The 72,089-nt window shown below is 44.0% G+C and overlaps 1 protein-coding gene and 1 pseudogene across 2 annotated transcripts; both read left to right on the plus strand.

Annotated features, from left to right (window-relative positions):
• Nucleotides 1-15: 15 nt before the first annotated feature.
• On the plus strand, nucleotides 16-135 carry LOC146011704 (5S ribosomal RNA; annotated as a pseudogene).
• A 7,509-nt stretch (nucleotides 136-7,644) lies between these two features.
• TMEM273 (transmembrane protein 273) lies at nucleotides 7,645-59,339 on the plus strand. 2 transcript variants are annotated; one of them, XM_083145374.1, is made up of 5 exons: nucleotides 7,645-7,772; nucleotides 29,352-29,390; nucleotides 50,454-50,564; nucleotides 50,842-50,869; nucleotides 58,406-59,339. In XM_083145374.1, the coding sequence occupies exons 1-5, from the start codon at nucleotides 7,721-7,723 to the stop codon at nucleotides 58,428-58,430; spliced, it is 255 nt and encodes an 84-aa protein (XP_083001500.1). In that variant the 5' UTR covers nucleotides 7,645-7,720; the 3' UTR covers nucleotides 58,431-59,339. The 2 variants fall into 2 exon arrangements, with proteins under 2 accessions (XP_083001500.1, XP_083001501.1); XM_083145375.1 differs by lacking the exon at nucleotides 58,406-59,339 and adding an exon at nucleotides 57,703-57,856.
• Nucleotides 59,340-72,089: the final 12,750 nt, after the last annotated feature.

The raw sequence follows: 72,089 nt of genomic DNA on the forward strand, positions 1-72,089 counted from the left end.
AAAAAAAACGTAACATATTGCCACCATACCCCGCTGGATTGCCCAAACCCAACACCGAACTTTGAAGCCAAGCAGTGGAGGGCCGGGACAGTACTCAGGTGGGAGACCCCTGGGGAAGCCCAGGTGTGGCAATATAAGTACAGGGGGTAGGATCTGCCGTATCAATCATTTAATGTCTGTATTTATGACTGCCAGAGTGAGTCTCCATTAAAGAGCATTTATTTATTTTTGAGGCTGTGTCTCCCACTCTTTTCTCCATTACCATTTGAGGTATACCTTATGGTATACCTTATGGTGCAATAAAGCACATTACCACATACATTTAGGGGAACTGAATCATTTTACTGCCTATGATCACTGGTAACTATACCTTTGATAAAACAGTTCATAAATGATAAATTAAAGTGTGATAAAACTATGAATATTCCTTAACAATATCCGTTTAAGGATCACACTACATTTTTAAACCATTTATCCAATTACCTGTGCCATCCATTTAAAAAAAAGTCTTTAATAAAAGTTATGTCTTAAAACAATCATTGAATCCATTTAAAAAAAGGAGTGCGCCCAAAAGTGTTTTTTTCTTTCTTTGCCAGCCTCTTTTCTGATAAAAATCCCAGTGTAGGTCTCCTACAGAGTAAGGTACAGAGGGATAAATACAAATACAAACTTTTATGTGATGTATATACTTGATATTAACCCCCCCCCCACCCACAGTTACCCATTGACCAAGGTTATACTGCCATTACTCTGTGTTTTGACAGTGTAATATTCTCCAGTGCAGTTTGCAGCCAGTATTGACAAGTGGGAGGGGGCCCTCCTGCCTAAAATGACCCGGGCCCCCTGAAGGCTTAATTTGGCCCTGCATGTATCTGATTGTTAATATTTCAAGGTGGACAACCTTGTCTACTAGCAGCATGCCCAGAACACTTGACCACATCCTCAGTGCACAGGGAAACACGCTTGTTTATTATAAGATTATAAGCTTAGAAGGTACTTGTGTATTATCCGGGCGCCCATCGCATACCACTAATTAAGGTATGCAATGGCATGCGACGGGGCCCGATTTGAGGGTTTCCAGGGCCGACTATACAATTTTAATATCACGTCGCATCGCATGCCATAAAGGCATGCGATGCAACGTGATTTTACATTGTACAGGCACCCTGATGCCTGATTCCTATGTTAAATGCACCCACAGACCCAATTTTACACCCACCCTGATGGGTGATGACTATGTGAAATGCCCCCCCCCCCCCATTGTTAACGGCACCCCAGTATCAACGCCAACCCGAAGCGTGGCGAGTGCAGTGAGCCCGCGAGGGGCGGCAGTATGCGTCCTCCGACCTTTGCATACCCCCACTATCCACGTCAGAGTGGAGTTGAAATTATATAGTGTGGCGAGCACAGCGAGCCACCGAGCCCGAAGCGTGGTGAGCGGACGCAGAATACATCCACGTCCCCTTGTGGGGCTCGCTGCGCTTGCCACGCTTCGGGCTCGGTGGCTCACTGTGCTCGCCACACTATCTAAAATCAACACCACGCCGACGTGGATAGTGGGGGTATGAAAAGGTCGGAGGACGCGTACCGCTGCACTCGCCACACTTCGGGTTGGCGTTGATACTGGGGTGGCGTTAACAATGGGGGGCATTTCACATAGTAATTACCCATCAGGGTGGGTGTACAATTGAAAAACGGGTCTGGGGGTGCATTTAACATAGGAATCAGGCATCAGGGTGCCTGTACAATTAAAAATCGGGTCACATCGCATGCGATATGATCGCATGCGATGCGACCGATTTTTGATTGTACAATGCCCTACGATGGAAATCTTGGGCGACAGATAATACACAAGTACCGCTTAGAATTCTAAACAGCTACAGTAATAATGTTTAATATTGTTGCTGTTTTGAAGAAAATGTAATTCAAATTTACATATTGCATGATTCCATCACACCTTTCATGTGATTTTTTTTCTTCATTTAATTAAGTATTTGGTAATTGTGTATTATCACGGCGCACAATTAGCATACGTACGCTACCGTACTGAAATGTGCCATGCGATGCGTGCGATGCTATGCGATTTTAGTAGTTAATATGGTACTTCTATAGTGGTGTCTGTTACGCATTTAGCGTAACTGTGGTTTCAGAATTAGCGTAGGTAACGTTAATTGCGTAGTCAGTCAGAGATAGTGTTCCCGCTCCCTGTCAGAATCATTCTGAGGTGAATTTCTAACAGGAATGGCAGCATCACTCAGACCTGCAGGAGAATTGACCCAAATGGCTGAAGCTGTCACTAATATGTTCTGCCTGCCTAAGACGGAGGAGGAGACTGTCCAATTCTTTCAGACCCTGAAGCAGAATTGTACCCCATGTGCTTGACAGTTAAGGAGTGCATGTGGCGGTGCCATATCAAAGCATGCCGTCAGAAGGTGAGCCTAAGAGCGGGCCACTGGTTTCCGGGGTGCCGCTTATCATTCCTCACCCGGATACGATTGATATATTCCTGGTCAGAGGAGCTCACATCAATCGATTATTGTGAGCGTCAGCTCCAAATTTCTAACAAAACTGCGGTCCTGTACAATGTATGGATGCGGGAGGCCTGCACCATGGACCTGATGGTGCAGCCACAGTGGTGTACCGGTGGACCTGGGCAGATTGTTGAGGTTGATGAGAGCTTATTTGTAAAGAGAAAAAGCAATGTCGGCCGTTTTTTACCTCAACAATGGATTTTTTGGGGGATCTCACGAGAAAGTGGGCAGTGCTTTATTACAGTGGTGCCAAAACGTGATGCCACCACTCTGATGGTGGCCATAAATGAGAACATCGAGCCGGGCACAACCATTTATTTTGATTGCTGGCGGGCATACAGCACAGACCAATTGGAACAGGCTGGATATAATCATGCCAGAGTTAATCACAGATATAACTTTGTTGACCCCGATACAGGTGTACACACACAAACCATCGAATGGCTTTGGGGCTCCTGCAAATGGCGGAACAAGCGCCAAAGAGGCACAGCACGTCACCATTTACAATCCTACTTGCAGGAGTTCATGTGGCATTAAACTTTGGGTGCTGGAAAGCCAATTGAGCGCATCCTTCACACGCTGATGTTCCAAAGGCAGATTGACTGTTGTATTATATTTTTGGGGTCATTTTTTTCCTCATTAATGTTGTTATTTTTGATTGATTCCTGTTATTGTCATTATTTATTGTGATTACTTGATTTAATATGCTCTTTCATTATAACTTATTAAGTAAATACCAGTTTTTTTCAGTAATCTTATTCTTGATTGATTGCTATTATTGTCATTATTTATTGTGATTACTGTGATTACTTCATTTAATATGCTCTTTCATTATTATTTATTAAATAAATACCAGTTATTCGTTAACACACGTCATCATTACTGTGTCAGATGTATGATATTACAGGTGTGAATGTGTCCCGAAAACACCCCCACTATCCAGGAAATCCCGAAGTGTGGCGAGCGCAGTGAGCCCCGTGAGGGGACGCGTTGTGTGTCCTCCCTACCTTTTCATCCCCCCACTATCCACCTCGGCTTGTAGCTGACTTTATATAGTGTGGCAAGCAGAGCGAGCCACCGAGCTTGAAGCGTGGCAAGCGCAGCGAGCCCCGCAAAGGGACGCCGATTACTTAACATGTATTCCGCGCCACGCTTCGGGCTCGGTGTCTCGCTGCACTCGCCACACTATATTAAGTCAACTCCATGCCGAAGTGGATAGTAGAGGTATGAAAAGGTCGGGAGGACGCGTAACGCGTGTGCTCACCATGCTTCGGGATGACGTGGATAGTGGGGGTATGAAAAGGTCGGGAGAACGCGTAATGCGTCCGCTCGCCACGCTTCAGGATTTGCATACATACATATATACACACTGTGTTATTTAGCATCACATATGCATATACACAGGGTGTTCTGTGCAAAATCGCAACACACATAAAATTGCATGAAATCGCATGCGTTTTTTAGTGTTATGGTATGCGGTGCGATGCGAAAATTTTACAGGGTGCAGTGAATAAATTAACTAGTGAGATCGCATTGCATCCATCGCATGCAATGAAAAAGTGCCATGCGATGCGATGCGATTTAACTACGCAGAATAGCCCACTAAGAAAATAGCGTACTGGGCGCCGTGATAATACACAAGTACCAAGTATTTTCCCCAAATCTTTGTACTGGGTTTCATTCTTGCCTGTGACATGGTACGGTAGGTGGCACATTCTATTCAAAGACCGGAGTTAACAAGCCATTCAAATTCAAATTTGTACCTATTCAAAAAAAAGTAGTAATAATAATAATTTTTTATTATTACTACTAGTAATAATAATACATTATTATTATTATTACTACTTTTTTATTTTATAATGGCATGTTTAATATGTTGTGGCTTGTTAACTCCTGTCTTTGAATAGAATGTGCCACCTACCATGTCTCACTTAGGGGGTTATTCTGATTCACTCGGAAAGGCACAATTACTCTATTATGGACAAAACCATACATACTGCAGGTGGGGCTGATGTAACATGTGCAGAGAGAGTTAGATTTGGGAGGAGGGGGGTGTACTTCAAACTAATATCTATATTGCAGTGTAAAAATAAAGCAGACAGTATTTACCCTGCACAGAAACAATAAAACACCCAAATCGAACTCTCTGCTCATATTACATCAGCCCCACCTGCAGTGCATATGTTTTGTTCTAGTGTACTGTATACACTAGAGCGATATTGTGTACAAATGCACCATTTCGACGGGTTGTGCAACTGGTTATGTGTACATTGTGTGGTATATCGGTTTGATGCGTGGTCCCGTGGGTCGAGCGGGCCAACCCTCAGATCATGTGTGCTGTAGGTCATGGTCATGATTGGGTGCAGATCGTGAGTTGCTTTTTGCACATGCGATTGGTTGTTTGATGACTTGTACGACCAGCCTCATTTGACTATCAGAGATGATAGATCGTATGCGGCAGCTGGATCGCACGATGGATCATTAGTACATCATTGGCACACTTGTGTCAAAACATGCCCCAAATCATGAGTTCAGGGCTAACAAGGAGTTCAAGGGAAATCGTGACACAATCAGAATCACAAGCAGGTTGTTCTACTGTATGGCCAGCTTAAGGCAATTGTTTGGCATTTTGTATTCACTTTGGGGCCCTTTATCTGTTCACTTGCAAATGCAAATTCCTTCTCAAATGGACAAAACCATGTGCACTGCAGGTGGGGCAGATGTAACTTGTGCAGAGAGAATTAGATTTGGGTGAGTTATTTTGTTTGTGTGCAGGAAAAATACTGACTGCTTATTTTAACACTGCAATACAGATCTCACTTTGAAGTAAAACCCACCCAAATCTAATTCTCACTGAATATGTTACATCAGGGTTGACGACCCTCCCACAATTTGCGGGAGTCTCCCGCATTTTGGCTCTAACTCCCAGTCTCACAGGAATAGAGGGTATCCTCCAGTTTTTTTACGGTTTACTGGACACCTGTGACTGCGCTAGTCAGGATTCGGAATTGCCGGGGTCAGGCGTCATCATGACGTTGCGGCTGTCCTGAGTAATGCCGGACGCCTCGGGGCTTTGTGGGTAGCGCTGTCTGCAGCAGCGGCTACACAGTAACTATGCAGCGGCGGGCGGCCAGGCAGGAAGAGGACAGTGCAGCACGGAGAGTGGGAGCGGCCACGACCTCGGAAGAAGAGGCAGAGATTGGAACTAAGTAGCGGCAGGCAGCGCAGGACGGGGAGCGGGTAAGATTGACTGCCCACATGTTAAAAAGCATTTATGTCCCTCTGTACCCCGCTGATATATTATAAGGGTTCCCCCCTCCAGGCCTCCATGCTCATGCAGCAGCGCAGTTTAATAAAAACTCTCCCCTGCCTGCCCCCTCTTCTACTTCATAAACATTTTTTTTCTCCCCACTGCCTTATACGTTTTTGGGGGGAAGCAGTGGGGAGGGGCCTGGAGGGGAGAGAGGAGGAAAGATCCAAGAGGTAGTGGGGAGGGGGCAATTTGTGTAGCTGCTTCACCAATAACAATAATGAAGCAGGGGGAGATGGAGTGGTGATGTTTGGCCAGGGGGCATGGGGAGATTTTGGTGCCTGGAAATGATGGATGTCCCTTTGTTTTTTTCCATTATCACTAATATACAAACTAGTTCTTCCTAACATTCTGTCTAAATATAAATGCTTATTTATTTTGTTTTTAAAATGACCTATCCCTTCTACATGATGACTTGGTAATACCTAATTTTTATTCCTAATTAAATAATTTCTCCTAGACTTCACATCATTTGTTCTGTGTGAACGTGGTTTACAAATGCACAGTACAGTAGTTTGATACATTATTCAATTATATTACAAATATGTCTGTTTAGCTTGAGTTTGTTTACAAAAGTATTGCATATGTGTTTTACAAGGGTGGCGCAGGTGACCGTAGCATTTACAAGCATTTCCTTCATCCTATTCACAAAGCAAACTAGATACGCCAATAACTGTCACTAGACACGCCCATACGCATCATTAGACACACCAATACACATCATTAGACACGCCCTTTGGGTGTAACATGACACGCCCCCTCAGAATCTAAAATCTCCCTGAAACTGCTTTTCAAAAGTAGGCAACCCTGTGTTACATCTGCCCCACCTGCAGTGCACATGGTTTTGTCCATTTGAGTAGGAATTTGCCTTTGCAAGTGAACCAGAATAAGGGCCAGTAATAATTTGTTATGCAGTGTACTTGTATTAAAATTCTCCATTGTTTGTAAAAAGAAAAAAAAAGTAATCAAAAAAGCAGTATGGCAAAAGCTGTTAGATTCTAATAGTGTATACAGGGGTGGGGTCCTGGGGTGCACACCAATTGAGAGGTGCGACCCTGCGGAGACCTTTCAGTAGAACTGCATACAAACTCAAAGGTGCAGGTGCACAAATTAAACTCCCAATTTAAACATTTTTGCAATAAAATTTTGCATTTTTAGCGAGGTTCTTCGCTTATTTATGGCCATAAGTAACGGCTTGCCCACCGCGTCCAGGTGACCTCATTAGTCGGGCAAGTCCCTAACATTTTGGGGGGTACAAATCTAGGGCACAGGGCACCCCAAAATGGTGCAGCCGAGTGACCCCAGGGCAACACAAGACTGAAAGAAATATATAGTGAAACAAAGTGAGGATAGGTTAGTGAGAGAGGCTGCTAAAGATAGCAGGGGTAAGTAAGTGAGAGGTAAAAAAAATGAGAGATAAAGTAGTGAGAGGTGAAGTAGTGAGAGGTAAAGGTGAGAAATGAATTACATTGAAATAAAACACACAATAGGGATGAAAGTGAAAATGAAAATAAGTGTTAATTTGTGTTGCTCCTGAGGCCAAACAGCCACACCAGTCCAGGGGGGCCCACAACCCAGAAATGCACCCCCCCATCTGATTCTAATAGTGAAAAATGAGTACACAGTTAAAATTATTTGGGATATGGACGCTTGCCAGACTGTCTTAGTTTTAGAGAAAGCAAGTGCAGTGTTTATTAAGCACTGATAAAGGACATAATGAATAAAACTAGAATTATAGGCTTTATCAACAAATATCATTGAAAAGGAAGTTGCGAGTAACACAAGGAAGAGTCTCTGTTTCACAAGCAAAAGAGTTTAGGTGGTGTCATAGATTTTCTAACCACTCTGTGTCATCAATACTGATGCAAACATCATTATCATGGGCCAGCATGACTCCTGGAAACCACTGGCCTTAACTGTGATGTTTCTGAGTAAGTAAATACAGTATGTTGTGCATTAATAATATATACTTTCTCTGTAATGATTTGGTAGTTTCGGTAGATCTGTGGTACACAAATAATGTTAAATAATGTCACTTCACTGGGTTTGTTTATTTCTGCCTGAACTGCAGTGTCATCAGTGTCAACATTACACAGTGACCTGCTGATACTTGTCAGTAAGTTAATAAGTAAGTTTAATTTATAACGCGCACTTCTCCAACAGGACTCAAGGTGCTTTACAGACATTATAACAATGCACATAATACAGAGGATGTTGGTAGTACAGTAACAGACAATTCACAGACAAAATAAACCCTTGAGCACACAGTAAGCATAATGCAGGATTGGTGCAGCATTTTGGATAATAACTTCCATGGGTTGTATTCTCCACCCTGACAAGGCACCAGGTGCGGCAGCCATTTTAGGTGCTCTGCGTAGGATTACCCTGGGTGGAATATATTATCCCTAAAAGAAATTACCCAAAATGAGGGATTTCAGTGTATACTCAGTTCCATGTATTTTTCATCCCATCCACAAGTGCACCAGATGAGGCAGCCATGGTGGGCGCACTACAAAGGTTACACGGTACTTGTTTCCTACCACGGCGCCTATGATATTCAGTCGTATGGCATCGTATACATTGTATAACATCGCATGCCATATGCCCGCATGCGATGCGATTTTAAAATTGTATAAGCACCCTAATGGGTTTTTCCAATGTTAAATGGTCCCCCTATATGATTTTTAATGGTATAAGCACCCTAATGGGTTCTTACAATGTTAAATGCACCCCCACGCCACCCCCACTATCAATGCCAATCAAAAGCGTGGCGAGCGCAGCGAGCGGCGGCGGTACGCGTTCTTCGACCTTTTCATACCCCCACTATCCACGTCGGCGTGGAGTTGATTTTATATAGTGTGGCGAGCGCAGCGAGCCATCGAGCCTGAAGCGTGGCAAGCGCATTAGTATTACTTTACATGTATTCCGCGTCCCCTTACAGGGCTTGCTACGCTCGCCACACTATATAAAATCAACTCCACGTGGATGGTGGGGGTATGAAAAGGTCGGAGGACGGGTACCGCCGCCTCTCGCGGGCTTGCTGCGCTCGCTACGCTTCGGGTTAGCGTTGATAGTGGGGGTGCTTTTAACATTGTAAACACCCATTACGGTGCTTATACCATTAATAATCTTATAGGGGGCACATTTAACATTAAAAGCACCCATTAGGGTGCTTATACAATTTTTTAATTGCATTGCATTGTATGGCATTGTATGCCATATACAATGGGAAACGATTTTAAAATTGTATAACATTGGGTGCCATCGCGTCACATCACTTACCATTGTATGGCTTATGGTATACGATGCGATGGGCGCCGTGCTAGGAAACAAGTATGTTGGAAAGCAAATACTTGTGTAGTAGTATGATAAACCATGCTTAGAAACATCCCCGTGACCCACATCCTGCCCACAGAGAAACCACTACACTGGCAGGGTGATATTTCTACTGTTATTTCATCTAAAATCATATATGGTAAAGAGGATAAGGTACTGCGCTCTGTCTTGATATGACAACAATGTGAAAGAATATGTTAGAAATAAGGGAGTGTGAGGTCGGTGTTATGAAAACAAGATGTTTTTATTAAACTATAGCAGTTACAACAAAATAAAAAAAAAGTCTGGAATCAATAATTGGTATCAGTGTCAGTGTAGAGCCCCTGAGGATGGGGGATGAGTGTATCAACGGACCCCTTTTTTTACCATAAACCGTTTGTGTGGTTTATGTCTCTGCACTACTGAAATATTTGATTGCTGTAGCTGGTGTGCATTCAATTATGTGCACCATTGTGTGATGAACTAGTCTCCTATTGGCGGTGTGGGGTTTGGGGGTAGGCAAGGAGCGGCGTCCCGCAACCTGTACCGTTGTGATGTGCAGCCGCCCGTGGCACTGATGGGTCTGCCAGTCCGTTTTTCCTGTTGATGTCTCCGGTGTTGTTGGCAGGAAGCGTCTTAAGGCCCCCATACATCGAGGCGATTTGGTCCGATTTCGGCCGATTGCGACTAATCGGCCTGTTAAATCGGACCAAATCGCCTCTCCCTGACATGCAGTCGGGTCCGATGCGCGGTCCCGTGCGCATCGGACCCGACTAGGTGGTCGGACTGGCTGGCCGTCCGACCACCCGTTCTGGGGCGGGCGGGAAGCAGGGACGCATGCGATCCATCACAACGGATCGCATGTGTCCCTGCCGCCGGGAAGGTTCCGGCGGCTAGCACTCTGTCGGGTGTCCGTACACTGCTGCGAGACGTCGCAGGCAGTGTATGGGCACCATAAGACAGGCGTGTGAATCGAGTCTGTGTGGTGCAGCTGCAGCGTCCGCCTGTCAGCGTGCTCCCGGCTCCACGGTCACTGTGCTAGCAGTACTGCTTCTGGGTAGCGGGTCTCGCGAGACCTCGGCTGATCCCGGAGCAACGTGTCTGTAGTGTCCGTGCACTCAACTCAGTGTTGAGGAGACTGTGCCGCTTTGAAGAGATGTTGGGGATATTGGGTCTTTGTTGCGGAGATGCTTGTGTCAGATTGTTCAATGTCTACTGTTGATGTCCGTTCCAACGCGTTTCGGCCCTCTGTGGGCCTTTTTCAAGGAAGTGTCCTTGACCCGATAGAGCTGATGCTAAAAATGCTTCTGCTGCTGATTGTGCCTTAGAAAGGGGCTCGATCCCTCCCCGCGAAAAGTCGCAAATCGCGGTAATTCAAGGAGGCGGCCAGGCAGATTGCAGAGGGTGAGGGAGAATCCGGGAGGATTGCCCACCTTTCCGGGGGCCGGGAGGGGGACCTGATTTTCGGAATCCTCCCGGCCAATCCGGGAGGGTAGACAACCCTGAGTATTACACACAGTACACACAGCATACCCAGCCCTCTTCCTAGCATTACACCCACTACACGCAGCATCATAGGGCCTGATTCAGACTTTTTCGTTAGACTTTGTGTATTCCCAGTCTTGAAAACAGGTTAACGCTGCCCACACACCCTTCTTGGCGCCCAAATCCCCTCACATGGGGCCACACGGGAGGAAAATCATTCCATGGTCGCTGACCGTTGATAGATTTTTCTCCCCTTCAGTAATAAGTCAGTCCTGACTATTATTATGGCCACTATACGCCGAATTTGGGCATCGCCATACCTGCGTTCTCAGGGGAACGCCTAACATTTTGGGGACTCCCATAAAACGCTGGGCATTCTTATGCTCCAGTCCCCTGCCCGCCCCCTTCCCTCCCCTGACAGTGCGAACACCTCGGCGAGAGTGATACTGGCCAAAGGTGTTCACACAGGGGGTCTGTACATGTGCATATTCGTGCATGGGCAGATCCCCACCACTGAAAACATTGCCCTACCTAACAGGTCTGAATCAGCCCCAAATTGCATTATACACACTCACATTACATTATCCACAACCCCCTCATATTACATTATACACAGCTCACCCCATATTACATTATACACAGCCCCCCATATTACATTATACACAGCCCCCCATATTACATTATACACAGCCCCCCATATTACATTATACACACCCCCCCATATAACATTATACACAGCCCCCCATATTACATTATACACAACCCCCTCATATTACATTATACACAGCCCCCATATTACATTATACACAGCCCCCCATATTACATTATACATAGCCCCACATATAACATTATACACAGTCCCCCATATTACATTATACACAGCCCCCCATATAACATTATACACAGTCCCCTCATATTACATTATACACAGCCCCTCATATTACATTACACACAGCTCACCCCCTATTACATTATACACAGCCCCCATATTACATTATACACAGCCCCCCCATATTATATTATACACAACCCCCATATAACATTATACACAGCCCCCCATATTACATTATACACAACCCCCTCATATTACATTATACACAACCCCCTCATATTATATCATACACAGATCACCCCATATAACATTATACACAACCCCCTTATATTACATTATACACAGCTCACCCCATATTACATTATACACAGCCCCTCCTCTCATATTACATTATACACAGTCCCCCATATAATATTATACACAGATCACCCCATATAATATTATACACAGCTTACCCCATATTACATTATACACAGCCCCCCCAATATTACATTATACACAGCCCCCCATATTACATTATACACAGTCCCCCATATTACATTACACATAACCCACTCATATTACATTATACACAGCCCCCCATATTACATTATACACAGCCCCCCATATTAAATTATACACTACCCCCTCATATTACATTATACACAGCCCCCCATATTACATTATACACAGTCCCCCATATTACATTATACACAACCCCCTCATATTACATTATGCACAGCCCCCCATATTACATTATAAACAGCCCCCCCCCACACACAGCCCCCCTACATTATGCACAGCTCCCTCATATTACGTTATACACAACCCCCCATACTATAGTACATTATATACATTCACCCATACCTCCCAACAGTCCCGATTTCAGCGGGACAGTCCCGATTTCAGGGCCTGTCCCTCTGTCCCTCCTGCGGCCGGCAGTGTGGGGGGGCTGTTGGGAGTCCCCCTGTCAGTTGCTAGTGCCCCCATAGTGTCAAAATGGGGGCGTGGCCTCGCGGGAGAGCCATGCGTATAGGCCACGCCCCGAAATTACGTCCCGCCTCCGGATCATCAAAAGTTGGGAGGTATGATTCACCTCATATTACAATATAAACAGTCTCCCTACAGTGGCGCACGCAGGGGGGTTTCTGAGTACCCAGAAACCCCCTAAGAAGTCTAAGGGCACTAGGCTGAAAGCTGAGGGTCCCCTCTTTCCATGGGTACAAGAATTTTAAAAATCGGCCCTTGGGAACCGGAGATATCTGACTTCAAAGCAGTTGTCCCCATCCAAGCCTGTTAATTGCTATTCCCAGTCAGATATTGCAGGTTCTGTCTGACTTAGTTTTTCTGAGGATATATTCCAAAAGCTGGGACTCTCCCCCTTTGATGGACACTAGTAGCTTGTCTCTACTGTTCCCAGAACCAGAGTTATCAGCCTTCTAGCAGCTGGTTACTGCTCCAGCTCCACACACCTGGTATGTAGTTTTATATTGTCGTTGGCAGATTGCTCTGCCTCCTGAACTCTGATCCCCAAGTTCCCAATACCATTTGGTAGGTGGGATTCTCTAGTTTTTAATTCCATTAAAATCTAAGAAATCTATTTCTGGGAACTGGAGATATCTGCAGTCAGGGCTATTTTTCTGCAGGCTCCAGCAGGAACTGAGGACCTTATTCTAGTTCACTCTTTCTGACAAAATATTTCTTAGATGGACAAAACCATGTGCACTGCAGGTGAGGCAGGTGTTACTTGTGCAGAGATAATTAGATTTGGGTGGGGTTTTACACCTGCCTCACCTGCAGTGCACATGTTTTTGTCCATCTAAGAAATATTTTGTCAGAAAGAGTGAACTAGAATAAGGGCCTCAGTTCCTGCTGGAGCCTGCAGAAAAGTAGCCCTGTTTGCAGTCAAGCAAGCTGTCCTCTCACCAGAAAATTATGAATAAAAAGCCCACTCCACTATACACCCCTCCTTTGCGTATTAAAAATCCTCTACCATCTTGGAAGTTATGTATCAGGGCCCCTTCATTCAGCCCAATGCCCCCTTCTCCCACCATCTGTGCAGTAAAGGGGTAATTAGTGGAAATTACTGATCCACCTCTTGCACCTCTGTGTGAACACCTTCAGCCAGTATCACTCTCTTACTTGCACCTCTTGTAATCTGTCTGTCTCCCCTTCCTACTAGATTGTAAGCTCCTCCGAGCAGGGCCCTCTTCCCTCCTGTTGTCAAAGCCCACTTCTCTTCACATTTCACTCACAGCTCTCCTATACTCAAACACTCAGTGACCATCTTCATCTGCATACTCATCTCCATCATTCGCCTCAAGCCTCTAGTTGTATGTTGATTGAGTCCTCACTACTTATATTTAAGCTCTTTATTTGTTCTCTTATTTTGGTTATTTATTCAATGTTATGCCAAGTTTTGTCTCCCTGTACTGTTCCTCTGTACGGCGCTGCGAAACACTTGTGGCGCCTTATAAATAAAATTATAATAATAATAATAATCCAGGCCCTACATGCTGAGCGGTTGATATAATACCCCCTACCACCCGCGGTACATCAAAGCTTCCCTCACCCCTACCGCTGGAGGATCGGTAGGGGCCCCAATACATTGCTATGCCCAGGGGTCTACACCAGGGTTGCCGACCCTCCCGGAATTTCCGTGAGTCTCCCGAAAATCGGGTCCCCCTCCCGGCCCCCTGGAAGGGTGGGCAACCCTCCCGGATTCAGGGGGGACCCCCGCTGACCCCCGGATCGCGGCATTAAAATGCCGCAATCTTAGGGTCTCAGAGGAGGGGGCGGAGCTAAAATGACACAATCGCATCATTTTAGCCCCGCCCCCTCCACGGAGATCCCTGAATTTGCTGGTTTACCAGCATGGGGCGGGGCTTAGTGATGTCACGCTTAAGCCCCGCCCCCTGTGCGGCTACTGAACCTCTCCTCTCCGGGAATAAGAAAGTCGGCAACCCTGGTCTACACTGCTGTTGACGCCCCTGTATGTATATATATATATGTACAGACATTCCTCTATATACAGACATTCCTCACTTAACGACCAGGTTCCGTTCCTACGACCCGGTCCTTAAGTGAATTGGTTGTTAAACGAGCATATATAAAACCCCTTAAGATTTCTGAGACGCTGGTCGTTAAACAGGCAGGGCAGGTCGTAACTGCGAGAGGGGAGGCAGGCAGGTCGTAAATCAGAGCAGACGGGGTCGTAAGTCCGAGGAGTCACAGCACGGACGCTAAACGAAGGCCCAGGTCGTAAGTCCGGGTGGTCGGTAAACAGGTAGTTCGTTAAGTGAGGAATGTCTGTACATACATACATATGTGTGTGTGTGTGTATATATATATATATATATATATATATATATATATATATATATAAAATTACATTTGGTCTATCTATAATACTTTAACTGACCCCGGCATATACTGGGTGACCTACGTGTCCATCTCCGTGCTTTTCTCCGCCCCTCTGGAACCCCCTTCTGAAAATATGGTGTTTGCCCCTGCCCTATATTACATTATAAAAAGCCCCACCCCCCATTGCACAATGTGCACACAGTTTCTCCCCCATATATTACAGCCCCCACAGCACTCATTTGGCTGCATTGCTTCTTCCAGGGGAGTGCAGGAACCCTGTGTGTGGTGTCTGCTGTCAGTAAGGGGGGGGGGGGGGGGCAGCATTGTGCAGCCGGTGACAGGAGCAGGGAGAGCAGCAGGGCTGATACATGGAGTGTGGTGGGCGGAGCCAACCCCAGAAGCCCTGCTGCCTCTCCTCCTGCAGTGCTCCTGCTGACTTCCCCAGCAGGACACCGATATCCCCGCGGTGGCCACCGGCAGTGATGTTACGGCCCTCACCAGTTCTGGGCGCGTACATGCGCATTCAGGAATTTATGGAGGGACCCCAAAAAAACGGGAGGTGCCCGTATGTTTGCGGGAGGGAAGGCATGTCTGACTTAAGCGTGGAAACCAATGTCTGGTCATGCAGGTTGCAAAAGTTAGGTGTAAGGTAATTGTTTTCCTTCTAGAACACACCCCTTATAACTAGCCCTTACAGACACACAGATATTCTAGGGTTAATTTGTTGGAAGCCAATTAGCCTACCAGTATATTTTTGGATTGAGGGAGGAAACCAGAGTACTCCGAGAAAACCCACGCAAGTTCGGGAAAATCCGCACAGTTAGGACCATGGTGGGAATGGAACCATGACCTCAGTGCTGTGAGGCAGTAATGCTAACCATTACACCATCCGTACGGGCAACAAAGAAGGACATTGTGCGCCGAAGGCACGCCAAAAATTTGCACCATAATTCCCATTACACTAATAACCCCCATTGTGTGTCCATGGAATGGAAAGTTGGACACAATCATGATTATAAGACAGGTCTTTCTGATGTATGGCCACCTTAAGACTCTGTAGACATCTGGGACATCTTTCTTCTGTGCAAACTTTGCTGGTTAAAACCATTAAGATGCACCCAGGTATGTGCAATGGGGTAATTTAACTATGTTACCCATGAAACAGGTACGTTTCAATACTTTCATGTAAATAAAACTACAGCGATGCACTTGAACCATCCATCATTATCATTACTACTTGCACAATATAAGTTATCCACCAGTTATTAACTAAAAGTAACTGTACCAAAAGCTAACAAAGGCACACTGAAATAAAACAGAACCCATCTACAATACATGTTTACAATTAGGAATTACTTTTCCATGGCCCTGATTCTAATTTGATCAGTCCCCCGAGATTCTGAGGAAGCCGCTGACCTTTTGCAAGGAGAGGCGGGGAAACGCGTCAATCATTTCTGAATACCGGCTGTCCATACACCCTGCTGCCCGGGTTTCTAACACTCCAGAAGAGGCTGCACAATAGGAGGCACCAGCGGCCGGGAGGGAACCTTAGGACGCTGACCACAGGGAAGGAAGCCCCCTTCTAAACGTGGAGCTCCACACACAAGTATTTTTAATAAATTTTTTCCTTTTGTTCATGGTGCATGATTTCATAAGAACTAAATCCAAAAAATGATTGCCATCTGACAATTACTGGGAATTTTGTTGTTACTACTTGGATCAAATATGGAAAATTAACACCTTAAACTGAGAGAGTTCATTAAAGGGACATTTTACTCATTGTTGTGTCCTAAAAGACTGCAAACTTACCCAAGATGTGAAATTATGCCATGCTTTGCACTTTAATTGCTTAATTATTATTTATAGCTGTCAGAGAGCTTGTTATTATCTGTTGTGGTTTTAAATGTAATTTAACACCGGCCGGTACATATGAATTTATTGCTTAAATGTTTATACAATTGTTATTTTAATAAATTTCATATTTTATATAATTAATATATAATTTGATTATTTTAGTAAATTAGTTACTTTCAGAAGCGCTGCTTCTTCCCCCTTTTTTTTTTTCTTTGGTTACTTCTAAATTTAGGGGCTGAGTACCCCTAAAATAGCAGCTGCATATTTGAAATCAACTGTGAATCTGCGCTTGGTCCAATTTTTTGTCTTTTTATCTACAATACACGCTTTAGGAACTACTTTACCATGGCCCTGATTCTAATTTGATCAGTCCCCCGCATGTTTGCACAGGGGACCGATGTTGAAGCACTGCGCATATGCAGGGCTTCTGTTCTGTATGGGTGCCTTCGCTGACCAGTTGGCATGGAGCTCGCACAGGGGATGGGGGAGGAGGGCTAGTAAATTGGTGGTGGCGGCGCTGGTTGCAAGGGGATACAGTGGCGGGGGTAGTTTTTTCTGCAGGACGGCACTTGGTAAACTACAATCTTCGCAGCTTAACGAGTCAACCAGAATGAGGGCCCATGTGCTCTGACCCAATATCAAATATATCTCGGATACTTAAAGTAACATGGTTCAGCTGATATCTGGTGCACATTGGGCCCGATTCAGACTTGCTTGATTTGCTGCGATTATAGTCCATACTTGCTCTTCTCTTGTAAACAGGGGAAAATTCATTAAATGGTGAGTGATTCCAGCTGCCAATGCATCACAGCAGTGCACATGGAATTTCAATTGTGTGGGGCGGAATTTACCTGCTCTCTTTACTCTGAAAACTCACAGCCCAGTGAGCAGGTCTGAATCGGGCCCATTGTTGGGGTGAGATTTCTCCTTTTCATAGCTTGTACAGATTATATTGCGTAAATGGCACTAGCTAACTACAACCACTCTGTTACAGAATTCCATCTTCCATACCCAACTTTTTAAATTGAAGAATAGCGCCCAAAAAGGGGGCGTGGTATATGCAAATTAGTGTGCGGCTTATGAAAATTAGGCCGTGCCCCTGTTTTCGGCCACTGAATAGACGCTGTCAGATTGGGAGAGGACTTCCAACTGTCCCCCCCGCAGCGGGACACTGCCGGCCACGGGAGGGACGTGGGAACGTCCCCATAAACCATGACATTCCCGCGTTTAGCGGGACAGTTGGGAGGTATCTTCTCCTGCAATAGCTGATGTCTAAACTCTTTTCAAAGAAATATATGTAGAATATCAGCTGTTACATTGTGTTACACTTATAATGTCACTAGCAAAAATGTATCCTTTGTAATTGAGGTTGGGAAAATTTGTAACTGCTGCAAATACGAGATCCAATAGGACAATTGTTCAAAAACTGTGGTCCGTGGTTCCTGCCCCAGTTTGTAAGTATAGAGGTTGTTGCTATTCTAGCATGTTACAAGATAGATGATACAGTAGAGTATTTTTCTATGCATACTTTAAGATTGTTTACATTGTCTTTGTTCCACTACAAGGAAACTTTATAACAAAAATGTCTCTGAAATTAGCTGGAGCTGAGGACAGTTGGGGACAGAGTGGTGATAAATGGCATACATTCCAGCTGGGGTAAGGTCCAAAGTGGAGTCCTGCAAGGTTCATTATTGGGAACCACCTTGGTTAATATATTCATTAATGATAGGAAGTGACATAGTGAGTAAAATTGCAAGATATAACACAGAATTGAATAAAGAAATTAACTCAGGAGAGGATGTGGATACACTACAAAGTGACTTAATTAAACTGGAAAGGTGGAAATGCAGTTTAATGTTGATAAATGTAAAGTAATTCATTATGGGAACAAAAATGAACAAGCTACGTATAGGCTAAATGGAGTTATTATAGGGAATACTGCTGTAGAGAAGGACTTGGGGATCATCATAGATGAAAAATTGGGTAATAGTGCACACTGCTCAAGTGCAGCAGCAAAAGCAAACCGGACACTGGCATGCATTAAAAGCATACTTACCTACTTTTGAAAACTAGTTTCAGGGAGATTATAGTTGGTAGTAGAATTTTGCACAGCGCCCCATTGAGGGGGCGTGTCATGCTCCTCCCAAAGGGCGTGTCTAGTTTCATATATGGAGAGATTGTGAAAAGAGATTGTGATCGTGGCACCTAGAAGCGTGGGTGTGTACTGCTATATCTGAGAGGAATCTTTTAAAATTACTTAGATCCAAATGTAGATGAGCCCCAAAGCAGTTAGTAAGAGATACTATACTTGCTAAAGTGCTGGGAAATGGTGCTGATGACTCAATGTAAATGTATCTGTCTCTCATTTCTTTTTTCCCCAAAAATGTAACAGTGTAATGTGGGCTAGGTGAAATGAGGGAGATTGCTAGACTAATGAGTGAGAGAGGGAGATTGGTGTTATTTCAGGGAGTCTCCTGCAGAATGCAGGAGGGTAGGCAACTATGATTAAAAGGGGTATAGATTCAAGGGATACCAATGTGATAGTGCCTCTTTACAAGGTATTGATGAGAACACACTTGGAATATCGTGTTCAGTTCTGGGCACCACACCTTATAAAGGACATAAATGAATTGGAACAGGTACAGAGAAGGGCAACTAAGCTAGTAAAAGGTATCGAAACACTAGAATACAGAGATAGGTTAACTAGGCTGAATATGTTTTCACTGGAGAAATGGAGGTTGAGAAATGGAGGATTGGGAATCATATGGAACTGGGACATGATTTGTTCACTAACAGGCCTATACTTAGGACATATGGGCATGTACTGAGGCTTGAGGAAAATAAATTCTATACGGAATTAAAAAGAGGATTCTCCACCATTAGAGCAATTTAATTCTGGAACTCATTGCCAGTGGGGGTGGTTACAACAACTACTGTTAATTAATTTAAATCGAAACTGGATACATTTTTGACTACTAAGGAAATTCTATAGATATGATTTACTCAAGATTAGATAAAACGATTACTCAAGATTAATCATTTTATTTTGGGGTTATTTATTATATGTAATATATATTATACCAAACAGCTCTGGTATGTATGCTCAATGATCTTCTAAATGCAAGGGATAGAGGAGACTGTTCAATCCTAATCCTTCTGGACCTCTCTGCAGCATTTGACACCATTGACCATGGGATTCTAATTGAGAGCCTGAAGAATTTCTGTGGCCTGGGTGGCACAGTCCTTAGCTGGTTCAAATCATTTCTCGCTGGCAGGTCACAGAGAGTTGCATCGGGAGTATACTCTTCACCACCAGTGCCGTTGTCCTGTGGTGTCCCACAGGGTTCTATGCTATCTCCCATGCTTTTTGCAGTATACATGCTTCCACTTGGTGACATAATCAGACACCATGGCCTGGTCTACCACTGCTATGCAGATGATACCCAACTGTACCTGTCCTTTACTCCAGGCACCGATAACACAATAACAACCTTAAATGGCTGCCTAGCTGAGCTCCAGGAGTGGATGAGTGCCAGTTGGCTGAGACTGAACCCAGATAAAACAGAAGTCCTGATGATAAATCACAGGACAAGACGGCAGCATAGCCAACTGACAGGTCTTAAACTGGGGGGCACAGCACTAAAAAACTCTGATCATGTGCGGAATCTTGGTGTTTTCCTGGATAATGGCCTGACACTTAAACATCAGGTGTCAACCACAATCAAATCCTCATTCTTTCATCTGAGAAACATAGCCAGAATCAAGCATTTAATTCCCTCAGAAGACCTGCCTAAAGTCATACATGCATTTATATCATCACGACTAGACTACTGCAATTCTCTCTACCTGGGTCTTCCAGCAAAAGAATTGCACCGCTTGCAGCTGGTACAAAATGCAGCCGCCAGACTATTAACTAACCAGCCCAGCTCCAGCCACATAACTCCCATTCTCTGCACCCTTCACTGGCTACCTGTAAAATGGCGAATCATTTTCAAGATTGGATTATTCACTTTCAAGGCCCTACATGACCAGGGCCCAAGGTACCTGCAACAGCTTCTGATTCCTTACTGTCCTACTCGATTACTACGATCCGTTGATGAAGGACTAATAACAGTACCCAGAATCTCCCTGAATTCATCTGGGGGTCGAGCTTTCAACTTTATTGCTCCAACTCTATTAAACTCACTTCCTCGCACAGTGCGAGAAGCCCCCACTGTAGAATCCTTTAAAAATAGACTAAAGACGTACTTATTTACTCAAGAATTTCACTGTCATCCACTGTTAAGCTTGTTTTGTATTTTGAGCTGTAAAGACAATGGTAAAGCACTTTGAGTCCTATTGGGAGAAAAGCGCTATATAAATATCATTATTATTATTATTATTATTATTATTATATGTGGGCGGCACAGTAGAGTGTACCCTGCCTAAACCACACACACGGCAAAGCCTGAAAAAATTTGACAAATTAAATAACCCTTTTAATTTGGGGTTATTTATTATCTTCGGGTGGCACAGGAGATTGTACCCATCATAAACCACAGCAAAGCCTGAAAATATTAGATGGATTAAAATAATCGTTTTATTTTGGGGTTATTATATGCAGCACAAGAGAGTATGCCCCTAAACCACACACACACACACACACACACACACACACACACACACACACACACACACACAGCAAAGCCTGAAAAAATTAGACGGATTAAAATAACCCTTCTATTTTGGGGTTATTTATTATATGCGGGCGGCACAGGAGAGTGTAACACTTACACGGCAAAGCCTGAAAAAATGAGATAGATTAAAATAACCCTTTTATCTTTTTTAGAGAGTACACTGTACTGTAAATGGATTTATATGGCTGTACCAGTGGACTTAACGGCAGTACTGGACTTAAAGGCAGTACCATGGGACTTAATGGCAGTACTGGACATAACAGCAGTACCACTGGACTTAACGGCAATATCATTGGACTTAAAGGCAGTTCTGTCATTAATGGCAGTACCACTGGACTTAATGGCAGTACTGGACTTAACGGCAGTAACACTGGACTTAATGGCAGTACTGGACTTAACGACAGTACCACTCAGTGACGTGCGGTGAGGTCAGTCACTGGTGAGGCTCTGCATTTTTCAAATGGGAACGAGTTCCACTACCGCTGCCGCCCGCTACCCCTACCATGAATGCCCGCTACAGCCAGTGCTGGGGGCTGATGCGTATCTGGCAGTGTGCATGTAATGTGCAGGAGGCTGCGGGACCGCTGGGCATCCCAGGGGGACAAGCTGCAAACCCACTATATCTGCCAGGTGCACCTTCCAAGGTATGAATCAGTACATGGCCAGTGCAAGGGATAGGGTAATACTGTCTAACACTGGTAGTGCAATTGTCCTGTCAATGCAGTATATAGCAGTGCAATGGTTAATGCACCCTGGCAGTGTTGAGTGCAAGGGTTAATGCACTAATGTCCCTCCCTGGCAGTTCAAAGGCTAGGACCCCCCTTACCATGTGTGTGCTCCGGGTCACTGATGTGCTGCAGATTGTTCTCTGTATCCTCCCTGATGATTTATGTCCTACTCCGCGGGTTAGTAGGACTCCAGCCTTTGCTGAGCGTTCTCTGCAGTTTGGGACTGGAGGACACGCAGCACGATGTGGTCTTCTCTTTGTTGATCCCCCAGGTACCCCTCCTCTCTCCCCAGTGTCTCATCTGTCCCAATGCAGGGAGATTGTTACAGTGGGGCCAAGAATCGTGGGTGCTAGCGGCTGTTAGGATCTGCAGCTGTCACTATTTCTAAGAAAGCAGCAGCACCCTCAAGGGGCGAGCAGCCAGCAGGTGAGGTGGAGAATGCCCCCGTGCAATAGCAAAAGCGGAATAGCCGTGCGGCGGGGGGTGGGGGCAGGGTGTCTGACATTTTCTGACAGCGGAGCGGATCAGTCTGTGAGTGTGTGACAGACTGATCCGCTGTCCAACCACAACTGTCACAGTGACAGGGGCGTGCTTTGATGTTGGCTGAAGGCACAGTCCCTGTCACCGAGGCAGAGGAGTTGGTGCCGCTTCCACATTGTTTTCTAATGGGCTTTTCAGCCTCTTTTTTTGCCTGTCCTAAGCCACGCCCCCCGCGGCTGACAGATTTCAGTTATCAGCGGGAGGCATGGCTGTCATTGCCTCCCAGTCTCCTACACGGCGTCTCATCACATAAATGATTAAAAAAAAATACCAATAAGATATTTATTGCACTGTATATGTGTTTTAAATATCTTTGTATTTTGTTTTAATCATTTATGACAGGGGAGGCACTGCCTCCCCTGCCTGCACGTCCCTGGTACCACTGGACTTAACGGCAGTACCATTAGACAGCACAGCACCACTGTTTTCGACTTATAAAGTAGCACAGGACACCAGCACTAGACAGCACAGGACACCAGAACCAGCAGCAGACAGCACAGTACCACAGGACTGGACTGCACTGGACAGCAAAGAACACCACAGAACACCACCACTGCAACCAGGTCACCACTTCATGCTAGCTTCCCAGAGAGAAACAAAGACACAACCTCCCTCAACCCTCTCCAATGCCAGAGTGAAGATGGCAGCAATTGTCGGGGACTTATATTGAGTTTGGATCTTGCGAAATGGGGTGATGAAATTTTGCCCTGTTCTGCAAGCCGAGCTTGGCCAGAAATATCAAACAACGTTTGGATCACAGTTCGGATCCCTGCCATTCGGTAAGTCCAGATTTCAGAAATATGGACACGCCCTAGCAGGTTCTGCCATTCTTTTTTACCAGAGCCGCTTGGTGAGCTCAACTAGCTCCTCATTTGCCGCATGTCTCTTGGCCTTGTTAGAATAGTTTTTCAACTTCATCTTCCACAAGCATTCCTTGGACTGGAAGTGTCATTAATAACAAACAACTGCTTTAAAAAACATATAATAACAGCAGGAACGATGTGTGACACAACAGGGGGACCATTGTTTATGTGGATGAGCCCCACCCAAAAACTAGAAAAAAAAAAAACACTATGGGAGAGCATTAGCAATATGTGACTTAATAGTGGCACAATGAGGATGAGGCCCAAACACTTTATTTAAACAACGCTAGATGAGGCCCAGACAGTTTTTGAAAAACAACAGTGGAAGAGGCCCAAACAGTTTATTCGAACAGTACTAAGGGACAGCAGGACCAATGTGTGACACAATAGGGGGACATTATATGTGGATGAGCAACCTAAACTAGAGAAAAGGTGTTTTAGGACAAGCTGGGGAATATACTGTACAGTATATACATACAGATGGAGCCCCTGCCATCCTTGGCCTGGGCTCGCCAGACCCTCCCTGCTGGCGAGCACCGGCGGCAGGAGCTACACTGAACTGGGATGCGCGTGGGAGACAGGAAGGGTCAGGGGGCACTCGGGGCAGCGAGGTCGACAGGTGACGGCAGGAACCAGAGGCAGGCTCCATTGCCCAGGGGGCGCGCGAGCCCCCTGGCGGGGCTGGCGTGATGGTGGGGCTGGCGTTAGAAACGCCAGCCCTGCAAAGATGAAGCCAGCCCCATCTGTACTGTATAGAGGTATGCAGTCAGAGCCAGCCCTAGCCAATTTGCTGCCCTAGGCAAAATTTTGGCTGGTGCCCCCTAGCACTGCCGCTAGTTCCACCTCTGGTCCAGTTCCCCTCTCCCAGCAAAGCACCCATAACCCACCAGTAGCCAGCAACACCCACATACCCTCCAACATTTGAAAGGCAGAAATCGGTACAACTTCAGAAAAGAAGCTACATCCCCTTTTCTATCCTTTTAATTGACAGTTTTGCAGATTTTTCATTATCCTCTCTGATCACATACTGTTCAGGGTGCAGTTTCTCTCCCGCTTCTCCATGCTGCAGTATGGGAAGTGCCTGTTTCAAGGGGAACTCTCCGTCTGTTGCTGCTGCTCTCACACATGTAGCCACCTGAGGGTAGGGACTGCAAGCACAGCCTGAGCCAAGGACCCAGCACAGCCAATCAGTGATCTTGAAGAGGTGATTGATGATGGCTTAGCCAGTCAGAGCTCGCAAACAGGTGTAGGGGAGCTGCAGTCACTTCCTGTTGCCAGGTGTGTGGCTGCTAAGGGGCCTGAGAGATACACTGTATGGGGTGGCAGCCATTTAAGTGTAGTCTGTGGACGGGGAGAGAGAGAAAAACTGGTGCAAATGGTACAGGGAGATTAGACTACTAAAAAAAGGAACTGTATGCACCCACCATTCAATGGCATTTTTATAATGGGTGCATAGGCCACTGGGTCCTGGGGGCCCCACACACCATTTTCATTCTACCTCTTCATTGCTCTGGCAGAGCAGTGGTAAAGATCATTGGGAAAATGGCTGCATAGTGATGCATATTCACATTACACAGCTTGTAGTGACCCATATTCACATTACACAGCGCATAGTGACCCATATTCACATTATACAGCATGTAGTGACCCATACTCATATTACACAGGATGTAGTGACCCATATTCATATTACACAGCACATAGTGACCCATATTCACACTACACAGCACTTAGTGACCCATAGTCACATTACAAAGCATGTTGTGACCCATATTCACATTACACATCAAGTAGTGACCCATATTCACATTACAAAGCACATACTTGGCGGAATGTTCTAACATCTGCCGCCCGTTTTTATGCGCCTCCACAGGCTAACTCAGTGATGTGGGCTCTGCTGACACAGCTTAGGGAGGGGGTGGAGAGCCCTCTAGCCTTCTGTCAAGGCAGAGCCCGCCCTAGGCAGGCTTGAGTGCCCCTAGGCATTTGCCTTGTTTGCCTATGGTTAGGGCCAGCTCTGTGTGCAGTGTGCATTGATATTAAACATAGCTGAACAATGATTTACATTGGTGGACAGTGATCATAAACAATATACTCACTTGCAATTTGATTGCAATCAATCTCTGGATGGGTGCTTATTGTGTGTATGAAGCAGTATAGTGTTCTGCACTGCTGCTGGCAGGATCCGTTGCTGCTGCTGGGCCTCTGTATGGGAGTGTCCAGGCTGTCACTCCAAACATTCCTGCAAGTGATTGCATACAGGAGCGTTCCTGGTATCGAAATCGCATGAAAAGCACCTGCAATGTGACAGTTATCATGTGATTCGTCGCAGAAAAAGCATCCCAATCATGTGAAAAACAGGCCATATTGCACTAGTGGACGGGGACCCTTAGTGACTTTAAGCGTGGTACTGTGACCTTTGCAATAATTTTTAATAAATTTCATCCTTGCTGGATATTCCACAGTCAACTGTAAAGTGACATTATTAGAAAGTGGAAGCATTTAGGAACAACAGAAACTCAGCCAAGAAGACGACGACCACATAAAATCAGAGAGCGTGGTCAATGACAGCGAAACATGCCAATACACGGTACAATGCTCACTGTGCATTTTAAACTAGATCACATTGCATCTAGTTCAAAATTCCTTAGCTGAAGAGATTTGAAATTAAACTGACATCAAGGTAAGCACAAAAACTATGTGGCGTGAGCTAAAGGGAATGGCTGAGCAAGCCTTACATCACCAAGACAAATGCAAAGCATTGGATGGAGTGGTGTAAAGCACACCAACACTGGACAGTGGAGCAGTGGAAACATGATCTGTGGACAAATCACGCTTCTCTGTTTGACAGTCAGATGGGTTTGGCTGACTGCATTGTGCCAAGTGTGAAGTTAGGTGGCAATATTTCAGAGTTTAGGTTTGGGTTCAGCATACCAAGTCATTTTGAACAATGCTATGTTTCCATCTTTGTTGCAACACTTTGGGACTGCACTTTTCTATTCCAACATGTGTCCCAGTCCTCAAAGCAAGGACTATAAAGGCATGGTTTAATGAGTTTGGTGTGGAAGAAATTGACTGACCCCCATTGAGCACCTTTGGGATGAACTGGAAAAGAGATTGCAAGCCAGGCCTTCTAATCCAAAACATCAGTACCTGACTTCATAGGTGCTCCACAGAATGAATGGGCACAAATTCACACAGAAACGCTTCTTGTGAAAGCCTTCCATGAACAGCTGAAGCTGTTATAGCTGACAAAGGGGAACCAACTCTGTATATGTATTTGATTGTAACATGATCACACACTTGCCTACCTGACCCTCTCCATGCGGGAGAAAATGCTCTGTTCCTGGAGTTCCCTGCCATCACCTGTGGTGAAACACCTTTAACTAGCTCCCCACAGGTGATACATTACGAGGGAAATCCAGAAACAGAGCATTTTCTCCCTCATGGAGAGGGTCAGGTAGGCAAGTATGCCTCCCCCTGTACCAGCTGACCTAACTTTCCTTTAAAATGGGAAATTTGGAGAAGCCTGGCCAAGGCTTGCCTGGCATCATCTGAAGCAAGTCGTCTAAAGCAAGCAATGAGTTAGAACTGGAGTTTGGACTGGATTTGGACATAAACCGAAACACTGACACATTTTATTTTGCTTTTCCCAAATTACTATCTGTCTCCGCCTCTGAGCTGAGGAAAGCTATGTATTACTCTTTGTTTTACTGTTTCTTTCTATCTTCATCATATACCTCTACCCCCACTGTATGCAAAGCCTGTATGCTGTTCCTTCACTGATTGCACACCCTGCCAGCAACAAGCTGGCAGGGTGTGTCAGCTTTGGAAGAAAAGTGGTTCATAAATACAAATATTATTATTACTGCTGCCTTTGAGCAGCATGATCAAGATGGCGCCGCTGATGGCTGCCTAGGAGCTGTGCAGCTCAGTCAAATATATTCCCTGTGTGATAACTGTACTGTCTGCTTGTATTGTTACCTACCTTGCTGTTTCGGCGACCAGTGGCGCCGCTGATGGCTGCCTAGGCACTGTTCAGCTTGGTGGGTATGTGTTCCCTGTGTGATAACTGTACTGTCTCTGCTTAATGTTACCTACCTGGCTGTAGCAGTGACCAGTGGCGCCGCTGATGGCTGCCTAGGCGCTGTGCAACTCGGTGGGCATGTGTTCCCCACATGTAATGTCTTAATGAAATGTAAGTAATGCCTTCTCCCCCCCCCCCCCCTCATCCCTGCTTGATGCTGCACTGTAAATCCACAAAAAATTCCTAGTGTGCGCAAGCATACATGGCCAATAAAGTTGATTCTATTCTATTCTATTCTATTCTATGATCACAGTCCCTGTGTAATATGCATATAAATGTGCAGCAGTGGAACTTGAAGAGCAATTCCCGGTACTCTTTACCTAGCACGGCGCCCATCGCGACCATCGCGACCATCGCATGCACTAAAAAACGGGTGCGATGCGATGCCCGCGATGGCCGCGATTTCCCATAGGGACCAATGTTAAAAATCAGATTGGTCGCGATTTTAGTGTTAAAAGTCAGATTGGTCGCGATTTTTACATAGGAAACAATGTTAAATGGGCCACAGAGCCCTAATAGTCCCCCTGAAGTGTTAAATGGCCCCCACAATTTTTAACGCCACCCCACGATCAACGTGAACCCGAAGCGTGGCGAGCGCAGCGAGCCCGCGAGGGGCGGCGGTACGCGTCCTCCGACCTTTTCATACCCCCACTATCCACGTCGGCGTGGAGTTGAGAATAGAATAGTGTGGCGAGCGCAGCGAGCCACCGAGCCCGAAGCGTGGCGAGCGCAGCGAGCCCCGCGAGGGGACGCGGATACCTTCACAGGTAAACAGGTCCCCTCGCGGGGCTCGCTGCGCTCGCCACGCTTCGGGCTCGGTGGCTCGCTGCGCTCGCCACACTATTCTATTCTCAACTCCACGCCGACGTGGATAGTGGGGGTATGAAAAGGTCGGAGGACGCGTACAGCCGCCCCTCGCGGGCTCGCTGCGCTCGCCACGCTTCGGGTTCACGTTCATCGTGGGGTGGCGTTAAAAATTGTGGGGGCCATTTAACACTTCAGGGGGACTATTAGGGCTCTGTGGCCCATTTAACATTGTTTCCTATGTAAAAATCGCGGGCATTGAGCCAATTAACGCTAAAATCGCGACCAATCTGACTTTTAACATTGATCCCTATGGGAAAATCGCGGGCATCGCGTCGCACCCGTTTTTTATTTACCCGCGATGCCCGCGATTTTTTACCCCCGACGCCCGCGATTGTAATCGCGGGCGCCGTGCTAGGTAAAGAGTACCCAATTCCCTTGCTGTGATTGAGGAATTGGAGGCAAGATAACACATTTAAAGAATTGTCATTTTGACCAGATAACAGGGGTTGGGCTGCAACCCAGTCTAAAAGCAAAATAGGGAATAAACATAAACTGCCAGTGAGTCCTGGATGGTGATGTTTGCCAGTGTTTGGGGTGGCAGTTGGTGTGGCTATCTGTGGAGGCCTTTTATATAAAGCAGTTGTATTTGTTAGCTTAAACCATTTTAGCTAAGTAGATCAAAATCAACATGCAGTATATTAATTACAAGTCAATATAGCTTTGTTCCTTGCATACTCCTAAATTCAAACAAATGTACTACTTTATGGGTAACATTATTATATATTAATCCATCAAGGGTAAAATGATTAATGTAAAATTGGACCACTTTATGGCACAGTGAACTAATCATTTCGTATTTATTGTGGAAACAGAAGTGAACTTTTATTGGTAGTTTAGTGCCATTAATAAACTGCCTTTTCTCCCTTGTAATAAAGGTGGAAATACAGTATATGACCTTTAATATATTCTCTGTCTATGCAGGTTGTGTTCATGCTAGTGGAAAACTGGAGGAAGATATTGGTGAGTGTAGAGTCACAAAAAGGAAGAATTGTCACTTTAAGAATATTTTTTTCACATAACAAAAATTGTCTTGGTTACCCATAAACCCAACTCCTTGCAACAGCTTATTGACATTTGTACTACAGACTAAACACCAGGGACATGCAGTCAGAGGAGGCAGTGCTTCCCTGTAATTTTGTTTAAAATAATCCAAAGAATATACTTATGGCACAAGTATTTTCATTATATTATTCTAGAAATTTGTGACATTTAAAATAGTTTGAGAGGCACCCATAAGTGTGCCTCCCAATAACAAGTGTAAGAGGACAAAGCGCGGGGGGGGGGGGGGGGGGGGGGCTAAACCGTGGCTAACAAAGCTCATTAAAAATAATGGCAAAAGAGGCACTTCTAGAAGTGCTTCATTGACAGTGGCTGCTGTGATTGGACAGCAGATCCAGCTGCTGTCCAATCACAGCAGCCCCTGTCAATTAAGCTTCTGGAAGTACTGCTTCCCGTCCCCCGGCTCCCTGTCACCTAAGCCACGGCACTCCCCTCTCCCCTGGTGCGCTTGGTGAGTATATTATGGAGGCCGGAGGGGGTGTCGGCAGCACCTTCTGGGGGGAGGGGGGTGGTGTGGTCTTGGCTGCGACAGTGCCTGTTTTGTTCACGGGAAAAAGGGAATTGGGGGGTACCGGTGCACAAGTCACTTACCAAGAGTAAGAATAATAATATATGTAGTAATAGAATATCCACAGTATGTACTGTACAATAGGGTGCCTTAGTATATGTAATGGCTGGTGGAGGTGCTCCCCTGAGAGGTAAAGATAAGAACTTGAGGAAGAAAGAGAAAGTACTTTAAAACGTAACTTTTAATACTGTCACAAATAAAGAATAAAATTGACACACAATGACACTAACAATACACACAAAACACACACAGTGGGAGTAGATAACACTAAGGAAGTGCAAGACACACCTTCAAAGGTATGACAATTTCATATGTGTAGGTCCCCATACACGGTCCGTTTAGCGGATCCGTCTTGTACTTGTAAAGCACGCATCGCATGCCTTGTGCATGCATTGTGCATGCAATGCAATGCGATGAAAAGCAAGTACAAAAAGTATGTGCAGCACATACTTTTTGTACTGTACGATGAGATGCCGTGGGAGCGCGCATCTCAAAGTACAAAATGGATCCGCCGCGAACGGACCGTGTATGGGGACCTTATGTTGTGCATAACAATTCAATATGCACACACGTGACCAGTTTGTCTTAACGAGCACACAGAGTTTGTACATGTTCGAATTACCTCCTAACAGTAGGTAAATAAACAGTGAATAATAAGTGTGATGACAGAAAATGAATCAAGTGCACAATTATATCAATCAGAAACTGTAACACTCCAAGTTGTTTAGCAAATAATTGTTAATAATAAAGCATTTTAATAGGTCCTGATATAAGCAATTTGAGTCAATTGGGAAGTATAATTTCACAGGTCCCGATATCAATAGTTTGAGTCAATTAGTAAATTTGATACTACTGTTATTAATTAGTAAGACAATTACAAGGTCCTGATACCAACAATTCAAATTCATTACATCTATTTTTTAAAACAATTAGGAAGTATGTCACTAATGTTTTTAATTTTAATGAAAGAATAATATGTTAGTGGAATATCAAATTACTAGGTATCAATACCATGCTGCAGGCAAACCTTAATACATTAGATATATGATCCTTACATCCCCTGGATATATAATTTCTAGGTTTCTCAATTAAGGTATGCAGTATAAAACTGGCTCAAAAACGTATATCTCTCTCCTTGAGACTGTCCTGGATAAGTATATAGCAAAGAGGGAATGGGGGTTAATTGGAGTGAAAACCCCACTGATTCCGGGACCGCTGCTTCTTGTGATGGATGTGGGGCTTGGCAGCGAGTCCCTTTGGTCTCAGTTGTAGGTGAAAAGGAGGGTACAACTGCTGTCCCAAGATGTATTGGACAGACCCCTATTAGAGGACCCAGCCAGGGAATCTGGCCAAGCACTCTGGATGAGTGTGTACTCGTGCGGGGAGTGTGTGGGGAGAGAGTGGGTATAGGGAACCCTGATGAGCGGCAATGTGCTGCTGTTCACCACCTACTGTGTGTAGAGGTGGCGAGTTAGCGGCACACCGGTGAGAGCTGGGCTGGGAGGAGACAGATGTGTGTGCTGAGGGGGCAGAAAGAGACATGTTAATGTGTTCAGGGGGGAGGGGGACACGTTAATGTGTGCTGTGGGGAGAGATATGTTAATGTGTGTTGTGGGGGGAAGAGACATGTTAATGTGATCTGGGGGTAGTGACAATGTGTGCAGGGGGGAGTGACATGATAATGTGTGCTGGGGGTGACATGTTAATGTGTGGGAGAGAGACATGTTAACAAGTGCTGGGGGAGAGAGACATTTTAATGTGTGCCCGGGGGAGTGACATGTTATTGTGTGCTAGGGGAGTGACATTTTAATGTGTGCTAGGGGGTGACATGTTAATGTGTGCTGGGGGGTGACATGTTAATGTGTGCTGGGGGGTTGGGGGGGGGAGTGACATGTTAATGTGTGCTGGGGGGTTGGGGGGGGGGAGTGACATGTTAATGTGTGCTGGGGGGTTGGGGGGGGGGAGTGACATGTTAATGTGTGTGCAGGGTTGCAGTGATAGAGTAATGTCCTCCATAATAGAAGGCCTTCAGTTATTCCAACAATATACAACGGCTGTGCTCAGGTCATGTAAATAAATTGAAAGCAGGATCTTTTCATCAATGTTTCGGAGCTAAAACACTGTTGCTTCCAATTGTAAAGCACAACGGAATATATGCGCTATATAAAAAACTATAAATTAATAAATTACCTGAGTGCAGCCTTTGCTTTGTATATTATCAGGATAGCTGGATGCTTTCTTGAGTGTTGGAACAGGCAACGGGCAATTTTTGAGTGCTGGAACAGGGAAATATATATACATATATATATCAGGTGTGGGGCGGCTTCACTCAGACAAAAAGCACGAACAGACGGTGTTTAAAACCAACGTTTCAAAACCTTGAGGTTTTTTATCAAGGTGTAGCGTGAGAACAAAGTACAAGCATAAGTGTTCTTACCTAAATAGGGACTGGCTCCGTCCGTGTTCCACGTCGGCGCCGGAGAATGACCTCATCTCCCCTCAGCACGCTTGCCGGGGGCACGGCAGGAGGCCGGTCATTGTGAACCAGTGGTTGTCATGGTAATGACGTGTTGCTTTACAGCAATATGTATGTAGTGAGAAACGGTGAAAGCAAATACAACTATCCAAAACAAAGTGCTAGTGAAAACAACTCGTCATTACTGTACATTAGAGGGATACCAGTGATATTACAATGTGAAATAATGGAAATAGTGGTGGTGCTCAATACATCTGAATATGTGGCAGAAGCAGAGCGACAATTGGCAGATATAGCCACATACACCAGGCTAGACCGTGACCCATCTGGGGAATACAAAAACTGGACAACTTATTGAGCACAGCATGCACTGAGAAAATTATTGACAAGACCACGAAGGAAGCACTCACCACGGATTTTCCTATAATTCCTATACTATATCTAAATCCAAAAATACACAAAACACTAATATACCCCCCGGGCAGACCCATCATATCTGCCCGAGGGTCCCTGTACCAGAAAATATCTATATACCTGGACTCTTTTTTACAGCCCTGTGTCCAACATGAAGAAACATATCTGAAAGGACACCAATTCTTTGTTATCCAAACTGGCTGAGGTTGGACCAATATCTGACGACTGTATATTTGGCACGATCGATGTCGTTAATTTGTATACTTGTATACCACACGCAGAGGGCTTGGAAGCTGTGCGCAACCTACTGACGGACAATATCTTCTATACAGGACCATCGATCTCTTTCTTCTTACAACTGCTGGAATTGACACTCAAGAGGAACTTTTTCATATTCAACAGCAAATTCTACTTGCAACAACGTGGGTATGCGATGGGGTCCTCAGTGGCCCCATCGTTCGCCAACACGTTTATGTTCCACATTGAAAAGTCACTATTTACATGCAATTCTGCCATCAACAGCCAGCTGAAACTATATACCAGGTATATAGATAACCTGATGGTCATCTGGTCCGGTAACCAGCAGGAGCTCTCGGAGCTCATAGATAACCATAACCTTACCAACTCCCCCATTAAATTTACTTACTGCATTCATCCATCCCAAGTTAACTACCTCAATGTAAACATAGCCATTAAGGATGGTACCATCAAAACCTCACTGTTTGTAAAACCAACAGACAGGAACACTGTCTTATTAGCTACCAGCCATCATCCAGCACCCCTAATTAGGGCACTGCCACACTCCCAAATGCTGCGTGTGCGCAGAATTACCAGTGAGGAAAATGAAGTGCAGCCACCCCTTGACAAAATGGCACAGAAATTTGTGAAAAGAGGATATCCTCAAGATCAGATCCTACGCACTAAAAATAACATAGCTGCCATGACAAGAGAGTCCACCCTAACTAAAAAACCCCACCAAACACAGAGACAAAATAATTTGGGTTAAATCTTTCCATACCCAGAGTACCAACATAGATCGTATTGGCAGAAAGCAATGGCTAATCATTCAATCTGACCAATCCCTACCTTCTCTGCAATCAAAGACCCTGATGAGTGCATACAAAAGAGGCAAAAGCCTCAAAAACCTCTTAGTGCACAATAACATTCAATACCCCGCAAAAAATCCCTCCACCTTTCTAGGGGCACCCAAACCAGGATGCTACCGCTGCTGTGGTTGCACCACATGCAGCCACATGATCCCAGGGGATACATTCTACCACCCCTTCACGGGAAAAAAATTTAAGATCAGATATCGGCTCGGATGCATGTCTAAATATGTGATATATTTATTAAGCTGCCCGTGCGGCCGACACTATGTCGGCAAAACAGACCGCACATTTTAAAAAAGAGCAGCAGCTCACAGATCAGCGATCAAGAGCGCAAACGCCACTGGCAAGAGTGAACAGCCAGTAGCCTGGCATTTTTGCCAGGCTAAACATCCCATTACATCCATACGATATAAAATAATAGATCATGTGCCGCCCCCTATAAGAGGTGGAAATAGATCGCTCATGCTGCTTCAAAAAGAAAGCCGCTGGATTTTCATGCTTGACACCCTTGCCCCCAAGGGGCTTAATGAAAATCTGGGGCTGAGCTGTTTTCTATGATTGGTACATATCCACTGTAACCACATAAACAATCCCTTATAGAGACATAGACGTCCTCAGAGTTTAATAATACCAATTACATGTAATAATCACCCGGTATCAGAGAGTTGTCAATCTCAGGAATCCTCATTCCACAGTTATCTTTGCAGATACCACTGATTGACCATTAATCATTTATATGCTTTACAGCAACACGTCATTACCATGACAACCACTGGTTCACAATGACAGGCCTCCTGCCGTGCCCCCGGCAAAGCGTGCTGAGGGGAGATGACGTCATTCTCCGGCGCCTCCCCGGCCGGCGCCGACGTGGAACACGGACGGAGCCAGTCCCTATTTAGGTAAGAACACTAATGCTTGTACTTTGTTCTCACGCTACACCTTGATAAAAAAACCTCCGGGTTTTGAAACGTTGGTTTTAAACACCGTCTGTTCATGCTTTTTTTCTGAGTGCCGCCGCCCCACACCTGATATACTGCACCGAGAGACCCAGCTGGCTCTCCGGGATTTGGAAGGCACCAGATTCATTGCTAGCCTTATTTATCAAGCCTGCATCAAGCCTGCAGAAAAGCTTGGGCTCATTGGAGTGCTAACCTTATCTCTCTCTCTCTCTCTCTCTATATATATATATATATAGGAACTATGGCTGGTTCTAAGGGCCTTATTCTGGTTGGTGCGGCCGGGCCGTACGCGTACGTTCCGGGGTTTTTCATGATCTGCGCATGCGTACATTCGCTAATGCGCAGGCGCGAACACTCCACAATGCTTACGGACGGGACTCTCCGTGCGAAAAAACCTGTACGCGAGAGTACGGGCATAGGGGCGTGTTGAGGGGAGCGGCCGAAATAATGAGGGAAAATGGGCGTAAACATGGGCGTACACGGGGGTGTGCACCAAAAATGAACGGTGCTACTACCGCACGATCGACTAAAGCACCGTTCATTTCGGACACAAAACAGGCGGCCGCCAACCGCCACCTCAGACCACCCCTACAGATACTGCATGCCAGCGTGCGCCTGGGTTTGCTAATTTACGCTGATTACTACTCAAACACATACACCTGAATGTAATAACCAATGCTGCAGTCTATTAAGTCCAAACCATGATTTCACTACCTGCAAGCCACACACAGCACTCAAACACATTGGAAGCTTATCTTTCTATACTTCTCTACATTTAAAGGTTTGTTTAATTTAAGGTACGAATCTTTTTAAGACCTGCTTATATATGCTAAGGTAGGTATTTGTTAAACAGTTATACACATTCACTACGTGCTTTCATAGACTTTACACAGTAGCACACTCAATCTACACAAGTCGACATGTGTCAACGTGTTCACTCTAATACAAACATAGGTTTTGTATTTATAATACAATAACATAAACCACATCTAACACCTACAAAGGATGTTTCAGCAATGTTTTAAGCCCATGCCCACTATTTTGCACATTAATTAATTCAATCAATTAATTAATTTTCATAATTATAGTTGAAAGGCAAGATTTGCAGGTCCATATATGTGAAGGGTATGCCAGCGTACACGGACGTACGCTCACTCTCACGAGCGGTGACATAAGCTGAGTTTTCTATTGAAAACAATAGGGACCCGTCCGTGCAAGCTGGCGTACGCTCAGATAGCCGCAAGAAGTCGGTGGGAAGACGGACGAGAGACGTCCGTAAACGGTGGCGTACGCTCAATTGTACGCCAGTTGTCGGAGTGTAAGGGCTGGTCCGTCCGTGTACGTTGGCGTACGCTCAATTGTACGCCACTCCCCTTCGACGTTGTTTCTGCCCGTACGTATGCGGCTGATCTGTGGGTGGACTTAACCCCAACGGCCGCGTACGGATAGCGTACGTTAATAGCGAACGTACGCACGTTTGGCCGCTACGATCAGAATAACCTCCACAGTAACGTATGGACTCTATCCCATTGTCTTTTTTACACTGGTGAAGCAGCATGCATTTTTGTAGTGTTGCATGTATACAAATATGAAGTAAAAACTTTTGGTACTTATGTATTATCTGGGCTCCCATGTTAAATGCACCCCATTATTTCATACTCCTACTATCCAACTACGCATGGAGTTGATTTTATATAGTGTGGCGAGCGCAGCGAGCCACCATGCCCGAAGCGTGGCGAGCGCAGCGAGCCCCGCGAGGGGACGCAGTCTCATAAGAAAAACGGGAGCCCAGATATTACATAAGTACCAAACTTTTTAATCATCATGAAATGAGCAGTGACTGGCGTCTATGACATTATGGACAAATACGTATATATATATATATATATATATATATATATATATATATATATATATATATATATATATATATATATATATATATATATATATATATAGAGGAATGGAAGAGGCGGCACTCAAATGGGATTTTTCAAAAGTGTATTGTTGCAAAAGAAAGGACCAACGTTTCGGGGTCTTAATCACCCCTTTGTCAAGGTGCAAGTGATTTCCACTTGCACCTTGACAAAGGGGTGATTAAGACCCCGAAACATTGGTCCTTTCTTTTGCAACAATACACTTTTGAAAAATCCCATTTGAGTGCCGCCTCTTCCATTCCTCTACCTACCTGTCCTGGAAGGCACCGGGGTATTCGGACCCAGCTGCGGGAGTGCCAGGCCTTCTCCATTTTATATAATATATATATATATATATATATATATATATATATATATATATATATATATATATATATATAGAAAGAAATTGGAGAAAAAGCGCAGATATGAGCAAAGTGTAAAACAAATTTTACTAAAAGTGCAGGCTCACATACATCATAGATAACAGCAAACAGCTTGCCACAGTGATATCCAACACGGTGCACCAACGACTTGAATAGCCGGGACCAGCCTTTTCGCCGCCGCTAGGGCCTCCGTGGTCAGGAACTCCAAAAGCACAATGTTGTCAGTTTAGGCCACGCCCAACCGGTTTCGTCATCTGGGGACTTCGTCAGGGGGTGTAGCCATCCAAAGTACTGGTGTTATACTTATAGTAGGTCGCACAGCTGATATTGATGTGCTGACGAGCTGCTTTAGTCATGCTCCAAGCTCTCAGTGATACCTATCAACGTTAAAGCTAATTGCCTAGCAGCAGTAATAAACCATTTATAAAGACACAAAGAAAGAAAAAATATGTGCCTCACACACATAAGTAAAATACAATCAATACATAAAAATACAAATATAATACAATACAATTAATATACAACAATTAAAAAAAAATTGCATATACATAGAAAATATAAATCTGCACAATATGCAGGTATGTAAAAATATCATAAAATGTTTAACCCCTTCCTGACAGAGCCAGTTTTTGCGTTCCTGACAGAGCCCTTTTTTTCAAATCTGACATGTCTCACTTAAGTGGGGATAACTTTTTTTTGCTTTTACTTATCCCAGTGATTTTGAGATTGTTTTTTTCGTGACACATTGTACTTCAAATTAGTGGTAAATTTGGGTCGATACAGTCTGTGTTTTTTTGTGAAAAATACCAAAATGTCGTAAAAAAATGGAAAATTTAGCAATTTGCAAAATGTTAAATTTTCTGCTTGTGAGACAAATAATCATACCACTCAGAATAGTTAATAACTAACATAGACCATATGTCTACTTTATGTTGACATCATTATTTCAACTTCCTTTTAATTTTTTTGGACACTAGGAGGCTTACAATATGAATAGCAAATTCTCAAATTTTCAAGAAAATTTCAAACACTGATTTTTTTAGGGACCAGTTCAGTTCTGATGTGACTTTGAGGGACTTGTATGTGAGACACCCCCATAAATGATACCATTTCAAAAACTGCACCCCTCACAGTATTCAAAACAGCATTTTGGAAGTTTGTTAACCCTTTAGGTGTTTCACAGGAATTAAAACAAAGTGTAGGTGAAATTTCAAAATTTCATTTTTTTTGCAGATTTGCAATTTTAATACATTTTTCTAAGGAACACAGTACATTTTACTAGAGAAATGTGACTAAAAATTGATTCCCCCAATTCTTTTGTTTTCATAAATATCCTATATGTGGCCCTAGTGTGCACGTTGACCAAACCACAGGCTTCATAATAGAAGGAGCACCTACTTGATTTTGGAGCCTCCTTTTTATGAGATTATTTTTTAGGCACCATGTAGGTTTCTAGGCACCATAAGATGCTAAAAGTTAGGAACCCCCCCACAAGTGACCCCATTTTGCAAACTACACCCCTCAGGGAATTCATCTAGGGGTATAGTGTACATTTCAAACCCCCAGGGGTTTCACCAATTTTGATACAAGTGGGCAGTGAAAATGAAAAATTAAATTTTTTTACACAAAAATGCAGTTCTGGCTCAAAATTTTTCATTTTCAGAAGGTATGAAGGAGAAAAAGCACCCCAAAATCTGTGCCCCAATTTCTCCCGAGTACGGCAATGCCTCACATGTGACCAAAAAATACCAGTTGGGTGCATGGCAGGACTCAGAAGGGAAGGAGTGATTTTTGGATTTTGCAGCACAGATTTTGGTGGAATGAATGGTGGGTGCTATGTTGCACCAATACAGTGAAACCCCCCCACAAGTGACCCCATTTTGCAAAGTACACCCCTCAGGGAATTCATCTAGGGGTATAGTGTACATTTCAAACCCCCAGGGGTTTCACCAATTTTGATACAAGTGGGCAGTGAAAATGAAAAATTACATTTTTTTACACAAAAATGCAGTTCTGGCTCAAAATTTTTCATTTTCAGAAGGTATGAAGGAGAAAAAGCACCCCAAAATATGTGCCCCAATTTCTCCCGAGTACGGCAATGCCTCACATGTGACCAAAAAATACCAGTTGGGTGCATGGCAGGACTCAGAAGGGAAGGAGTGATTTTTGGATTTTGCAGCTCAGATTCTGGTGGAATTTTGGTGGGTGCTATGTCGCATTAGCAAGACCCCCCAAGCACCAATACAGTGGAACCCCCCCACAAGTGACCCCATTTTGCAAACTACACCCCTCAGGGAATTCATCTAGGGGTATAGTGTACATTTCAAACCCCCAGGGGTTTCACCAATTTTGATACAACTGGGCAGTGAAAATGAAAAATTACATTTTTTTACACAAAAATGCAGTTCTGGCTCAAAATTTTTCATTTTCAGAAGGTATGAAGGAGAAAAAGCACCCCAAAATCTGTGCCCCAATTTCTCCCGAGTACGGCAATGCCTCACATGTGACCAAAAAATACCAGTTGGGTGCATGGCAGGACTCAGAAGGGAAGGAGTGATTTTTGGATTTTGCAGCACAGATTTTGGTGGAATGAATGGTGGGTGCTATGTTGCACCAATACAGTGGAACCCCCCCACAAGTCACCCAATTTTGCAAAGTACACCCCTCAGGGAATTCATCTAGGGGTATAGTGTACATTTCAAACCCCCAGGGGTTTCACCAATTTTGATACAAGTGGGCAGTGAAAATGAAAAATTAAATTTTTTTACACAAAAATGCAGTTCTGGCTCAAAATTTTTCATTTTCAGAAGGTATGAAGGAGAAAAAGCACCCCAAAATCTGTGCCCCAATTTCTCCCGAGTACGGCAATGCATCACATGTGACCAAAAAATACCAGTTGGGTGCATGGCAGGACTCAGAAGGGAAGGAGTGATTTTTGGATTTTGCAGCTCAGATTCTGGTGGAATTTTGGTGGGTGCTATGTCGCATTAGCAAGACCCCCCAAGCACAAATACAGTGGAACCCCCCCACAAGTGACCCCATTTTGCAAACTACACCCCTCAGGGAATTCATCTAGGGGTATAGTGTACATTTCAAACCCCCAGGGGTTTCACCAATTGTGGTACAACTGGGCTGTGCAAATGAAAAATTACATTTTTTTACACAAAAATGCAGTTCTGGCTCAAAATTTTTCATTTTCAGAAGGTATGAAGGAGAAAAAGCACCCCAAAATCTGTGCCCCAATTTCTCCCGAGTACGGCAATGCCTCACATGTGACCAAAAAATACCAGTTGGGTGCATGGCAGGACTCAGAAGGGAAGGAGTGATTTTTGGATTTTGCAGCTCAGATTCTGGTGGAATTTTGGTGGGTGCTATGTCGCATTAGCAAGACCCCCCAAGCACCAATACAGTGGAACCCCCCCACAAGTGACCCCATTTTGCAAACTACACCCCTCAGGGAATTCATCTAGGGGTATAGTGTACATTTCAAACCCCCAGGGGTTTCACCAATTTTGATACAACTGGGCAGTGAAAATGAAAAATTACATTTTTTTACACAAAAATGCAGTTCTGGCTCAAAATTTTTCATTTTCAGAAGGTATGAAGGAGAAAAAGCACCCCAAAATCTGTGCCCCAATTTCTCCCGAGTACGGAAATGCCTCACATGTGACCAAAAAATACCAGTTGGGTGCATGGCAGGACTCAGAAGGGAAGGAGTGATTTTTGGATTTTGCAGCTCAGATTCTGGTGGAATTTTGGTGGGTGCTATGTCGCATTAGCAAGACCCCCCAAGCACCAATACAGTGGAACCCCCCACAAGTGACCCCATTTTGCAAACTACACCCCTCAGGGAATTCAACTAGGGGTATAGTGTACATTTCAAACCCCCAGGGGTTTCACCAATTTTGATACAACTGGGCAGTGAAAATTAAAAATTACATTTTTTTACACAAAAATGCAGTTCTGGCTCAAAATTTTTCATTTTCAGAAGGTATGAAGGAGAAAAAGCACCCCAAAATCTGTGCCCCAATTTCTCCCGAGTACGGCAATGCCTCACATGTGACTAAAAAATACCAGTTGGGTGCATGGCAGGACTCAGAAGGGAAGGAGTGATTTTTGGATTTTGCAGCTCAGATTCTGGTGGAATTTTGGTGGGTGCTATGTCGCATTAGCAAGACCCCCCAAGCACCAATACAGTGGAACCCCCCCACAAGTGACCCCATTTTGCAAACTACACCCCTCAGGGAATTCAACTAGGGGTATAGTGTACATTTCAAACCCCCAGGGGTTTCACCAATTTTGATACAACTGGGCAGTGAAAATGAAAAATTACATTTTTTTTACACAAAAATGCAGTTCTGGCTCAAAATTTTTCATTTTCAGAAGGTATGAAGGAGAAAAAGCACCCCAAAATCTGTGCCCCAATTTCTCCCGAGTACGGCAATGCCTCACATGTGACCAAAAAATACCAGTTGGGTGCATGGCAGGACTCAGAAGGGAAGGAGTGATTTTTGGATTTTGCAGCTCAGATTCTGGTGGAATTTTGGTGGGTGCTATGTCGCATTAGCAAGACCCCCCAAGCACCAATACAGTGGAACCCCCCCACAAGTGACCCCATTTTGCAAACTACACCCCTCAGGGAATTCATCTAGGGGTATAGTGTACATTTCAAACCCCCAGGGGTTTCACCAATTTTGATACAAGTGGGCAGTGAAAATGAAAAATTAAATTTTTTTACACAAAAATGCAGTTCTGGCTCAAAATTTTTCATTTTCAGAAGGTGTGAAGGTGAAAAAGCACCCCAAAATCTGTGCCCCAATTTCTCCCGAGTACGGCAATGCCTCACATGTGACCAAAAAATACCAGTTGGGTGCATGGCAGGACTCAGAAGGGAAGGAGTGATTTTTGGATTTTGCAGCACAGATTTTGGTGGAATGAATGGTGGGTGCTATGTTGCACCAATACAGTGGAACCCCCCCACAAGTCACCCCATTTTGCAAACTACACCCCTCAGGGAATTGATCTAGGGGTATAGTGTACATTTCAAACCCCCAGGGGTTTCACCAATTTTGATACAAGTGGGCAGTGAAAATGAAAAATTACATTTTTTTACACAAAAATGCAGTTCTGGCTCAAAATTTTTCATTTTCAGAAGGAATGAAGGAGACAAAGCACCCCAAAATGTGCCCCAATTTCTCCCGAGTACGGCAATGCCTCATGTGTGACCAAAAAGTGGCAGGACTCAGAAGGGAAGGAGTGATATTTGGATTTTGCAGCACAAATTCTGGTGGAATGATGGTGGGTGCTATGTCGCATTAGCAAGACCCCCAAAGCACCAATACAGTGGAACCCCCCCACAAGTGACCCCATTTTGCAAACTACACCCCTCAGGGAATTCATCTAGGGGTATAGTGTACATTTCAAACCCCCAGGGGTTTCACCAATTTTGATACAACTGGGCAGTGAAAATGAAAAATTACATTTTTTTACACAAAAATGCAGTTCTGGCTCAAAATTTTTCATTTTCATAAGGTATGAAGGAGAAAAAGCACCCCAAAATATGTGCCCCAATTTCTCCCGAGTATGGCAATGCCTCATATGTGACCAAAAAATACCAGTTGGGTGCATGGCAGGACTCAGAAGGGAAGGAGTGATTTTTGGATTTTGCAGCTCAGATTCTGGTGGAATGTTGGTGGGTGCTATGTGGCATTAGCAAGACCCCCGAAGCACGGTGAAATGATGAACCTAATAATCCATAGATGTGTGGTATATTTTAAAACACTCCTTTATACATAGGCCGGGTTTGTCGGGGCAAGTTTCACAGTGGAAAATAGTTTCCTTTCTTATTCCCTTTTTATAGCAAACTTTGCACCTTTTTTGTGTCCTGCCCTTTCTTGCAGTGGAGGGGATTTCGTTCGGAAAATGCTGCCCTGGTACAATACGGGGGCCAGTACTAGAAGTACTGGGGCCCTCTGCCTGCTGGTTCCCAAATACTAGGCCCTTTATGACTTCCTCTTGAAAGTGCATAAATGTCCCCCTCTGGCCGGTAGAACGGAATAGCACGTAAGCGTTATACAGTGCCATCTGGATGATATACACGGCCAGCTTCTTGTACCAGATTTTTGTTTTCCGCAGGGCACTGTACGGCTTCAGTACCTGATCTGAAAGATCCACTCCGCCCATGTACCTATTGTAATCCAGGATACAATTAGGTTTTGAGGTGTGGGTACTGGTACCTCGTACAGGGACGGAGGTGGTACTGTCTCCGTGAATTGTTGTCAGTATAAGGACATCCCTCTTGTCCTTATATTTGACCAACAACATATTTTCGGTGCATATTCCCCTGCTTTCACCCCTTCTCATTACTTGGGCAATGTGCGTTTTTGGGAGGCCTCTTTGGTTCTTGCGCACAGTACCGCAAGCTGCTGTACCTCTTGAACCAAGGGCCTTAAACAGGGGGATGCTAGTGTAAAAGTTATCCACATAGAGGTGATAACCTTTATCCAGAAAGGGGTGCACTAAATCCCAGACAATTTTTCCACTAACACCTACGAGGGAGGGGGGGCATTCTGGCGGTTCAATTCTTGAATCCTTCCCTTCATATACCCTAAACCTGTGAGTGTACCCTGAGGTGCTTTCACACAGCTTATACATTTTTATGCCATACCTTGCCCTCTTACTGGGAAGGTACTGGCGGAATTTAACCCTTCCTTTAAAATGTATAAGGGACTCGTCTATGCAAATGAATTTATCTGGGATGTACATCTCTTCAAATTTGGCACTGAAATGATCAATGACCGGCCTGACTTTGAATAGCCGGTCAAAGGTGGGATCATCTCTGGGTGGGCACTGTGCATTATCGTTGTAATGCAAAAATTTAAGGGTCGTCTCAAATCGAGCCCGGGGCATGGCCATACGGTAAAATGGGGTGCTGTACAGAACATCTGTACTCCAATATTGCCTAATTTCTGGCTTTTTTACTATGCCCATATGAAACACCAGACCCCAAAACGTCATCATCTCTACTGCATCTACAGGGGTCCACCTAGCAAATGATGACGTGGGGTTTTGGGCAATAAACTGCTGGGCATATAAATTAGTTTGGTCCACCATTAAATTTATAAAATCATCAGAGAAAAAGACTTTGAAAAAGTCAATTTCTCTGAGACCTGTGGAATCAAATTGGATTCCTGGCATGGCCAAAAACTCAGAAACCTGGGGCTCAAAATTGTCTGGTGGTGGGGTCCATACGAGATCAATTATTGGGGGGGGGGTCTCAGCTGCTCTACGGGGGCGTCTTTGAGGGGGTCCCTCATCACCAGAGGAGGAAGAGGAGCTTAAGGCGAATCCTTCAAATTCCCCGCTTGCATCACTGGCTGTGTCAGAGTCAGAAGCAAGCATGGCATATGCCTCCTCCACTGAATACATTCTTCTGGATGACTGGGATGACATTTGGGATGACATTTGGGATGACATTTGGGATGCCATTTTTATTTTTGTGTTACTGGTAGTGAAATGTTTCAACACGTGTATAGTGTAGGGGGGGGTACAAACTTTATTTCAACCAGGGGGGTATGTAGTGTGTAGTGTGTATGTAGTGCAGAAAAAAAAATACTTTATACAAAAAAAAAAATGAAGGGGTTAAAAAAAAAAAAAATTGAAGGGGTTAAAAAAAAAAAATTGAAAGGGTTAAAAAAAAAAAAAAAAAGGTCCTGCGCCAAAAATTGAGCACAGATGTTGGTCAGTAACGTCCGTCACTGAACAGCGCTCAAAGGCAACAGGAATTTGATCAAAAAAAATAGATCAACCCTGTGCCGAAAAAGATGATCAGTGATGTACGTCACTGATCAGCGCACAGCGGCCACAGGACACCCCCAAAATCACAGTGTGTGTAAGAAAAAAATTAAAAAAAGACCCCACAGCACACACAAAAAAAAGGTGATCAGTGATGCGACACTGATTACCAGTGAGGGGCAGCAGGTGCACAACCTTTGGTGCAACTGACAGTGCAACTGGCAGGTATATATAAAAAAAAAAACCTCTGCACCCCTAAAAAGTTGCTGATCACCTCAGATATAGTGATCAGCACAAAAGGCGGGGGCAGCAGACACAAAATTTAGCACTCTCTATCACTCTCTGTCACTATCTCTCTCTATCTCTCTATCTCTCACTATCTATCACTCTATGACACTGCAGCAGCAGCACTGACAGTTATATATATGAAAAATAACCCCTGCACCCCCAAAAAGTTGCTGGGGGTGCACAAAAGGGGGGCAGCAGACACACAATATAGCAGTCTCTATCACTCTCTGTCACTATCTCTCTCTATCTCTCTATCTCTCTATCTCTCACTATCTATCACTCTATGACACAGCAGCAGCACTGACAGGTATATATATATATAAAAAATACCCTGCGCCCCCAAAAAGTTGCTGATCAGTTAATTTATACTGATCAGCACAAAAGGGGGGGCAGCAGTCAGTTATATAAAAAATATATAGCACGATCTGTCACTATCTCTCTATCTCTCTCTATCTCTCTCTCTCTATCTCTCTATCTATAACTCTATTACACTGCAGCAGCACAAAATATAGCACTCTCTGTCACTAGGCCTCTCCATCTCTCTCTCTCTATCTCTCTCTCTCTCTAACTCGATGACACTGTAGCAGCACAACACAGCACAACACAGCACAGGATGTCACAAGATGAAGCAAGATCCCAAGCAGTGATCAGGTAAGTATTGAGCAAGGTTCTGGTCAGTAAATGGCGACAGCTGGGCACGGTGACCGCACTGCACGCTATTCCAGACCGGAATGGCGTCTGCAGTGTAGTCCCCGTTAGTTTAAACCCCCCTCCATGGCTGTGATTGGTCCGTCGGTCCGACGGACCAATCACGGCCTTTGGGGGCGGGCGGGGTGAGGTGGGGTGACACCAGTGTCACCCTTACACCCCGCGGTGATTGGTGCTGTACTTTACAGCACCAATCACCTCCGATCCCGTGTCACCGGCGAACGTTATTCGCCGGTGACACAGAAAACGCTGTAATTGGCTGTTCACACTGAACAGCCAATCACAGCGATCACCGACGGGGGGGCTGCATCGCAGCCCCCCCTGGGCATGCAGGGACATGTCTGCTGTCAGGGACAGCAGACATCGTCCCTCTGTCACTGCGTCTCTAGACGCAGTGACAGTTAGAAGTCATGACGTATATATACGTCATGTGTCGGGAAGTACTTCCCGGCCATGACGTATATATACGTCAAATGTCGGGAAGGGGTTAATGATTACTTTTTAAAAAAAAATTATGTAGCGAAGCATAAAGAGATACATATGCTCATTGTAGCAACTCCGCATTATAAGAAACATGCCATCATTATTCATGCAAGAAAGAGAAAAAGACTTTTATATATAAACAGGACTAACATGTTATCATGTATAAAAAAGAAGAAAAGGAGAAAAGAGATAACTATTAGTCTCATTGACTTTTTTGACTCCGTGACCAAAATACTAGATGAAGGGGGGGCTGTAGATGTGGCATATCTAGACTTTAGTAAGGCATTTGACACTGTCCCACATCGCAGGCTGCTAAATAAACTTGAAAGTGTGGGATTGGATTATAAAACAATTAAATGGATAAGAACCTGGTTGCAGGATAGGAAACAGACAGTTGTCGTAAATGGAGTGCATTCTATGGAGGGACATGTTACCAGTGGAGTACCCCAGGGATCTGTACTTGGACCAGTGCTCTTTAATATCTTTGTTAGTGACATTGCAAATGGTATTGAAGGGAAAGTATGCCTTTTTGCAGATGATACAAAGATATGCAACAGAGTAGACACACCAGGAGGGGTAAATCAAATGACTGATGATCTAAGTAAACTTGAGAATTGGTCAAGAGAATGGCAACTACAGTTTAATGCTAAAAAATGCAAAATTATGCACTTGGGACTCAAAAACCCAAAGGCTCAATATAGTATCAAGGGTACTATAATGGAAACTACTGAGGAGGAAAGAGATCTAGGAGTCACTATTTCAAGTGACTTAAAGGCAGGGAGGCAATGTAACAAAGCAATGAGGAAGGCTAGTCAGATGCTTGGTTGCATAGGGAGAGGAATCAGTAGCAGAAAAAAAGACGTAATAATGCCACTTTATAGGTCATTGGTACGACCTCATCTGGAATACTGTGTCCAGTTCTGGAGACCATATCTTCAGAAGGATATAAATACATTGGAGAGTGTACAAAGAAGGGCAACTAAAATGGTGCATGGCCTACATCACAAAACTTACCTGGATAGACTAAAAGATCTTAACATGTATAGTTTGGAGCAGAGAAGGGAAAGGGGGGACATGATAGAAATCTTCAAATATATCAAGGGTTTTAACATAGTACAGGTGGGAAATTTTCTTCAAAGGAAAACAAGTAATAAAACACGAGGACATGCACTGAAACTGGAGGGAGGTAGGTTCAGGGGAAATGTTAGAAAGAATTACTTCACAGAAAGGGTAGTGGATAAGTGGAATAGCCTCCCATCAGAGGTGGTAGAGGCTAAGACAGTAGAACAATTTAAACATGCTTGGGATAGGCATATGAATATCCTTACAAAGAAATAAGGATTAAAAAGGGTTGAGTTTACCTGAAGGGTAAAAAAGGGGCAGACTAGATGGGCCAAATGGTTCTTATCTGCCGTCAAATTCTATGTTTCTATGTTTCTATTATATAAACAGAAAGTCCGTCTATAGCTTTGATTACGGACAGCAATATTCTCAACATTACATATGTCAAAGGAATATACATATCTTTCAATACAAGAAGGAAATCAGGCTGTGCAGTCAGCCCATACCAGGATCACTCTATCCAATGCACTGTATGCGATAGCTCTGGGGTCCGCAGACCCAACACAGTGCTATGCCAGCAACATAGATATAAGAGCGCTCACTCAGTATAGGAAAGAATTGACGTCACAGCCTTCATTCATACCACTGGGTGCTAATGTGCCAATATTATATATCCAGTAGGTTTCACGCCTACTTAATTTCTTTAAAATATCACCCCCGCGTTCGTCCAATGAAATTTGTTCTAGGGCTTTAAAGGAAAACTGCTTCAAATCACCATTATTACATGCAAGAAAATGCCTCGAGACACTATGAGTTTTTAATTTATTCCGAATATTCCGTGTGTGTTCGAGCATTCTGATTTTAAGCTGCCGCTTAGTTTTTCCTATATATTTCTTCCCGCAACTGCAGGATATCATATAAATAACGTGAGTGCTCAAACAGGTCATTTTACTGCGGATATTCCAGGATTTTTGAAGGTCAGTGTCCCAGTATTTAAATTTATCTTTATCGACATATTGACACATTTTGCACTTAGTGCATGGAAAAAAACCTTTGGTGGTCTGTAACCAATTTACATCATCTTTTTTCTTTAGATGACTTGGTGCTAAGCAAGTTTTTAGTGTGGCAGCACGTTTAAAAACTACCTGGGGCCTCTTGGGTATTACCATTCTTAGAATCGGGTCCAACAAAAGGACACCCCAATGTCTGTCCAGAATTTGTTTTATTTTCTGGCTGTCTTTATTATATTTGGTCACAAACGGAATAAAATCACCTTTAATTGCAGTGAGAGGCACATATATTTTTTCTTTCTTTGTGTCTTTATAAATGGTTTATTACTGCTGCTAGGCAATTAGCTTTAACGATGTTGATAGGTATCACTGAGAGCTTGGAGCATGACTAAAGCAGCTCGTCAGCACATCAATATAAGCTGTGCAACCTACTATAAGTATAACACCAGTACTTTGGATGGCTACACCCCCTGACGAAGTCCCCAGATGACGAAACCGGTTGGGCGTGGCCTAAACTGACAACATTGTGCTTTTGGAGTTCCTGACCACGGAGGCCCTAGCGGCGGCGAAAAGGCTGGTCCCGGCTATTCAAGTCGTTGGTGCACCGTGTTGGATATCACTGTGGCAAGCTGTTTGCTGTTATCTATGATGTATGTGAGCCTGCACTTTTAGTAAAATTTGTTTTACACTTTGCTCATATCTGCGCTTTTTCTCCAATTTCTTTCTACATGTGATTGGGACAATTAAAGCTAAGGTCTGGCTTTATTTGGAGAGAGCTGCACTACATCCTGACCCAAGGACGCACTCCTATTTTCTGAAGCTTGTGGCTGTGCGCAGTCTGGATCTACTATATATATATATATATATATATATATATATATATATATATATATATATATATATATATATATATATATATACAGGTTGAGTATCCCTTATCCAAAATGCTCGGGACCAGGAGAATTTTGGATAACGGATTATTCCGTATTTCGGAATATTTTAATATTTCAATGATGTATTTTGAAGTATCTTGCATTTATGCTGTATAAACACATAATATACACACAAATATATATTTTATTACCACATAAAATACACACAAATATATTTTATTTGTTCAAAAAACAAGGTTTCAAAACGTGAAACAAAATGTGTGTACTATCTCAGCAGTGAATTTGAATGCCAAGCAATCATTGTCTTGCACATATATAGTGCCAGTTACATATCATGTCCCCAGTGATGCTGTTACAAATGTCCCCAGTGAGTTTTTAGCACAAAAATTTTTTTTTTTCACTTTCTGGAATGTCTGGTTTTCGGAATAATTCGGATAACGGATATTCGGATACGGGATACTCGACCTGTATATATATATATATATATATATATATATATACATACACACACACATACACAGTGATGTGGTGTGGTGGCACTCAAAGGGACTGGTAATGCAGAGAAAGAGCTGACCCTGACCGGCGATTAAGATTTAGCATGCTGGATATATCTGGATATTGTAATTGCCAGTCCGGGCCAGTGTTCTCTTCGGAGAACACTGGACCAGACAGATCGCTCAGCACTCAGTCCCGCCCGGGATTTCCTACACACAGGTGCAGGGAGACCACTTACAAAATGCCATTACATTGGCCCATGTGTAGGCCCCATAAGTCTATTCATTGTAATCACACTTACAATTCACATTTTGAATGAACACACTGGCTATACTAGCCTCTGGCTTATTCAGACTCCTATATTAAAAAATCATTGACATAATTGATTTCCTTTTTTTCTTAGATATACGGTATGCTGTCATTGGCGGCTGTTTGGGCACAGTTTTTGCTGTCATTTTTATTGCAATAAAACTTTACATGATAAAGAATCACATGTTGGATAACAATTTTTCAGGTGAGTTTCTTTCATAATACATTGTTCGTAACATTCTGTCACATTTAGTCAAACATGTATTAGACATCAATACAAAGGATGGAAAAATGTTCTGTTGTATGATGACTTGTCATTAGACTTCATGGTGATTAGTCTTTAGTCACATATTTTCAGAAAATTATGTTACAAATATCTAAAACTTGGTCCTCTGTTGAAGTTTCTGTTGTCATCATATTGATCAGCTTTACTAGTAAACCATTTGCATGTAACTAGAATATTTTATTTCTTTAATTCACAGAATGTGAGTCTTTTCACCTCAAGAGCAGGTAAGGATTTTACAATATTGATATATATATTCAATCTAAAGGGAGCTATAAACGTGCCGTGTATGAGGGTAATCCCCCGATCCCCTGACAATTGTGCAGGGGAATCACGTATAGACATGCTTAAAGAAAGGATGTTGGTATAAATTTCTCTAGGTGCAATGCAACCCAGGACAAACTAAATCCCAACAGAAGTCACCACATCTGAATAAATGTAGTACAAGAAAAAAACGAGAGGTGGGTAATAGTACAATCAAGTGGCACTGTGAGAAAAATTATAAGTGAACAATGATAATACGGTAGGTCCCTTGGAGTGGTATACAGATGAGGAAATGTTCCTTGAGATGTCACTGTTCCAGTGTGTCCACCTAAAACTTCATCATGAGTGTGGATGTTCTTCCTCATGAATCTTCGTATCGTGAATGATGATCTCAAAGTGAATATATTTTATACATAAAAAGTAAAAACATACATAAATGTATGAAATTTAAAAATAGTGCAAAATATTAAATGTGATCAAGTGAATGTACTAATGGAGCACATCTCAGCCAGCGCCGGGAATGTCCCTGCTGGCGATCGCTGGAGGAGAGGCACTCCATCTGACTGCGATGCGTGAGCACCTCACATGCACACGCATCCTAGTTTTTCGGCGGCAGGGGACGGTAACCCTGCCTGTCTCCGCTTCAGGGAGATGGGCAGGGTTAGGGGGAGTGGTGCGGGGAGGTGGCAGGGACCGGCACACAGTGACAGGGAGGGGGCGGCGACCGACGGGGAGCTCCACCGGAAGGAGACGCACAAGTGCCTCATGCTTGTCCCCTTCCGGCAGCTGGCGGGCTGGCGGTTGGCGATCCGACCGCCAGACCCCTGCTGAATGAAGCCGGTTCCATCTGTAATGAATAGTTGTTCAATATTCCAGTTACATTTATTTTTTCGTACCTCACTCACCTAACATTGAGGGTCAAGGAAGCCTATCAAGGTATCTCTGTGGTCTTCTATACTCAATATTAATTAAAGGCAATGATGTTCTAAAAGAAGGCGTACCCCACTCAGAGAAGTAAGAAGTTTTCCAAGCATGTAACAGTTTATTTTAGAATACTCAAGATGGAGCACTTCTAGGCCATCAATGTTATAAAGTTCCGATGTTCAAAATGAGTTCATGAAAGCAGGGCTGCCATCACAAATTGTGGGGCCCGGGACTGACAGAGCCACCATAGGGGAAAGGTGGGACGCATAGGTTGGCAAAGCTGTAGATAATATGGTTGGAGCTACAGCACAGTGGAAGTGGGAGATCAGATTCTCATACATTTACAAAAAAGATTATACTACTAGATTATATTGCCACTGTGTGTCCCAAATGCCCTAATGATCTGTCACATGGCCCCCAAGCTGCCTGTTCCCACATGCCCCATGTTTCCTAAATACATACATTACGGGCCTTATTTTGGTCGGTTCACTCCCCTGCACGTTCGCACAAGGGATCAATGTTTTTCTTCTGTGCATGTGCATTTCTACAGGGCATAAAGTGGTCATGCAGATGTGGGGGAACTCATTTCTCTATGCCACCTAATTACACCCCCTCCCCTCCCACCATTAGGATGAGACACGGCCAGTGGTAGGGTTTTTGGCATCCCCCTGCAAATTAGAATGTTTTTCTGTGAGATTTACTGTGGAGGTGTAAATGTTCCACCTCACCATTAGAGGTGGTGGAACTTTATTTCCACCCGGTTCCCCCTCACTTTAACCCCTGTGCATAAACTGGGTGCAAATGGGTGGGGGGTGGTCGCTACAGGCTGCACCCATGGAAATGCTCAGCATTTCATGGGTGTTGATAGGCTTCCTTGACCCTCGATGTAAGGGGAGCAAGGCACAAGAAAATAAGAACTGGAATATTGAAAAAACTATACACTACATTCACTTATTCACCATTTTAATATCTTGCACTATTATTATATTTTAAACATTTATTTATTGTGACAAGAATCACATACACAGGGATTCAAATGAAGACTTTGATTTTTATTTTCTAAAGCAGGTCACAGCATACCAGATGATTTCCATAGGCAAGCGTAATTACAGGCAACAGCATACAGGTAATCACAGCATATACAGACTTGCAAATGATTAAGTGGTCCCGACCATAGCCCACACCCCAGCCTATCGCTTGGGAAGCTAATCCACCATCACTCTGCCCTGGAAACACTTATATCAGGAAATCACAGGTGCTGCTGATTACACACCTGGCTTCTACTGCTCAAAAACCTGGTCTGGATCCTCCACATTACTCTCATGTGGAGATATGCTGGGTGAAAGGTAATAGGGTTAGAGAATCAGAAAGTGAGAGGTTTGGTAAGAAATCTCCAGACTTTTTAAAGAGGCAATCATTAACACTGCATGCCCCCACTGCAAATAATGCACACCCAGGACAGTGGGTGAGGGGCAGCGGGCAGCCCCATTACATATGGAAACGCCCAGCGTTTCATGTCCGTTCCCATAAGAACGCTAGGCTTTCTCGTGGTAATGCGGTGGGGGGGGGGGGGGGCAGCCATCATTTCCCCCCGAAGGTGCTGGATATGTAAGGATGCCTCAGAGCAACCTTACTTTTTCGTAAACATTCCATGTCATTTGATGATCACCGACCATAATGTGGGTGTTCCCCTGCAGCATGAGAATGGATGTTTATGTTAAACATCTATTTGCAGCCTGTGCATGGGAACACATGCTGCAAAGGGGGGCGGGTGGCCCGGAATTCGCCAGGCAGGGAACAAAGAGATAAACACTTTGCTCTGCTGGGTTTATGTTATTAGTTGTTGTGTGAAGCCCACCAGTAAAATGAACACTGGACACACTATGGGTAAAAATATATTTTATATATAAGAAGAAAACATATGGTATAAATAACACAAATAACATATAAGACATTGACAAAGAAATAAAAACATGCATATAAAACTATCAGGTTAGATCGATCCAAGAATATATATTTGGACTATGCCAAGTGGCAATAATAAAGCACTTATAAATAGTAGTTGGTGTATGGGGTCTCCGTATCTGTCACTAAATGGGTTAATGAAGGGTTAATTCCGGTATAATTAATAGAAAGTAAATGTCGAGCAAGCCAATGGTCAGTCATTTATGGCCCAGTAAGCTTGGTTAGCGAGTAAGCAATAAACGCCAGATACAGTAGTCTGTTATTAGCAAGCATGTGCAGTCCAGTGTAAATGGATGTAATATCTCACCCTCCGCTCGAGTGTGTAGGCAGCAGGATTCGGGGAGCCGGATTCATCAACGGCTCAACCCGACAAGGCAGTTTATTGGAAGCCCCAGGTGAGTTTGCCGCATAGAGCGGGTCCTGTAAGGACAGCGGTGGTTAGAGCGATAAGTGCGCTTCAGCTGGCTTGAGACCCTTCATTTAGGCTGGCTGGTAGCGGCTCCAATGGAGGAGAGAAGGAGCGCAACTATCCGGCTTTGCAGTGTGACCACGGAGGTTTCCCACAGGTGGAAATGACAGGCGGAAGTGACGTCGACGCGTTTCGTTTCCACAGTAACCGGAAACTTTTTCAAGACAAGTTGGTATCTCCCACCAGTGCTCTTTTTAAAGGCTTAATTGCCCACGATAATTGAATAATTCATCAGGCTCCTTGTCAGTCAATTAATCATTAGTATACAATTCATTGTTAAGCAGTGTGTCCAGTGTTAATACACAATATTCTAGTTTATACAAAAACGTAGTTACCTATATTTTATCTGTCCATTTTTAATTCCCATTTATAGTGGTGATAAGAGTCCTACGGATAACCAATAGCTATTCAGAGTGGATAATTGATACTATGGCAATCAATTTGTTCTATAAAGAGAGAGAAAGATCCGGATATAGGCCCTTATTCTTGTTCACTCTTTCTGACAAAATCCTTCTTAGATGGACAAAACCATGTGCACTGCAGGTGGGGGAGATGTTACTTGTGCAGAGAGAATTAGATTTGGGTGGGGTTTTACTTCAAAGTGAGATCTATATAACAGTGTAAAAATAAAGCAGCCAGTATTTACCCTGCACAGAAACAAAATAACTCACCCAAATCTAATTATCTCTGCACATGTTACATCTGCCCCCCTGCAGTGCACATGGTTTTGTCCATCTAAGCAGGATTTTGTCATAAAGAGTGAATTAGAATAAGACCCATAGTCCTAATACAGAGATATATTTACAACGAATTTAAGAATTCCAATACCTCCGATTACATAAACCATACTTATAAACAATTTATATATATATATCTGGAGGCATAAATGGATAATCTAAACTAATGGATTCCAATATTAACATTGATCATAGGTAAAGGAGGGAAGAGATCTTCACAATAAATAGTATAACATTTCTTATATTTTTGTTTTTATTTTTAGGAGGTAAATGTAATGAGACAAATTCTCAAGTATCAATCAATAGTTATAAATATAGCTAGCATACTATTTTGATAATTTGGCTGGTCATTTCTCTTTGCCGCGATCTCAAGTCTGTGGGGGTTGGGGGAAGCAACATGTGCAAACTCCCGATGTCACAGATACTGCGCACCGGGAGTAGATGTTGGTTAACCCAATCCCCTCAGAATGGGAACCCGGACTCAGGTTCTAATGTCCCCTATACTTTTGATTAATCTAACAGAGATACATTGCTGTTCGATCTGAATTATCTAGCTATTAGCCAACAGCTTCATAGAAATACCCATTGGGTTAGTTCAATATGTTTACATATATATATGGTTTTATGAATGAGCTACTTAGCACTTCACAATCAGACTCTGTATAAATAATAATAATAATAATAATAATAATAATAATAATAATAACCAGAAAATAATAATAATAATAATAATAATAATAATAATAATAATAATAATAATAATAAAAAAAATCTCAGTAATATGGCACCAGTACTTTATATTTTTCTTACATTGCTGCCTCGTCTAAACAGGTCAGATCCAAGGCTTCCTTTAAACCTTGGGGGTATAAGGTATCCAATTTAAAGATCCATGAGGATTCTGCTACACAGTGGGTTTGGTGGACTCTCAAGGCTGTGAATTTGCAGCCTTGTAAATCAACCAGAATAACCCCCAAATCTCTAACTTTCTGATTCTCTCACCCTATTACATTTCACCTGCTGTCTCTGCCACTGTATGTTTTTTCTTTTTATGTATAAAATATATTCATCATTTGCAATACAAAGATTCACGAGAAATAACATATACGTAACATCCACACACATGCTGAAGATTCAGGTGGACACATTGGAACAGTAGTATCTCCAGGGAGATTTTCTGAATCTCTATACCACTCCAAGGGACATACTGTACTTTACCATATTATCATTGTTCACTTATATATTTTTCTCACACGGCACTGTATTTTACTATTATCCAACTCTCCTTTTTCACGCTTAAAACTCCTGTTTCCCCAAATACGCAGAAAGGCGGTGCGCTGGCAGGTCGGGGGATCAGAGGATCACTCTTGTATGTGTATGGGCCCCAATGTAACAGTTTTCATTCAGAATGAAGTGCAACAAAAAATGTAAAATAAATATGCATACATAGTATATAGGTTATAGTTCCTGGTCAACTGCCACTATCCCCATCTCACCCGCTTTCTAGTCTCCTGCTCATTCTTTGGCTGACCCTTCCCAGACTGCTCTACTCTGTCTACCCCCCCCCCCCCCACTCTCCAGATCTTTCCCATTTCATTCTTAAAACTGATCCTTCTCAGTTTCTAGTCATTTTATTATTCATGGCACTCACCACAGCCATCTTGGAATTTCAAATATGTCACTGCAACCACTTCTTAAAATACATGATTAGCCTGGCAATCTGCATCATCCTTCTGCATCCTTATATCAGCTAATATTAACCAGCGTGAGGTGGGGGGAGGTAGTCCTACGGCAGAGGAGGAACTATGAACCTCTCCTGAAGATACAAAATACTGCATTAAGTTCTGGATGAGCGACAGCCATGCAAAAAAGCTCAAAGGCCTCCTGAAGATAAAATAAAAACACATTAAGTTCTGGATGTGCAGCAGCCATGCAAAGATCTTAAAGGTGATGCAAAAGAGGTGGCGATGTACCCAGGATTCCTGTGTAGGCTTCTGGAGATCTTCTGCTGTTGGATGCCTCCCTCTTGCACTGGCTGCTTCAGCATCATTGCCTCTCTCCCCTTTACCGACTAATATTAACCAGCTTCAGGTGGTGGGAAGCAGTCCAACGACAGAGCTGAAGGGAAGAACAGCTCCTGAAGATACAAAATACTGCATGACGTCCTGGATGTTCGGTGACCCCCTGCAAGCTGTAAATTAATGGCCTATATCACATACCCATGAAAAGAATAATGCGGGCCACATAATGCCACCCTTAATACAAATTATACCCCCCAGTGCAAAACAATCTAACAGGCATTAAAATAGGGACATGTGCGCCCCGAAGGCGCACCGCAAAAATTTAGGGCATGGCTTTGTGGGACAGGGGATTATGCACACCATAATGCCCATTATACATTATGCCACCCATCATAATGCCCATTACACAATATGCCACACACGGTAATGCCCCTTACATATTATGCCACATAAGTGCTGCTTATCTACATGCTCATTGCTAGGATTTTCTTGCTTGATGCCAGGGTTACATGCTCAGTGTCATTCAGTGGTAACTGTCATCATGGTGGTTTCCTCCTCATGCCTGTGTTATTGGTACATCTCCAGAGCTCAAGTTACTTACCTGCAAAGTGCAGTACCGCTTCATCTACTCTAGTGATACCATCGATGGTCAACATCTGTCAGACCTTTTCCTTTGATTTCAGCTGATTCCTGCATATTCTCTGGGTCTAGTTTGGCCACATTCTCCTTCGGATTCAGACAATTCCTGCATATCCTCTGCTTCCAGTCCGGTCAGTCTCCCACGGTTCCAGTCCGGTCACAGACTCCTCCAATTTAGTATGGACACAGTCTCCACCAGTTCCAGTCCGGTCATAGTACTCCTTAGGTCCCTGCCAATTCATAAACTTAGCTCCGGTCCCCGTGGACCAATACCTACCCATTCTGTACTGCAGACATCTAGCCATGGATTTGAGTCTGGGACTTCGTCTCCCTCTTCATTCTCCACACATATATGTGAATAAACCCTATGAAGCCTCATAGTTTCCATTTCACTCCAGCCCCAGAGTAAGTCACTCGAATAGGTCAGACACAACCCTCAGCGTAACAATATGTGCCATTGACTGTATTGCAATGCTTAGCCACATTGGTATGTTATTGCAGAAAATAATTATATACATTTAATTTATTTATTACCAGTTATTTATATAGCACACTTATATTCCACAGAGATTTACAGACAATATTTGAATATTCACATCAGTCATATATGTGCACTTGAAAATACATTTTAGCAAGATTAACAGTTGGTCAGAGATAAATGATAATTTTTGTTTTGAATTATACATATAGACATATGTAGCCTATACATTTTTACATTTCTCTTATTGAATTTATTTTCTCTTACAGAGGTGGAGATGGAGCTTCCACTTGAAACATGAAAAAAAGAAATTAAACTTATTAAGTACTGTACAGGACTCTGCATGTGTAGATTGATTATCTGCTATTTTTTTCAGTATAAATGCACATAAGCTATTGGAGTACTCTTTATATTATTTGGATTAGACCATGAGTCTGATTTGGGTTGGTTTGTACTTTAAACTGATGTCTATATTGCAGTATAAAAATAAAGCAGTCAGTATTTACTCTGAACATGTTACATCTGTCCCACCTGCAGCGCACATGCTTTTGTCCATTAGAGAGAGAATTTTCTTTTGCAAGTAAACCTGAATCAGTCCCCATATGTGCCTGCTTAAAGGCTGCTCCTATTGGGAGGGAGAACCCTTGTCACAAAAATTCCGGCATTGTGGGAGCAGGATTACAGTGACATGATTTAGCGCGAATCACATCATCATCCTGCCCACTTCTTCCATCTGAGCTGTGGGTGCGGGCATGGAATGTGGGTGCGGGTGGTTGTGAATGGCTAGACAAAAGGTGCTTGCTGGGTGGGAGAGGACAGGATGAGGAAGACTTTCTAAATTTCCCTGGGGAGTGCCATTGGAATCCAACACTCTCCTCTGAGTCAATATAATTGACAGAGATTTTTGTCACAGAATTACCTGAGCTAATTTGGGAGCCTTTGAGAAACCAGCATTGGTGGTTTCCTTCATATAAAACGATTGTTCTCATTGGACCATCTTATCTTTTTTGATGATCTGTTTTGATGATCTACACCTCTGACAGCAAATTGGTGTAAATCTCTCAATCAAACTGATTTATTTCAGCCCCTGATGAAGTCATGTTATTGACGAAACTCGTTGGACTGCTTACACCAACTCGATGATCACCACTGTCAATATCCTGAAAGGATTCCTTATTACTGTACCTTTTGATTTTATTGAAAGATGTATACACAATTTGTTATTAAATACTTTTTACTCCAGTTGTTTTTCCATGAACTACTTCATAGCGCCCTCTGAACCTTTCTTTCTGTCATTTCTATTGTTGGATTCCACCTAACGGGATACTTAGAGGTGCTGCTCCATTTGTATAGAGCACAGATTGGGGTCTTGGGGTCATATATATATATATATATATATATATATATATATATATATATAGCTTTTTGATGCTCGGCACTCGGGGTACTGGGGTTGTAGGTAAGTAATTTGCCGGGTGCCTTCTCCAATGTAAATTTGGATATTTGTGGCTGTGCGGGCGGCACTCTCGGTCCTTGATGCGGCGATGGCTATGAAAGAATAGAGCCAACAGCCAGGCGGTGATACAACGTTTCGATTTATTATCGTCTTCAGGTACAGCCTGACTAGTTGAACATCACTTGTATTTATGAGTACTGAAATCACCTCGTGCTCATTCACAAAAGGAAAGTGGTGACGTCATCAGTGGCAGACTGCGCTGCCAGGTGATGCGTCATAGTGTAAACAATGCCCGTTACCAATCACAACAAAAGGAACTTGCAGAATATGTACAAAAGAATATATACAGGTATATACATGGGATACAATCTGTTCAATTACTTAGGCTCAATGAAAATAGGTTAATAAGAAAACGAAACAAAGCTTGGCAACATAGTGAATCGTTAATTGTATCAAAGTATCAACCAGGTAGTTACAGCGGGGGTATTAGCCAAATGGTAAAGCAAACTACAAAAAGCAGTTGAGAGAGACACTTTCGTTTAGTCCCCTTGGGGCTACTGTATCTAGGTCGTGTATCCATTTGGCTTCCAGACAGAGTAGTCTGTTGGCTCTGTTGCCTCCCCTTCTGTCGTCTGTGGCCATGTCGATCATTTTGAACCCATATTGGAGGATACATCAGGATTCAGAAACACCACATTGCCAGAAGGGGAGATCCTTACCCTTTCTCAACAAGACGCAGAAAGGATACTCTTCACAGAGAAACTCCCCACCAGTGGGACAGAAGAAACAGCTGAATCCCTATTTGAACAACTACTCCGTCTGAAAAAGCGTGAAGTGGATTACCTCTTGCACGGTATAACCCTCTCTGATTACCACAGGGAGAAGCATATACCTAGAGGTTTTAGAATCCGCAACGCCCCAACAATCGGCCGCTTCAACCCCGACTTTTGCCGCAGGTGGGTGGCTGTATTGAACAAGGCGTCCTTCGACCTTATCCTTCTAGTAGTCGAAGAAGCAGCGAGAGAACTGTCCCTGGTACGCAATAAGATCCAGAACTTAGAAGCCGCAAGCAATACGCTGCTGAGCGCAGACCCCTCCAACGATTGGCTCAATAAGCTGGGCCAACAGGTCGACAAATATAGATCAGACCTCATTCGTTTCAAAACCAACAAGCTAAACACTGTTAATCGTGATTACGAGGAGAACAGGGTTTATCAGTGGACGCAGAGGCAAAACACAAACAGAAGAGACTTTAAACCTAGACAACCGTCCAGGAGACCGAGACGCTTCCCATTGGAGACTGAGTCCTCCAGTGCAGCATCCAACAGTGACACAGACGCCCCAACCTCTAACCGTAGGGGCAGAAAAACCACCCTCCCGCTGGCAGTCAAAACCAGAGCCCAACTAGCGGTCCCTTTAGGGCTACCCGCCGAGGACACCAGAACGAAAGGGAGAGGAAAAAAGAACTCAAGAAAGTAAACCAGGTCTACAATTTGTCTAACAGATCCTTCACCCCTGAAGAACTCAGTGTTTTGCACAAAGGACTAAACTTCATACCCACGAACATGCCCGACCATCTCAAATCCAAAATTGACATCTGCCGATTGAACAGACAACTCAGGCTCAAAGAATTCTTCAATGAACATGACAGCCCAACTGAGATCGTTGAAAAATGTCCAATCCGGGCCAAGTCTACCTTTGACCCCTTCTCCGTCAATCCGGCAATTAAAGCCTTCACGCAAACCCTCCATCAGCACATCGATACAGCTTCCAGCAACCACGCCCAGAGCCCACGCAACCTGTCTAAACCACAGAATAAAGCTCTCAAGGACCTAGCTGGCTACGATGATATCACCATCCGTCCGGCGGACAAGGGTGGTGGTATTGTCATACAAAATACCGTGGATTACAAAAAAGAAGCCTACAGACAGCTCTCCGACACACAAGTCTACCTGAAACTTGGACGAGATCCCACACAAGACTTTGCCAGCCGCCTTTCTGAAATGCTCCAGCAAGGTATGTCCAACGGCTATATAGATGATAAGACCAGACTAGCACTCATGGAACCCAGTCCCCGGGTCCCCCTTTTCAACCTGATCCCCAAAATCTACAAGGATAGGACAAATCCCCCGGGGCGTCCCATCATCGCCGCCAGGGATTCCCTCCTGTATAAGGTAGCCAAGTACATTGACTATTACCTCCAGCCTGTAATACAGGGAGAACAAACTTACCTTAAAGATACCAGTGCCTTGTTGGAAAAATTAAAACAGCTGGGACAACTACCTGATGACATCTGGCGGTGCACAGCAGATGTCGTCAGTTTATACACCAGCATCCCTCATATCAGAGGTGTACAGGCTGTCAGAGACTTGATTGAACACAGTGACCTGTACCATGGACCCAATATTGACTTTCTCTTGAACCTCCTATCCATGACCTTAAACTGTAATTATTTCATGTTTAATAATGAGTATTTTTTGCAGCAACAAGGGTGTGCAATGGGGTCTTGTGCAGCTCCAGTGTGTACGCCAACAGCTTCATGTTCCACGTAGAGAAAAATTTATTTTTCTCAGACCCAACCCTCAGCCAAAGAATAATATTCTTTGTGCGCTACATAGACGATATATTACTGCTATGGAGGGGCCCCAAAGAAGACTTTATTCAGATGATGGACACAGCTAACACCAAAGACCCTGACATTAAATTCACCTATGACATACAGAAGGAAGACATACATTTCCTTGATGTCAAAATAACTAACAGATGTAACAGACTCACGACCACATTGTATAGCAAGCCGACTGATTGCAATAATCTGCTGCATGGATCAAGCCATCACCCCCAATCCCTCATTCGGGGACTCCCGTATTCCCAATATCTCAGAGTCGTTAGAATCTGCAGCCAGCCCCAAGACAGGTCTAAGCAATTAGATCTTATGACAAAAAAAATCCTGCAAAAGGGCTATCAGAGCAAACTGCTCACAGAAGCCAGAGAGAAAGCACTCGCCACTTTAGCACCTGACTACGTTGATACCAGGGTTAATAAAGCAGCACAATCCCTCATCTGGGTCAACACCTACTCCACAGCCAGTAAACACCTAGTCAAAACGGGGAAAAGAGCCTGGCCTGTCATACAATCAGATCGTAGCCTCAGTTCATTGGCAGACAAAGCCCTCCTACCCTGCTATAGACGCGGTAGGAATCTAAAGGATCTTTTGGTACATACAGATGTCACTGACATGAGACCCGCTGAAACACACTTTCTAAGTAAAAAAGCAGGCAACCATCGCTGCTTGGGATGCACTACCTGTTCTTACTTAGAAACAGGGGACACGTTTGCGCACCCCCACACGGGAAAAATTTACAGGATTAGACACGTATTTAATTGCTCCAGCAAATACGTGGTATATCTTTTAAAATGTCCCTGCGGACTTTATTACGTGGGCAAAACTATATGTGAGTTTAAAGTTCGGATGGCCCAGCATCGCAGCGCCATCAAAAAAGCACTGGAGGGTAAAAAAACAGACCAACCAGTAGCTCAACACTTTGCGTCCCGCAGACACACTCTGACCTCGTTAAAATACAAAATGATCGACATGGCCACAGACGACAGAAGGGGAGGCAACAGAGCCAACAGACTACTCTGTCTGGAAGCCAAATGAATACACGACCTAGATACAGTAGCCCCAAGGGGACTAAACGAAAGTCTCTCTCTCAACTGCTTTTTGTAGTTTGCTTTACCATTTGGCTAATACCCCCGCTGTAACTACCTGGTTGATACTTTGATACAATTAACGATTCACTATGTTGCCAAGCTTTGTTTCGTTTTTTTATTAACCTATTTTCATTGAGCCTAAGTAATTGAACAGATTGTATCCCATGTATATACCTGTATATATTCTTTTGTACATATTCTGCAAGTTCCTTTTGTTGTGATTGGTAACGGGCATTGTTTACACTATGACAGTCTCCACCGGGTCACTAGTGATCCGGCGTACCCGGAGCATCTGCGAAAAGGGGAGACCACGGCGCAAGGACAAAGGGTGACAGCTGCTATGTAAGAGTACAGAGTTCCGGTCTGTGTCCTTGACGAACAGCCCTGTTGATATATTGCCATTCATCAACGTGATCTTTACGTCTAGGAAACAGACCGACTCAGCGCTCACATTAAAGGTGAACTGTACCGGATGTGTTGACTCATTGTGTGCATTCAGTGTGTCGACAAGTATGTCAACCGGCCCAGACCACATAAACAATAGGTCATCTATATAGCGGACGGCTAGTAACAGTTGACCGCTGGTCGACATAGGTGCAAACAGTTGACACTCCAGTGCCCACATGTAGCTATTCGCGTACGATGGGGCCACATTCGACCCCATCGCACACCCCAACAGCTGGAGATAATATCTTCCATTAAAAAAGAAATAGTTACGTGTCAGCACCAATTTTAATAATGACATGAAAAATGAGACCGATGTACTTTTAAATAGCTGATTACCAGTAATCAATTTTTCAACTGCCCGCATCCCCTCCTCGTGTGGGATGCAGGTGTATAAACCAATTACATCTGCACTACAAGCCACTAAATTATCCCTACCAGACGGTATCTCCTGTAGTTTAAGTAGAAGATGTGTGGTATCTCTCAGATAGGAGGGTATAGCTTGTACACATGGGTTTAGCAATGCATCCAAGTACACAGAGATTGGCTGATAGAGAGACCCCCTGGCAGATATGATAGGTCTACCAGGGGGATCAACCAACCTCTTATGTACCTTGGGGAGAGTATAGAACAAAGGTACAATCGGGTATTGTACTGTCAAAGCCAAACACAATTCTTGAGATATAATGCCTTCATTTAATGCAACAGACAACAGATCATCCAATTCTTGCTTATAAATGTTGGTAGGATCCTTATCTAAAGCAGCATACACATTACAGTCATCAAGTTGTCGTTGACATTCGTCAACATAAGCAGTTGTTGACTGCACTACCACTGAGCCCCCTTTATCCGCAGCACGGATCACAATGTCTTTGCGTTTACTAAGGGAGCTCAGGGCTTCTCTCTCAGTCTTAGTGAGGTTAGTGTGGACAGGGTTGTCCTGTGGGCTGTAGTCAGCTGCATTAAGTAAAATACGGGAAAAGGATTTGATCGAAGCAGAATTGGAAGTGGGGTCAAAACAAGAAGAATGCGTTAATTTACGCAATGATGGGGGGATAGTACTCACAGTCTCGGTTTCTGGACGTTTTCCAAAAAAGTCTTTAAGACGCAAGGACCTGGAGAATTTATAAGTGTCAATATTCCATTGAACCGGATCATGAAAGGCAGTTGGTATAAATGTCAGGCCTTTGGATAACACTGTAAGTTCCGGAGCTGTTAGAGGCTTATCGGATAAATTGAACACTAGTGTCTCTGGTACTTGCGTGGTCGCCCGCGTCCTCTGGTTTTGACCACCTCTCCGCGTCCTCCTCTTGCACCTCTGCCGATCGCCCGATCTGGAGGATTGGAGGTAGACACTCTCGGGCGTGGATCTAAAGGGGCAAAGTTGGAGGTACTTGCAGAGCTTGGAACCTCAACGTCGCTTTGTGACGTGCTGGAATCCTGGTGTCGACGGTGAAAGACTCGTTCATTACGAGGACGGCGTAGGGGGGTCTGTGGTCTTTACATGATAATGATACATGATAATGTCTTTAATCTTTTCTGCTATAACTCAGCGAATATATAGAGTTGTTACATTAGTCCTTGAACACTATCTGCAGTTCTCATGCTGTGTTTTTAATGTTTTATTTTTTCACTTGTATTTTATATGTTATTTGTATACAGGTGAGACTAATTATCCCACAGGTACCTGTAGTCTGAGCCAGGTTTGTGTTCTCAAGTGATTGGGACCCGGACACAGGTGCAGACAGGGCGGGATGTGGATGATTGGTCTCCCCTGATTGGTGAAGGAAGGTGTCTAGCCTGAATAAAAATGCACTGTGTTACACTTGTAATTGTTCCCTGACGACGGGAGTATCTGTCCCGAAACATGTAGGAATAAAAATCTTTTGATTGCATCTTATGAAGTCTGACGAGTGCCTCTTCAATTCGAACTTTATTTGGGAGTCTGACATCCAAAGTAGGCACCGGAGCATTTCACTATATGACCCAGACGAGTGCCGGATCTACCGTCTGTTATATATATATATATATATATATATATATATATATATATATATATATATATATATATATATGGATAGCAGTTGTGGGTTGGCGCCCCTTAGTGAGACCTTTGGTAATTAGATCTATAAAGCCTTTAGTCAGAATTCCATAAACAAGCAATTAAAGTCCAATGATTCGTATAAATTTATTAAAATGTCTCTGGTTCCACACTACAATGGTGGTTTGATCAGACCATAAAAAGTTCAGTGGTATATTTCACAATAGCACTATAGACGATCCCTGGGCCAACCCACAACTGCTATCCACATTCTCCTTGTCCCCATCCAACAGGGGTCCATGTGAGTCCGGCAGCCCTCACTAAGAAATTACAAAAATTAGTGGCGCGATAAGAGAGTCTGCTCCCCATATATATATATATATATATATATATATATATATAGATGTCCACCCATGTCGGCACTCTGATGATTCAGCTGCTCCGGTGCCACTTTCAGAATTAAAACAACCATCCAATGGAATAAGCACTCTGGAGACTTAGCAAATGCAAAAAACGTCTGTATTAGGAAACTTTGAACGTTTTCAGGACCTCAGTCCCGTCATCAGAAAAATCCTACAGCACAGATAAACACACACATCCCCCCTACATATACCCCTGTACTCACCATACCGCGAACTCCCTGCACGCTGCCTCCCTGGCGCCGGAAACCTCCAGACGGCGCACTTCCGGTAATCGCAGCAGCGGTACCATGGTAACCGCAATGCTTGCGTTCCACCAGGACCACGCAGCGTTCCAAGAGCTGCGCATGTCAACTAAGGTACCTGGCATACCTGGGATCAAACGTAGCGGGTCCATACGGCAAGGTCGTGTACACTAAAACACAAAAACACAATAACATAATGTAAACAATACCGCTAGCAATACATATACAAAGTAGTTATATCATGTGAGCGAGTTCCAGTTAATCTTATCGTTCAAGCCGCCAGGTCTGACAGTGCCTAAACGTAAGATCCACTGGGACTCTTTAATAATCAATTTTTTGACCCTATCCCCCCCACGCAAAGATGGGGGGACGTGGTCAATAATAAAATACCTCAATTCATTCAAGGTATGACCTGCAGCCTTAAAATGTCGGGGTACTGGCTGATCCACCGCCTTACCTCTAAGGGTAAGACTGATAGAGGAGCGGTGGGCAGCCATCCTCTCCTTGAATTTTCTGGAGGTTTGGCCCACATACCAGAGGCCGCACGGACAGGTCACAACATATATCACATATGAAGAATTGCATGACAGAACATGCCTAATGTCATATGTGCGATCACAATGCGGGTGGGAGAAGGTTTTACATGCAGTCATGAAAGAGCAAGTAGTACAATTACTACACTTATAACACCCTGCAGGTTTAACGTACACATTAGCCATAGGTCGGGGAACCTCGGTCACATCAGCATGTACAAGACGGTCTCTTAAATTTCTACCCCGTCGGTACGAAAGTAGAGGTTTAGACTGGGCTATAACAGACAGGTCCCTGTCGGTGCTAACAATAGGCCATAGGGCATTGACAGCCCGGCCCACAATGGGACTAGAAACAGAGAAGTCACTGACAAACGGTATTCTGTTAGCCATAGACTTAGGGGCAGAGGTCATAAGCTGTTGTCTCGACATACCAAGGACTTTATGTTTTTGCTGATCAAGCACATCAGGGTCATACCCCCTAGTGCTGAACTTGGCCACCATTTTATCCAATTCCATAGGCACTTGGTCAGGTATATTGGTAATACGTGCTGCTCGCACCATCTGTGACAGTGGGAGCCCCTTCTTAAGGGCCGGGGGGTGGTGGCTAGTAGCCCGGAGCAACGTATTACGGTCAGTACTCTTAGAGTAGACCCCAGTACTAAAACGACCTTCATTTAAATTCACTGCTACATCTAGGAAATTGGCATGGGCCGAGTCACACGTATATGTGAATTTGATGGGTGACTCCATCGCATTAACCCTGTCCATCAAGGCTACAAAAGTGTCCCTCCCCCCAGTCCACAAAAGAAAAATATCATCTATGTATCTCGTATATAACGAGATACATTGAGACACCTCTGGGTCAGAAAAAAACATTTCCTGCTCTGTCTGAAACATGTATACATTAGCATACGTGGGTGCTACCGATGATCCCATGGCGCACCCACGTAGCTGCAAATAAAAAAGACCGTCAAACAAAAAGTAATTCCTACAGAGTGTAAGTTCCAGTAGTTTAAGGAACAGTTGGTGATCACAGATCAACGGATCTATATGCTCCTCCAGGAACCCCTGCATTGCCCTAAGCCCACCCTCATGTGGGATTGAGGTATACAAGCTTTTAATGTCAAGGCAGCACATCAAAGTGCCCTCCTGGACATTGTCACATTGATCAAGTAACTGTAAAAACGATGTTGTGTCCTTCAAGAACGACTTGTGACAAGACAGGAATGGTTGGGCAAGACTGTCCAGCAAACGGGATACGGGCTGTAGAAGAGAACCCCGGGCAGAGATGATAGGTCTACCCGGGGGTCTCGTAGCATTTTTATGGAGTTTAGGGAGTGTATAAATCAATGGCACTACTGGGTGCCGCACATGTAAAGCCTCAACGACCTTGGCAGGTAATAGATGATCGTCACCAGCCTTCTTGAGAATGGTAAAAAGCTCTTTTTGATACTTGGTGGTGGGGTCGTCATTAAGTTTACAATAAACCTCACTGTCACTCAGCTGAGAATAGATTTCCTCTTTATAGTCATTGATGTTTTGTATGACTATGGCGCCACCCTTGTCAGCCGGTCTGATAGAAATGCTGCGATCCATTTCCAACACCTTCAGGGCTTGTACCTCTGCTTTATTAAGATTTGGGTGTATCTTACGCGGAGTGGCCAGATATCTCTGTGCCGAATCATCTAACAAGCGACTGAAGGTTTTAATGGAACTATTCGCCGACACAGGGTCGAATGAGGACCGGTGGTTCTGTGCAAGAAATTGATCAAAGACCGTGGAGTGCTGTACAGAGGTAGAATCTTTAAAATGTTCCTTAAGGCGTAACCGCCGCGAGAATTGATGGACACTCAGTTTCCATTTAAAGTCATCATGACCATTCGTAGGAACGAAACTGAGGCCTTTATTAAGGACATTTACCTCTGTAGGTGTGAGGACTCTATCCGAGAGGTTAAAGATCAAGTTTTCAGTTCGTCCCCCTGGATCTTTCGGGCCCCTCTTGTTCTGACCCCCTCTCCTGGTGGCACAACGTTTCTGCGCGCATTTCTGCGCTGCTTTCCACCTAAAGGGCCGCTTGGTGGGCGGCTACCATCATCATTCTCAGAAAACTGGAAGTCGCTATCACTGCTTCTTAGGTGATCATCTTCACCTCCCTGGCCTCTCCTTTGATGCCAGGGTCTGCGGCGTCTGCCTTGCGGTCTGTTGGACATGGCTCCCTCTGAACCGCCATACAGCCAATTATAAACCTTATTCTCTTCATAGTCATTATCGACCGTGATCTTTTTATTTCGTTTGAACCGCATAAGTTCATTGCGGTACTGGTCACATTGGGTCTCCAATTTGTTTAACCACTCTTTACTGGTGTCTTCCTCCAAAGTTTGGGAGTACTCTTGTTGTAAGTTAGTGATTTTGGTGCGAGTGGCAGCCAGCTCCCGATTAGCCTCTTCAATAACTAAGATCATGAGATCAAATCCACATTTGTTTAATATAACGATCCAGCGCCTCACGAATTCAGGGTTAGTTCTGCCAATAGTTGGTACATTACGTACCCTAAACCCCCGTGGTATCTTGTGGTCACGATAATAGTTGGAGAGGGAGATGCTGTGCAGCTGATAATCGATTTCACGCTTCCTGATTTTCAATAATTGATAGTAAGCGTCCTCAGCTTTATAGCCCAAATCAGTTGCCGTGACCACCTCCTTAGACAAGATCCGGTCAATTTCATCAATAGAGTAACTGAAAGTTTCTCCCGATTGTGCGGTTTGTGTCCCGCCCAGGCCGCCAATGTCCTGAGACAGTCCCCTTGGCAAAGCGGTATCCATGGTGTGTATAACAGCACCACACAAAAATAAGAAAAAAACAAAAAACAAACAAATCCTAAAAAACAGTCCGGTACACGTGACAGCTGCAACACCGCACTTTCCACATAGACTGTCCACTGAGTTGCGGAGGTAGGAACGATAAGATTAACTGGAACTCGCTCACATGATATAACTACTTTGTATATGTATTGCTAGCGGTATTGTTTACATTATGTTATTGTGTTTTTGTGTTTTAGTGTACACGACCTTGCCGTATGGACCCGCTACGTTTGATCCCAGGTATGCCAGGTACCTTAGTTGACATGCGCAGCTCTTGGAACGCTGCGTGGTCCTGGTGGAACGCAAGCATTGCGGTTACCATGGTACCGCTGCTGCGATTACCGGAAGTGCGCCGTCTGGAGGTTTCCGGCGCCAGGGAGGCAGCGTGCAGGGAGTTCGCGGTATGGTGAGTACAGGGGTATATGTAGGGGGGATGTGTGTGTTTATCTGTGCTGTAGGATTTTTCTGATGACGGGACTGAGGTCCTGAAAACGTTCAAAGTTTCCTAATACAGACGTTTTTTGCATTTGCTAAGTCTCCAGAGTGCTTATTCCATTGGATGGTTGTTTTGATTCTGAAAGTGGCACCGGAGCAGCTGAATCATCAGAGTGCCGACATGGGTGGACATCTGTTTGTGGGTCGACCTTGTGTCGACTAAGTTGTAAGGCACCTATCTGGATGTTGGATTTTTTGTACATTTGCTATTTTCTCCTACCTCCGCAACTCAGTGGACAGTCTATGTGGAAAGTGCGGTGTTGCAGCTGTCACGTGTACCGGACTGTTTTTTAGGATTTGTTTGTTTTTTGTTTTTTTCTTATTTTTGTGTGGTGCTGTTATACACACCATGGATACCGCTTTGCCAAGGGGACTGTCTCAGGACATTGGCGGCCTGGGCGGGACACAAACCGCACAATCGGGAGAAACTTTCAGTTACTCTATTGATGAAATTGACCGGATCTTGTCTAAGGAGGTGGTCACGGCAACTGATTTGGGCTATAAAGCTGAGGACGCTTACTATCAATTATTGAAAATCAGGAAGCGTGAAATCGATTATCAGCTGCACAGCATCTCCCTCTCCAACTATTATCGTGACCACAAGATACCACGGGGGTTTAGGGTACGTAATGTACCAACTATTGGCAGAACTAACCCTGAATTCGTGAGGCGCTGGATCGCTATATTAAACAAATGTGGATTTGATCTCATGATCTTAGTTATTGAAGAGGCTAATCGGGAGCTGGCTGCCACTCGCACCAAAATCACTAACTTACAACAAGAGTACTCCCAAACTTTGGAGGAAGACACCAGTAAAGAGTGGTTAAACAAATTGGAGACCCAATGTGACCAGTACCGCAATGAACTTATGCGGTTCAAACGAAATAAAAAGATCACGGTCGATAATGACTATAAAGAGAATAAGGTTTATAATTGGCTGTATGGCGGTTCAGAGGGAGCCATGTCCAACAGACCGCAAGGCAGACGCCGCAGACCCTGGCATCAAAGGAGAGGCCAGGGAGGTGAAGATGATCACCTAAGAAGCAGTGATAGCGACTTCCAGTTTTCTGAGAATGATGATGGTAGCCGCCCACCAAGCGGCCCTTTAGGTGGAAAGCAGCGCAGAAATGCGCGCAGAAACGTTGTGCCACCAGGAGAGGGGGTCAGAACAAGAGGGGCCCGAAAGATCCAGGGGGACGAACTGAAAACTTGATCTTTAACCTCTCGGATAGAGTCCTCACACCTACAGAGGTAAATGTCCTTAATAAAGGCCTCAGTTTCGTTCCTACGAATGGTCATGATGACTTTAAATGGAAACTGAGTGTCCATCAATTCTCGCGGCGGTTACGCCTTAAGGAACATTTTAAAGATTCTACCTCTGTACAGCACTCCACGGTCTTTGATCAATTTCTTGCACAGAACCACCGGTCCTCATTCGACCCTGTGTCGGCGAATAGTTCCATTAAAACCTTCAGTCGCTTGTTAGATGATTCGGCACAGAGATATCTGGCCACTCCGCGTAAGATACACCCAAATCTTAATAAAGCAGAGGTACAAGCCCTGAAGGTGTTGGAAATGGATCGCAGCATTTCTATCAGACCGGCTGACAAGGGTGGCGCCATAGTCATACAAAACATCAATGACTATAAAGAGGAAATCTATTCTCAGCTGAGTGACAGTGAGGTTTATTGTAAACTTAATGACGACCCCACCACCAAGTATCAAAAAGAGCTTTTTACCATTCT

The sequence above is a fragment of the Crinia signifera genome, chromosome 6 (assembly GCF_055691185.1).
Source record: "Crinia signifera chromosome 6, ASM5569118v1, whole genome shotgun sequence".
In the NCBI taxonomy this organism is placed as follows: domain Eukaryota; kingdom Metazoa; phylum Chordata; class Amphibia; order Anura; family Myobatrachidae; genus Crinia; species Crinia signifera.

Excerpts from the sequence above, each read along its gene's own strand:
- TMEM273 (XM_083145374.1), top strand. The coding sequence starts at position 7,721 with ATGGGCCAGCATGACTCCTGGAAACCACTGGCCTTAACTGTGATGTTT. Across the intron at positions 7,773-29,351 it reads CTTAACTGTGATGTTTCTGA|GTTGTGTTCATGCTAGTGGA; the intron begins GTAAGTAAATAC and ends CTGTCTATGCAG. Across the intron at positions 29,391-50,453 it reads AAAACTGGAGGAAGATATTG|ATATACGGTATGCTGTCATT; the intron begins GTGAGTGTAGAG and ends TTTTTTTCTTAG.